This window comes from Neoarius graeffei, chromosome 1 (genome assembly GCF_027579695.1).
Source record: "Neoarius graeffei isolate fNeoGra1 chromosome 1, fNeoGra1.pri, whole genome shotgun sequence".
NCBI lineage: Eukaryota > Metazoa > Chordata > Actinopteri > Siluriformes > Ariidae > Neoarius > Neoarius graeffei.
In genome coordinates this window covers 121,159,247-121,219,043 of record NC_083569.1, presented here as the reverse complement: position 1 = coordinate 121,219,043, position 59,797 = coordinate 121,159,247, and the positions used below count along the sequence as shown (strand labels likewise).

General features: G+C 44.2%; 1 long non-coding RNA gene across 1 annotated transcript; it reads left to right on the top strand.

Moving 5' to 3' along the window:
• The first annotated feature begins 38,638 nt into the window (after positions 1 to 38,638).
• Positions 38,639 to 42,044, top strand: LOC132882881 (uncharacterized). Its single transcript, XR_009654258.1, has 3 exons — positions 38,639 to 38,779; positions 41,413 to 41,524; positions 41,684 to 42,044. It is a non-coding gene; the product is annotated as an uncharacterized LOC132882881 (long non-coding RNA).
• The last annotated feature ends 17,753 nt before the right edge of the window (positions 42,045 to 59,797 follow it).

Sequence of the window (59,797 nt, the reverse complement as noted above, 5' to 3'; positions counted from 1 at the left end):
AAATTGTGTTTGATTTGTTGATGGCCACATGTCAAATGATGGATACTTAAACTATAACTATAAACAAAAAGTTAATTAATAAATAAAAAAAATATAATAATTGGCATCCTGCTGTGGTATAAGGGGAATGAAACACTTTGGGAAGTGCAGCAGGATCAATTTCAGGGTGGGAACAGTAACTCTGTGTCATTACTGACTATTTTACAAAAATAGGACCACACATGAAGTTTGATCCCTCATTTAGTCATCAGAATGTTAGCTCTTTTCCACATATAAAGTCAACTCGACTTGCTTATAATGGAAAAATATATAGAATAGAATAGAATAGAATAGAATGCCTTTATTGTCACTATACCCATGTACAATGAGATTAAAAGCAACTCCAAAACAGTGCAAACAGTGTGTAGAGAAAAAAGAAAAAAGGGGAGGGTGTAAGGGGGGTAAGGTGCACAGTCCTGAGGCATATGTGTTGTGTTTCACATTATGGAGTGAGGTATTGCACATTATAAAGTATTGCATGAAGAGAGTCACATTATGAAATAAAGTATTGCACATTATAAATTATTGCATGAAGAGAGTCACATTTAAAATAAAGTATTGCACATTATGAAGTATTGCACAGGTTAGACTATAAAGTCAGAGCATATTCGAGTTCAGGGCGGTTATGGCTTTTGGAAAGAAGCTGTTTTTGAATCTATTTGTTTTTGTCCTGATGCACCTGTAGCGCCTCCCTGAGGGCAACAGGTCAAACAGATCAAAGCCAGGGTGGGAGCTGTCCTTGATAATGTTCTTAGCTCTGCTAAGGCAGTGGGAGGTGTGCATGTCCATCAAGGAGGGGAGAGGGCAGCCGATGATCTTCTGTGCTGCCTTTACTACTCTCTGGAGCCTCTCCCTGTCTGCAGCAGTGCAGCTGCCATACCATACTGTGATACAGTACGTCAGCAGGCTCTCGATGGATGAGCGGTAGAAGGTCAGCAGCAAGTTGGGGTCTAGGTTGTACTTCCTGAGGACTCTCAGGAAGTGTAGCCGCTGCTGAGCCTTCTTAATGACTGCTGTAATGTTCTCTGACCAGGAGATGTCGGCGGAGATGAGGACGCTGAGAAACCGGAAGGTGTGGACCCTCTCCACATACTCGTTGTTGATGTAAAGGGGGGCTAGGTCAGTGCTGTGCTTCCTGAAGTCAACAATGAGCTCTTTGATTTTCTTGGTGTTCAAAGCAAGGTTATTCTCTGAACACCAGGTTGCCAACTTCAGGACCTCCTCTCTGTAGGCTGCCTCATCTCCCTTTGAGATGAGTACGACCACTGTGGTGTTGGCAGCAAACTTGACAACGAGGTTGTTGTTGTGGGTCGAACTACAGTCGTGGGTGTAAAGGCAGTACAGGAGGGGGCTCAGCACACAGCCCTGTGGAGAGCCGGTGCTCAACGTGCAGGTGGAGGAGAAGTCTCACAGTCTGGGGCCAGTTGGTAAGAAAGTCCTTTATCCAGGCACATGTGAGAGGGGGGAGGCCAAGAGTGTCCAGTTTTCTAATAAGGATGTCCGGGATTATTGTGTTGAAAGCTGAACTGTAATCCACAAAGAGTATGCGGACGTAGCTCTGCTGCTGCTCCAGGTGGTTTAGCGCAGAGTGGAGAGCTACGGCGATGGCATCCTCTGTGGATCTGTTTGTGCGATATGCAAACTGGTAGGGGTCGAAGTCTGGGGGGAGGTGGTCCTTGATGTGCTGAAGAACTAGTCTCTTGAAGCACTTCATGATTACCAGGGTGAGGGCCACAGGACGGTAATCATTCAGGCTGGTGATGGGAGACTTCTTCGGCACCGGGATTATTGTAGCTGATTTTAGGCAGGGCGGGATGACTGCCTGAGCCAGGGAGAGGTTAAAGATCCTGGTGAAGGTAGGGGCGAGCTGGTGGGCACACGCTCTGAGCACCTTACCAGGTACACCATCTGGGCCGGTAGCTTTCTTGGGGTTCACTGCCAGGAGCACCCATCTGACATCGTGATCCTGTACAGTGAAAGGAGTGGTGTAGGAACTGTGTGATGGTGGGGGCAGGGCTGGAGCAGATGAGTGCTGCTGAGATGTTTCAAAGCGAGCAAAGAAGCGATTTAGCTCCTCATCTAGCGGCGTACTCCAGTGCAAATATATTTATAATATAAATATAAATATATTATGTCAAATTACATTACTGTAGCCAAAGTTGTAAAATATATATTTGCCTCCTCCACTCTTCTCTTTGATTGGGTTGTTGATTGTCTTTACTTCACAAACATACCTTGACGTTCTAGACCAGGGGTCATCAGTCTTCTCCACAAAGGGCCAGTGTGGCTGCTTTTATTCCAGCCAGGGACACTTGATTTTTTTTTTTTGCATTCCAAGATGAACTGATTAAATGAGTGGAATCAGGTGTGGATCCTGTTTGGTTGGAATGAAAGTCTGTAGGCATACTGGCCCTTTGCAGAAAAGATTCATTTGAAGACCCCTGAAGATCGAAGAGCCCTGACCTGGACTTTGAATTTCATAGTTACAGCAATAAAAAGTCTTCTGTTAAATATGTGCCACCTGTTGTACATTGATATTAACACAGCAGGCTGTATCAGGAAAACAGAAGAGAGTTTGGTGTTTGAAAAAAGATGTGGCAATTTGCCTAGATCACTCATGATGTAACAGAGAACCTGAAACTCTGAAGCTTACTTTGAAAATTATGAAGCAGTGTTTCCAAAAGCAATGATTCAAAGCTTGTATTGAAATGGCAAAGTCATGTGATTGAGTGATGACCAATATTTTGTTCTATACACACCCACATAACTGTCATCAGTGGTTCAGAAGCAGTTAAAACTGGTTCAAACCAATATGTAGCATTTCTGTGCACATAGAATTGAGTGCTTTAGTTTTACAAGAGTTTTACTGATACAAATGAAACAAAGTCGCTTCTCTGTTCCAAGTGAACCTATTCTTTCAAAGGCAGGGAGACTGTTAATAAGAAAAGGAACAGATTGAGCCACAAGACTGTTGAACTTTTCTAAAATAAAAATCTTTAAACTCCTTATATTCTACTGTCTCACAAGCATGTTTATCCATCAGTCACATCAGAAAAATATATTCTGCTTTTACACATGTTAAATCAGTCATATATATTATGTAAACAGGAACAAAAACATATGAGTTGGCCTCTGCTATTATTATTTTTTTTACCATTAGGGGCCGCTAATGTACACTGTGTTAAACAAAGCTTTGAGCAATGAACCTTTTTTTGACTGATTTGGATTAAAAGCTTCATTGGTTCAGAAAGCTTCATTGTCCCCATCGCCATAGATCCCGAAAAGATACAGATGGGTCCCAGTTAAAGCATAAACCAGTACAAAATTACTAAGGTGATAAAGTGTTATGAAGGCTTTAAGCTACCATGAGCCTGTGATTTACTGTTAATTTAATATTATGATTATGCATCTAGTCCTGGGTATGACTTTAAACTGCAACCGGTGGTGAGTCTCAGGTCCAGGAGGACTTGAGTACTGGGGAAAGTGGAGTTACCCCTTAATCACCATTTCTCCCAGGTCCACTCTGACCTGGAGTGGTGGCACCTGCCTGGGTTCCAGCTATGGGTTAAATAGTGCATCACCAATAAGATGCTGGCAGAAGGGTGCTTTTCAGTGCAATGGGGCAGATGAACCCAACAGGGTCAATGGTGCACCACCTAATGGCATGCGGAAGAGCCACTCAAATGGCCAACAGATGGTATCACTCAGCAAGTCAGTTGTCACTACGGGGCAACTTCCATACCCATCAGGTCTGTGGCACTTTTGTGCACCACTTGGCATCAGGTCTGGAGGTCCAGAGAGACAATACGATGGGGGCATGACATTATTTGTCTTACCTTACCATTCAAGGTGCTTCATTAGGAAAGGAGAATAAGTCTGGTGTGGGTCTCGCAGCCCATCTGTGATTCTGCACATTGTCATGAAGCGGTCATCATTGCTAGCGATGGACAGCAGATGATGACGATGATTATCCATCCATTATCTTTCTTGCTTATCCCTCACCACCACCACCAAGCGCCAGGCTCCCAAACACCATTCAGCACTTGTTGCCACAGAACTCAAGAGGTTCGATATAGATGTCACCTGCCTCAAGCGAATGCCATTTACCTGAAGAGGGCAAACTCATGGACGGTGACTACATGTTCCTGCACTCTTGCAGACCCAGTAATCAACCTCAACAGGAAGGTGTGGTGATTGCATTTAAAACCAGCCTTCACTCATCCATGTCCAGCTGGAAAGGCATCAACTCCCAAATAATGAGGATGCATATTAAGCTTGGTAAGACCTGCAACACTACAGTCATCAGCGTTTATGCTCCGACCTTCAAACAGTCTCTCAAAGGGTGGACCCTTTTCTATGATCAGCTATCAGAAGTTTTGTCATCTGTTCCCAGTGGCGACCATCTCTTTCTTCTTAGTGATTTCAATGCAAGAGTTGGCAGAGATACTAAAACATGGCCCGACATCATTGGCCCTCATAGTCTTGGAGAAGAAAATGAGCAAGGAATCATGCTCCTTGAATTATGCATCCGTTATGGACTCATCATCTCCAACACAATGTTCACCCATCAGGACATCTATAAGGGCATCTGGATGCACCCAAGGTCCAAGCACTGGCATATGCTAGATTACATCATTGTACAGCAACACTTCCATAGCGATCTCACAGATGCACATGTGCGCCGTAGCGCTGACTGCTGGACAGACCACAGGATGGTCTGTGCTCGCTTGAAGCTCCACTTCCACAAATCCACCCAAAGCCGGCAACGATCTGAACCTAAAGACCTCAACACCATGTGTCTTCAGGTACCATAAGTATAGTGGTGCTTGAAAGTTTGTGAACCCTTTAGAATTTTCTATATTTCCGCATAAATATGACCTAAAACATCATCAGATTTTCACACAAATCCTAACAGTAGATAAAAGAGAACCCAGTTAAACAAATGAGACAAAAATATTATACTTGGTCATTTATTTATTGAGGAAAATGATCCAATATTACATATCTGTGAGTGGCAAAAGTATGTGAACCTCTAGGATTAGCAGTTAATTTGAAGGTGAAATTAGAGTCAGGTGTTTTCAATCAATGGGATGACAATCAGGTGTGAGTGGGCACCCTGTTTTATTTAAAGAACAGGGATCTATCAAAGTCTGATCTTCACAGCACATGTTTGTGGAAGTGTATCATGGCACGAACAAAGGAGATTTCTGAGGACCTCAGAAAAAGCGTTGTTGATGCTCATCAGGCTGGAAAAGGTTACAAAACCATCTCTAAAGAGTTTGGACTCCACCAATCCACAGTCAGACAGATTGTGTACAAATGGAGGAAATTCAAGACCATTGTTACCCTCCTCAGGATTGGTTGACCAACAAAGATCATCCCAAGAGCAAGGCGTGTAATAGTAGGCGAGGTCACAAAGGACCCCAGGGTAACTTCTAAGCAACTGAAGGCCTCTCTCACATTGGTTAATGTTAATGTTCCTGAGTCCACCATCAGGAGAACATCTCTCCAGCTCTCCAAAAAGAACATTGCTGCTCGTCTGCAGTTTGCTAAAGATCATGTGGACAAGCCAGAAGGCTATTGGAAAAATGTTTTAGGATGGATGAGACCAAAATAGACCTTTTTGGTTTAAATGAGAAGCGTTATGTTTGGAGAACGGAAAACACTGCATTCCAGCATAAGAACCTTATCCCATCTGTGAAACATGGTGGTGGTAGTATCATGGTTTGGGACTGTTTTGCTGCATCTGGACCAGGATGGCTTGCCATCATTGATGGAACAATGAATTGTGAATTATACCAGTGAATTCTAAAGGAAAATGTCAGGCCATCTGTCCATGAACTGAATCTCAAGAGAAGGTGGGTAATGCAGTAAGACAACGACCCTAAGCACACAAGTCGTTCAACCAAAGAATGGTTAAAGAAGAATAAAGTTAATGTTTTGGAATGGCCAAGTCAAAATCCTGACCTTAATCCAATCGAAATGTTGTGGAAGGACCTGAACCGAGCAGTTCATGTGAGGAAACCCACCAACATCTCAGAGTTGAAGCTGTTCTGTACAGAGGAATGGGCTAAAATTCCTCCAGGCCGGTGTGCAGGACTGATCAACAGTTACCGGAAACGTTTAGTTGCAGTTATTGCTGCACAAGGGGGTCACACCAGATATTGAAAGCAAAGGTTCACATACTTTTGCCACTCACAGATATGTAATATTGGATCATTTTCCTCAATAAATAAATGACCAAGTATATTATTTTTGTCTCATTTGTTTCACTGAGTTCTCTTTATCTACTTTTAGGACTTGTGGCAAAATCTGATGATGTTTTAGGTCATATTTATGCAGAAATATAGAAAATTCTAAAGGGTTCACAAACTTTCAAGCACCACTGTAAGTCAGCAGCTTGGTGACACCATAGCTTCCAGGTTGGAAAGCATCACAACTTCCAATCTCGAGGATCATTGGGTGTCTCTCCACAACACTCTGTATTTCTCAGCTTTCAAGGCTGCAAGCTTAGGGCTGCAAAAGTGGCACCATCGTGACTGGTTTGATGAGAATAATGAGGCTATCAAGAACTTACTGGAAGAGAAGCACAGCAGCTTCCAGGCAGTCCTCTGCGATAACTCATCAATCAATCATCAATGCTACAGAGCAGTGAGGAATAGATGCCAAAGAGAACTGCGGCAAATGCAAAATCAGTGGTAGCTTGACCGTGCTAGAGAGGTGGAAGCATATGCTGAAAGACACAATGCCAAGAATTTCTTCAAGGCCGTGAAACTGGTTTCTCAGCAATGTACAGTGGTGCTTGAAAGTTTGTGAACCCTTTAGAATTTTCTATATTTCTGCATAAATATGACCTAAAACATCATTAGATTTTCACACAAGTCCTAAAAGTAGATAAAGAGAACCCAGTTAAACAAATGAGACAAAAATATTATACTCAGTCATTTATTTATTCAGGAAAATGATCCAATATTACATATCTGTGAGTGGCAAAAGTATGTGAACCTCTAGGATTAGCAGTTAATTTGAAGGTGAAATTTGAGTCAGGTGTTTTCAATCAATGGGATGACAATCAGGTGTGAGTGGGCACCCTGTTTTATTTAAAGAACAGGGATCTACAGTATCAAAGTCTGATCTTCAGAACACATGTTTGTGGAAGTGTATCATGGCACAAACAAAGGAGATTTCTGAGGACCTCAGAAAAAGCGTTGTTGATGCTCATCAGGCTGGAAAAGGTTAAAAACCATCTCTAAAGAGTTTGGACTCCATCAATCCACAGTCAGACAGATTGTGTACAAATGGAGGAAATTCAAGACCATTGTTACCCTCCCCAGGAGCGGTCGACCAACAAAGATCACTCCAAGAGCAAGGTATGTAATAGTCGGTGAGGTCACAAAGGACCCCAGGGTAAATTCTAAGCAACTGAAGGCCTCTCTCACATAGGCTAATGTTAATGTTCATGAGTCCACCATCAGGAGAACACTGAACAACAAATGGTGTGCATGGCAGGGTTGCAAGGAGAAAGCCACTGCTCTCCAAAAAGAACATTGCTGCTCGTCTGCAGTTTGCTATAGATCATGTGGACAAGCCAGAAGGCTATTGGAAAAATGTATTGTGGACTGATGAGACCAAAATAGAACTTTTTGGTTTAAATGAGAAGCATTATATTTGGAGAAAGGAAAACACTGCATTCCAGCATAAGAACCTTATCCCATCTATGAAACATGGTGGTGGTAGTATCATGGTTTAGGCCTGTTTTGCTGCATCTGGGCCAGGACAGCTTGCCATCATTGATGGAACAATGAATTCTGAATTATACCAGCAAATTCTAAAGGAAAATGTCAGGACATCTGTTCATGAACTGAATCTCAAGAGAAGGTGGGTCATGCAGCAAGACAATGACCCTAAGCAGACAAGTCATTCTACCAAAGAATGGTTAGAGAAGAATAAAGTTAATGTTTTGGAATGGCCAAATCAAAGTCCTGACCTTAATCCAATCGAAATGTTGTGGAAGGACCTGAACCGAGCAGTTCATGTGAGGAAACCCACCAACATCCCAGAGTTGAAGCTGTTCTGTATGGAGGAATGGGCTAAAATTCCTCCAAGCTGGTGTGCAGGACTGATCAACAGTTACCGGAAACATTTACTTGCAGTTATTGCTGCACAAGGGGGTCACACCAGATACTGAAAGCAAAGGTTCACATACTTTTGCCACTCACAGATATGTAATATTGGATCATTTTCCTCAATAAATAAATGACCAAGTATCATACTTTTGTCTCATTTGTTTAACTGGGTTCTCTTTATCTACTTTTAGGACTTGTGTGGAAATCTGATGATGTTTTAGGTCATATTCATGCAGAAATATAGAAAATTCTAAAGGGTTCACAAACTTTCAAGCACCACTGTACATCCAGTCTCAATCCCACTGATGATGTAAACGGTAATCATCTTATGGAAAAAGCTGACATCCTATCTCGCTGGAGGGAACATTTTGTCACCCTCCTTAACCAGCCAAATGGTGCCAACCTTTCAGTCCTGGATGACATCCCGCAGGAAGAAATCCTTACTGACCTCAAAGAACCACCAACAACCCTCGAGGTCACAGAAGCCCTGCAGCACCTCTCCAATGGCAAGGCCTCAGGTCCAGAATCGATCCCTGCAGAGGTCCTTAAAGCTGGAGGGCAGCATGTTGTGAACGAGCTGCAGAAGCTTCTGCTTATGATTTGGGATGAAGAATGAGTGCCACAAGACCTTAGTTAGGACACATTGTAATCACTCTTCAAGAAGAACTGCCATTTCACCTGCAGCAACTTCAGAGGCATCACGCTTCTCTCAGTCATTGGGAAGTTGTACGCTTGTGTGATCCTGAACTGCATCTGGACCATCATAGAGACACACATTCCTGAGGCACAATGCAGTTTCAGAAGTGGCCGCTCAACAAATGGCATGATGTTCTTTATGTGTCAAATGCTGGAAAAGTGTTGTGAGCAGAACCAGCAACTCCATGTCATCTTTATCGACCTTGTCAAAGCTTTTGACAGCATAGACAGAACACTCATGTGGAACATCCTACTCAAGATCGTCATACTGCCCAAAATTGTTAACATCATCAGAAGCTTCCATGATGGCATGTATGCCAAAGTCTGCATCAGTGGGAAATTAACAGACCCCTTCGAGGTTACCAGCGGTCTGAGGCAGGGATGTACCTTGGCACCAACCCTATTCATCTTGTTCTTCTCCTATGTTCTTTGTCATGCTCACAAGTCAATGCTAGACTTTGGCCTAGACATACAGCACAAGATGGATGGCAAGCTGTTCACCTTGCACCGCCTCAAGTCTAAGTCTACTTCAACATCGAGGCTTAGTGACTTTCTATATGCTAACGATGCAGCGCTATGCACTTCCACCCAAGACTCTCTTCAAAATGCAGCCATAACATTGCACGACTCGTGCAAATCGTAGGGCCTCAACATCAGTCAGCCCAAAACAGAAATCATGCATGCTCAGTGCTCTGAACTACCCCTGATCCTGCTTGACAACTTCCAGTTGAAGAGAGTGCATAGCTTTACTGACCTTGGAGGAGAACTAGCAGATGACAGTGGCCTAATGCCTGAAATCAGGAAATGGATAAGTCGTGCTGCATTCGCCTTCTGCTCCCTCAACTCTAGATGCTAGAGCAGGGACGGCCTGTCCATTTCAACCAAGCTGAAGGTGTATAACTATCGTTCTTCCAACACTACATAAGTAAAACCTGGCCGACACTCGCCAAGCAGCTCCACATTTTAGAGGTGTTCCATCAACAGTCCTTACATTGCTTGCTCAACATCAAGTGGTGGCATCACATCACAAACACTGAGGTCCTCAGACGTGCAAAATCAACGACCATAGAGACAATCATCTGAGGCAATAGGCTCTACTGGCTGGGCTATGTCTGCAGAATGGACGACACCAGGATGCCAAAACAACTTCTCTTCGGTGAGTTAGCACAGGGTTCAAGGCCAAGGGATCAACCTAAGAAATGCTGGAAAGACTGCATAAAAGATGATTTGAAGGCTTTTGGCTTTGACAAAGACTGACATAATATTGCTTTTGACTTGGTGCTCCAACATCTGTCAGGAGAAGCGCTCTCAGAACGCAACCTTGAAGATCACCGGCAGGCCAGGTGGGCGAGACGGCATAGGGAGGACCCCAACTGTCAAATGTGATGTGTATTATAGGAGCAGGAGGATCCCTCAGGCTCATGGGGGAAGCTGGAGACAACCCTAGCTGAGTTCTGATGAGAGGTGGGGTTCACTCTGGGCAGGTCATCATTCTATCACAGGGCTACACAGAGAGACAGACAGCCATTCACACCTACAGACAATTTACAGGAGCCAGTTGACTGACTCCTATTGTTTTTAGACTGTGGGAGGAAACCAGAGCACCCAGAGGAAACCCATGCAGGCACAAGGAGAACATAGAAACTCCACACAGAAAGGCTCCAGTCAGCTGCAAGGTTCAAACCCAGAACCTTCTGACTGTGAGGCGACAGTGATGACCACTGCACTTCCATGCTGTCCCGATTATTATTATCAGTTGTAGTGATTATTTATGCACAGGTTTGAATAATCACATGGCAGTGTTACAAATGAAGACAGTAAACAGATGTAATTGCAGTAAGAAGTTTTATTAAGACTCAGGCAGACAGGTCCAAAACATGAGGCAAAAAACAAAGTCAAACACCAGGCAACACTCAAGTGATCAGCAAGGAAAACGAACCAGGCAAATTCCAAAATACAGGAAGCAAAGCAAGATCAAAAACCAGAATTATAAAAAAAAAAATCACAAAATACAAAGGCTTGGTAAGTCAGTAAAAGGAACACAGAGTGTTACTTCACAAAGACTCTTTGTATGGAGTCTGCTTATATAGGGTGTGAGCATGATTGGAATCAGGTCTGTGTACTCAATAGTCATGCGACTGTGAGCCAGCAAGTGTAAGTTCGTGTGTGTGTTGGGAGTTGTAGTCTATGGCAACCATGTTTGAAGGCTATGATGCATTCTGGGAAGTGGCATTCTGGGTAGATTCTGGTGAATGCATGACAAGCAACTATTTGGCTATTTACAACCGGTTAGGATTAGGGTTTGTGTGTAAATAGCATTGTTGGCTCTGGACACCTTGGTGTTTATCTTGTCTCTGTGTGGTGCGATGTACACCTGGGTGTAATAGCCACATTGTCTATTCACTCCAAGTACAAATCACTTTGTTGGCTACTGACACCCTGGGAGCAAATAGCGTGATCCACTTTCTTCATATTCTTACATTACATTACAGAAATTTAGCAGACGCACATCCAGAAACTGTTATATAGAAGCCAAGAAGCCTTTATTTATCACATATACACTCAAGCACAGGCTTAAGCACACAGTGAAATTTAACCTCTGCATTTAACCCATCTGAAGCAGTGAACACACACACATGCACACACAAGTGAGCAATGAGCACACACACATACCCAGAGTAGTGAGCAGCTATGCTACAGCACCCAGGAGCAGTTGTGGGTTAAGTGCCTTGCTCAAGGGCACTTCAGCCCAACCTCAGGCCATGGCAGCCTCATGTTAGCCTAATCACATGTCTTTGGACTGTGGGGGGAAACTGGAGCACCCAGAGGAAACCCATGCAGACAGGGGGAGAACATGTAAACTCCACACAGAAAGGCCCCTGTCGGCCACTGGGCTGAAACCCAGAACCTTCTTGCTGTGAGGCAACAGTGCTAACCACTACACTACCGTGCTGCCCAGTTATATCCAGTTATATTTATCCAGACACATCCAGAGCAATGTACAATCAGCATACACACATACCCAGTGCCTGCAGAGCAGTTGGGTATTAGGTGCCTTGTTCAAGGGCACTTCAGCCATTGAATTTTCCTGCCGGTCCAGGGAATGAAGCCATCAACCCTTTGGGCCCAAGGCTGCTTCTCTAAAATTGAGGCCATGGCTGTCCCTTGATGATGATGATGATGATGATGATGATGATGATTATCATTATTATTATAAATGTTGTTGTTGTCTGTTTGTGAGTTGACTCTCATGCTGAATTTATCTGATTTATGTTTAGTTTGATATTTTAAGTTGATGTTTTTTTAAGTTGTTAATTTTCATGTGAACATGTTTGCACTTTTTGTGTCTTCTGAGGCTCTAGGATTTAAAAAATATATTTTGACTTGTGAACAGAAGAGAAAATGTATTTTTATATGCATTTTTTATTGTTGTGAAAGTATACCAGAACAAAGTGAGTAGAAGAGAAGTTAATGCAGCAAAAATAAGAGATACTTATCTGTCAGATTTTTATATTTATTTGTCATCAGTGCTTTGGTAAACTTGGTCAGTTGTATATTGCAATACTACATAGGAAGTGTTTGGTAAAGTGACTTCATCATATAAAACCATGACCTAATTGACTCCCTCTTCACCCTCCTCTACTCTTCTCTTTCTCTGGATATTATGAGGAAAAAATGACCTCCTGCATGAAAGCAAAATGATGTCAATATATAAATCAACGGTAAATCTGGGAGCTATGTTCTAAGACAGAGAAACCCACCATATGCAAAAATGCTACATATCCCTGACATTTCTAATGGGGAAATGATGTCATTCACAAAATAAACTTGTTTGTATCAAAGATCACACCATCAGATCACTGCCCACTGCTCCGGGTGTGTGTGTGTGTGTGTGTGTGTGTGTGTGTGTGTGTGTGTGTGTGTGTGTGTGTGTGTGTGTGTGCACTTATTTCTGAATTGTGTGGGCAAGCGTGTGTTCACTGCTTCAGAGATACTTTCACTGCTTGAGTGCACATGTGACAAATTAAGGCTTCTTCTTCTTCAATCACTGATCACAATTATTCCCATCAACCAATCACCGCGTTCCCTCCAGCCAATCACCAATCACCCCTGTTCCCTCCAACTAATCACTGATCACCCCGTTCCCTCCAACTAATCACTGATCACCCCTGTTCCCTCCAACCGATCACTGATCACCCCTGTTCACTCCAACCAATCACTGATCATCCCTGTTTGCTCCAACCAATCACTGATCACCCCTGTTCCCTCCAACCAATCACTGATTACCCCTGTTCTCTCCAACCAATCACTGATAACCCCTGTTCCCTCCAACCAATCACTGATCACCCCTGTTAGCTCCAACCAATCATTGATCACCCCTGTTCCCTCCAACCAATCACTGATCACCCCTGTTACCTCTAACCAATCATTGATCACCCCTGTTCCCTCCAACCAATCACTGATTACCCCTGTTCCCTCCAACCAATCACTGATCACCCCTGTTCCCTCCAACCAATCACTGATCACCCTTGTTCCCATCAAACAATTACTGAGCAACATTGTTCCCTCCAACCAATCACTAATCACCCCTGTTCCCTCCAACCAATCATTGATCACCCCTGTTCCCTCCAACCAATCACTGATTACCCCTGTTCCCACCAACCAATCATTGATCAGCCCTGGTCGCTCCAACCAATCACTGTTCACCCCTGTTCCCTCCAACCATTTGCTGATCACCAGTGTTCCCTCCAACCAATCACTGATCACCCCTGTTCTCACCAACCAAAGACTGATCACCCCTGTTCGTTCCAACCAATCACTGATCAGCCCTGTTCCCTCCAACCAATCACTAATTACCTCTGTTCCCTCCAACCAATCACTGATTACCGCTGTTCCCTCCAATCAATCACTGATCACCCCTGTTCCCTCTAATCAATCACTGATCAACATTGTTCCCACCATCCAATTACTGAGCAACATTGTTCCCTCCAACCAATCACTGATCACACTTGTTCCCACGAACCAATCACTGATCACACCATTCCCACCAACCAATCACTGATCACAATTGTTTTCTCACCAACAAATCACTAATCAACACTGTTCCCTCCAACCAATCAGTGATCACCCATTCCCTCCAACCAATCACTGATCAAAATTGTTCCCTCTGACCAATTACTTATCAGTGATAAGTAATTGGTCAGAGGGAACAATTACTGAGCAACATTGTTCCCTCCAACCAACGACTGATCACCCTTTTTCCCTTCAACCAATCACTGATCACCATTGATTGTTCCACACTTTTCTTTGGATTAAAGCCTATTCATGGTAATATTTACAGACATAACTTTGAGATTTTCATCTGTAACTGTCTCCTTCATGTCTATTTTCTGAATCCTTACTACAACTACATGTTGTTAGCTGTGTTCTTGAGAGAAATTATCTCATCTCATCTCATTATCTCTAGCCGCTTTATCCTTCTACAGGGTCGCAGGCAAGCTGGAGCCTATCCCAGTTGACTACGGGCGAAAGGCGGGGTACACCCTGGACAAGTCGCCAGGTCATCACAGGGCTGACACATAGACACCGACAACCATTCACACTCACACCTACGGTCAATTTAGAGTCACCAGTTAACCTAACCTGCATGTCTTTGGACTGTGGGGGAAACCGGAGCACCCGGAGGAAACCCACGCGGACACGGGGAGAACATGCAAACTCTGCACAGAAAGGCCCTCGCTGGCCACGGGGCTTGAACCCGGACCTTCTTGCTGTGAGGTGACAGCGTTAACCACTACACCACCGTGCCGCCCCAAGAGAAATTATCATATTTTGTAAATAGATTTTCATAGGAAAAGACCATGATCATCTCCTAAATACACAAATTATTCCATGGCATCGTCTGATGAATTCTAGTGAATTATCTCCTGTGATCTTTTGCTGACCACAAACAGCACTGAGGGTGCTATTTTTATTTAGCGCTGAGGGTGGTTTTGTTTCTCATCATGGCCTGCATTTTTTTTTCTCCCCAGATGTTCAGGTCTGTACTTTTCAGACTCTTTATAAATGCTGATTATTTGCTCTTTTCTCATTAGAATTACTTATTTTCTATTTATTAAGTGAAATTATTTTGTTTGCTTATTCTGATTTAATTATTTCACACACACACACACACACACACACACACACACACACACACACACACACACACACACATAAATATATCCATCCATCCATCCATTATCTGTACCTGTTTAGCCTGTCCTACAGGGTCGCAGGCAAGCTGGATCCTATCCCAGCTGACTATGGGCAAGAGGCAGGGTACACCCTGGACAAGTCACCAGGTCATCCCGATCCCCCCTTTTCCCTCCAACAAATCACTGATCACCTCTGTTCCCACCAGCCAATCACTGATCATCTTTGTTAACACCAACCAATTACTGAGCAACATTGTTCCCTCCAACCAATCACTGATCACCCCTGTTCCCACCAACAAGTCACTCATCACCCCTCTTTCCTCCAGCCACTCACTGATCACCCCTGTTCCCTCCAACCAATCACTGATCACCTTTGTTCTCACCAACCAATCACTGATCACAATTGTTACCTCCAATCAATCACTGATCACCCTGTTCCCTTCAACCAGTCACAGATCACCCCTGTTCCCTTCAATCACTGATCACTCCTGTTCCCTTCAACCAATCACTGATCACTCCTGTTCCCACCAACCAATCACTGACCAGAATTGTTCTCACCAACAAATCACTGATCACCCCTGTTCCCTCCAACAAATCACTGATCACCCCTGGTCCCACCAACCAATCACTGATTACCCCTGGTCTGTCCAACCAATCACTGATCACCACAGTTCCCTCCAACCAATCACTGATCACCCCGTTCCCTCCAACCAATCACTGACCAGAATTGTTCTCACCAACCAATTACTGATTACCCCTGTTCCCTCCAAACAATCACAGATTACAATTGTTACCTCCAATCAATCACTGATCACTCCTGTTCCCACCAACCAATCACTGATCGGAATTGGTCCCTCCAACCAATCACTGATCACCCCTGTTCCCTCCAACCAATCACTGATCACCCATGTTCCCACCAACCAATCACTGATTACCCCTGTTCCCTCCAAACAATCACAGATTACAATTGTTACCTCCAATCAATCATTGATTACTCCTGTTCCCACCAACCAATCACTGATCACTCCTGTTCCCACCAACCAATCACTGATCAGTGATTGGTTGAAGGGACCAATTCTGATCAGTGATTGGTTGGTGGGAACAGGAGTGATCAGTGATTGGTTGGTGGGAACAGGAGTGATCAGTGATTGATTGGAGGTAACAATTGTAATCTGTGATTGTTTGGAGGGAACGGGGTAATCAGTGATTACTTACTTACTTACTGCTGCTGTCGTGGGTAGACCCACATAGCGCCAACACAAACGACCGCCAACTTTTCCTGTCCTGTGACGCCACCATAGCCTCCTCATATGTTAGGGATTGTTGAAGGTCTCTAGTGACTGCGTCGCGCCAATGCATACGCTGTCTGCCTGGGCGCCGGCGTCCTTGAGGTGCCCGATAAAGAAGTCAGTGCGGCAGGCGTGTTGGAGGCATGCGCATAACGTGCCCAAACCATGATAGTCGTCTTTGTTGAAGGATGTTCGTTAGAGGAACCTGTCCAATTCTTTGGAAGATCTCCGCATTGGATTTACGCTCTCTCCAGGAAACACCAAGAGTTCTGCAAAGGCATCTAGTATGGAAGGCCGATAGTCGCTTCTCTTGCTGCACTGTTGTGTTCCAGGCTTTGGCTCCATACATTAGGATGGTAATTACTACGGCCTGACAGATTGCCATTTTTGTGCGAAGCTGGATGGAATTGTGGCACATGATGGGTAGAAGTTTATTAAAGGCGTTCGCTGCTTTCCCTATACGGTTGTTAATCTCTTGGGTTAAGTCACCATCGGATGTTATCGTACTTCCCAAATAAACAAACTTCTCCACCTTCTCCAATGCATCTTGGTTGTTTAGACTGATTGTAATGTCGCATTTATCCTTTGAGACAGTCATAACTTTGGTCTTCGTAGAGTTAATGGTTAGTCCTATTTTACTCCCTCCCTCTTTCACTTGAGTGGTTGCATACTGTAACCTTTCTTCCGACTCGTCAATAAGCGCGATGTCGTCTGCAAAGTCAAGATCAGATAATCTTTGCTGCTGGTAACGTGGGCTCCTTCGTTATTCGAGTACAATTCCACAGTCATTCCTGTCCAGGGCTTGTTTCAGCACCCAATCGATCAATATGGCAAACAACATTGGAGACCATACACAGCCTTGTCTAACGCCCGCCGATACTGGGAACCATTCAGTTGTTTCTCCATCGACCTTGACACAGCATTCCGATCCATCATAGGTGTTCTTCTTGGGAAACCCATATGCTTCAAGAATTTTCCAGAGGGATTCTCTGTCTACGCTGTCGAAAGCAGCTTTAAAGTCGACGAAGTTGATGTTGGCCGAGAGTTGAAATTCAAGGCACTTTTCTACTAGTTGGTGTAGGGCGAAGCACTGATCGATGCATGACCTCCCCTTTCTAAATCCAGCCTGGTTTTCTCTGAGTTGCTCATCCACGGCATCTCTAGTACGCAGGAGAACCAAGATGCAGAGTACTTTCCCGGCTATGCTTAGAAGGGTAATACCGCGGTTATTACTACAGATGGTGAGATCTCCTTTCTTCGGGAGTTTGATGATGACTCCTCTTTTCCAATCTTTTGGCACTCTTTCTGTCTTCCACACTACAATGCAGATTCGCAACAACCAGTCTACTAACTTCTCTCCTCCAGCTTTTAACATCTCTGCAGTAATTTCATCATATCCAGGTACTTTGTTATTTTTCAGACGCTTAATGGCTTCAATAACTTCCTCCCTAGTAGGGTCATTCAGGTCAATATCAAGCTGGTCCCACTCAACGGGGATGTCCTCCATCGCATTTGCAGGTGGTTCAGCGTTGAGGAGTTCACTGAAATGTTCAGCCCATCTCTCCAACTTCTTTTCCTCGTCACCTATTATATTTCCATCTTTATCTTTGACTAAGGGTGTACTGCTTGTCTTTTTGCCTGTAAGCGTCTTCACTTTTTGGTATACGACTCTCTGGTTGTTTTTAGTTGATGCTTCTTCAAGCTCCTTCGCTTGCTCATCTATCCAGGATTTCCAATCTTTCTCAGCACTGTTCTTAACGCTCTTGTCTAACTCTCTGTACTTCCTCTTGTTATCCTCCATATTGTCATGATCTCTGACCCTCTTTGCGATTCTGCGTTGCTCAATCAATTCATATGTCTCCTTACTTATCCAGCTCTTATGCTCTCTTGTCTGGGGTCTTACCATCTCCTCAGCTGCTTTGTAGACCGTTTCTTTAAATCTACTCCATTCGTAATCTATATCCGACTCAGATGCTATGTCAGATAATGCTTTGAATTTTTCAGCTATCTTTGACTGGTAGTCTCTAGAGAAGAGTGGAAGCTGTAGATCTGTGCATTTCACTGATTACCCCGTTCCCTCCAACCAATCACTGATCACCCCTGTTCCCTCCAACCAATCACTGATCACTCCTGTTCCCTCCAAACAATCACAGATTACAATTGTTACCTCCAATCAATCACTGATCACTCCTGTTCCCACCAACCAATCACTGATCAGAATTGGTCCCTCCAACCAATCACTGATCACTCATGTTCCCTCCAACCAATCACTGATCACCCCTGTTCCCTCCAACCAATCACTGATCACTCCTGTTCCCACCAACCAATCACTGACCAGAATTGGTCCCTCCAACCAAATTACTGATCACCCCTGTTCCCTTCAACCAATCACTGATCACCCCTATTCCCACCAACATTCACTGATCACACCATTCCCACCAACCAATCACTGATCAGAATTGTTCTCACAAACCAATCACTCTTACCCCTGTTCCCTCCAACCAATCACTGATCACCATTGATTTTTCCACATTTTTCTCTGTTAATGCCTATTCCTTGTAAAATTTACAGAAATAATTTTGAGTTATTCCATCTGTAACTGTCTCCTTTATGTCTCTGTCCTGAATCCTCACAACAACTACATGTTGTTAGTTGTGTTCTTGAGAGAAATTATCATATTTCTGAATTTGCAGATTTTATCTCAGATCTGGTTATTTCCTTAGACAAAGCTTTAGTTGTCGGAGATTTTAATATTCACTTCAATAACCCAGAAGACCCTTTAAAAACAGCGTTTGTGTCCATCTTAGATTCAGTCGGGATTAAGCAGAATGTCATAGGACCGACCCATAATGGTGGTCACACCCTTGATCTAATACTAACATTCAGATTAAACGTAGATAATATAGTCATACTTCCACAGTCTGAAGTTATCTCAGATCATTATCTCATCTCATTCAAACTATGTCTGAGTAATAATATATGCACCTCACCACGCTACTGTATTAAACATACTTTCACGTCAACTACTGCACAGAGCTTTATAAATGATCTCCCAGAGTTGTCAACTTTGATTTGGTCACTGTCAGCCCCTGCAGAACTTGATCAGGCAACTGAATGCTTAGAGTCAACATTCCGCCATACTTTAGATAATGTAGCTCTTCTAAAAAGGAAAATGGTCAGAGACAAAAAATTAGCTCCCTGGTATAATGATGACACTCGCACATTAAAACAGACCACTCGAAAACTGGAACGTAAATGGCGTCAAACAAAATTGGTAGTGTTCAAATTAGCATGGAAGGAGAGCTTCCTGAAGTATAGAAAAGCTCTTAGTGCTGCGAGATCAACATATCTCTCCTCCCTAATAGAAGATAACAAAAATAATCCTAGATTCCTATATAATACTGTAGCAAAATTAACCAGGAATAAGTCCACTATCAACACATGCACACCTGCAGTATGTAGTAGCAATGATTTCATGAATTTTTTTAATGACAAAATTGAGAATATCCGACAAAAAATTCAAACTACTAATTTAAGGTCAGACAATGTAAGTGACCCTGTAGTTAACTATATAACTGTATCAGATCATCAGTTAGAATGTTTTACTCCCTTAAAGAAACTGAATTACTTTCATTAATCGCTACATCAAAAGCCTCAACTTGCGTACTAGATCCCTTACCTACACGTCTATTCAAACAGATAATACCTGGAATAATTGAACCGCTTCTAAAAATAATAAATTCTTCTCTTACGATTGGCTATGTACCCAAATCCTTTAAACTAGCAGTTATCAAACCCCTGATTAAAAAACCTGACCTTGATCCCTGTCAGCTGTCCAATTATCGGCCAATATCAAACCTCCCCTTTATCTCCAAGATCCTTGAAAAAGCTGTGGCACAGCAGTTATGCTCATATTTACATAGGAATAACATCCATGAAATGTGTCAGTCAGGATTTAGACCTCATCATAGCACAGAGACAGCTCTGGTTAAAGTAGTAAATGACCTACTGTTGGCGTCTGATCAGGGCTGTGTCTCGCTATTTGTGTTGCTTGACCTTAGTGCAGCATTTGATACCATTGATCATTCCATTCTTCTGGATAGACTAGAAAATGTTGTGGGAGTTAAGGGAATGGCCCTCTCCTGGCTCAGGTCTTATCTAACTGATCATTATCAGTATGTTGATATAAATGGTGATATTTCTAGACATACCGAGGTAAAGTTTGGTGTTCCACAAGGTTCTGTCTTGGGTCCAGTGCTTTTTTTCTCTATATATGTTACCTCTGGGTGACATTATTCGTAAACATTGTATTAGTTTCCACTGTTATGCTGATGACACACAGTTGTATGTCTCTGCAAAACCTGATGAGAGACACCAGCTTAATAGAATTGAGGAATGTGTTAAGGACATTAGACACTGGATGCTTATTAATTTCCTTCTGCTTAACTCTGACAAGACTGAAGTACTTGTGCTAAGACCACATACAGCTAGAAGGAAGTTTTCTGATTACACAGTGACTCTGGATGGCCTTTCTGTTTCTTCACGTGCAGCAGTAAAAGACCTCGGAGTGATTATTGACCCCAGTCTTTCATTCAAAACTCACATTGATAACATTACCCGGATAGCTTTCTTTCATCTCAGAAATATTGCAAATATAAGAAATTTAATGTCATTGCGTGACGCAGAAAAACTAGTCCATGCTTTCATTACCTCCAGGTTGGATTATTGTAATGCCTTACTGTCTGGATGTTCCAATAAGTGCATAAATAAGCTTCAGTTAGTTCAAAATGCAGCAGCAAGAGTCCTTACTAGAACTAGAAAATATGACCACATCATGCCTGTCTTATCCACACTGCATTGGCTCCCAATCAAATTTCGTATTGTCTATAAAATACTACTATTGACCTTTAAAGCACTAAATGGTCTCGCACTACAGTACCTGAGTGAACTTCTGCTCCTCTATGACCCGCCACGCCTACTTAGATCAAAAGGTGCAGGCTATCTGCTGGTACCTCGTATAGTGAAGGCTATATCAGGGGGCAGAGCCTTTTCTTACAAAGCCCCACAGTTATGGAACAGCCTTCCAAGTAATGTTCGGGAATCAGACACAGTCTCAGCATTTAAGTCTAGGCTGAAAACATATCTGTTTAGTCAAGCCTTTTGTTAATGGTGTTTATGAGGTAAAGGTGTAGATCTGGAGGGTCCTCAGACATAGAGTGTTTTGGTAAACTGGGATGTATGGATGCTGTCAGTCCCCACTAACTTGCTCACTCGAGTTTGTTGACGGTGTAGTGGCTGGCTGCTTTATGTCCCGGGGCTCCCTCATGCCTGTGTTACCTTCTGGCTCTCTCCTTTTAGTTATGCTGTCATAGTTAGTTGCCGGAGTCCCTGCTTGTACTCGGTGCAATATGTATACTGTTCCTACTTATTCAGGTGACATTGGGCATACCTAACAACCTGTGTTTTCTTTCCCTCCCCCCCACCCCAAATCTGTCCCTCTGAGTTACATGGAGTCAACAGGAAATCTTTTGGTGGAGAGGGTGGAGACCTCGACTGGCTATCGTAGCCTGCGGGGAATCGGCCGTCAGACATTCTGTCGCATGTCCCAGACCCGGTGAAATGTAACTGAATTGTCTTGGCCTGCCCTAAGGGTCCCATCTGCATCTCATCATTGCTGAGGAGTGTGCTCCCATCACCCAATCAAGCATCCAGCCAGAGCAGGTCATGATATATTTTTTACCATATTAACATGCCATTGTTGTGTGTTATGCCTGATGTAAAGACTCTCGTCTCTGCGAGCCTACCACACAGATTTAATACTTGTCATTTTTTAGGGCATACCTAACAACATGTGTTTTCTTTCTCTCTCTCTTCCCCCCCCCCCCAATCTGTCCCTCTGAGTTACATGTTGGTCCTGGGATTGAGGTGCTGGCCTCTTCTGCCCCTCGGACCTGCTTGGTCCATCCTGGTGCCCTGTGTCTGGTCGGGGTTTTATTGCACCGCTCCTGTGAAGGACGGCCCCATGAGGACAGTTGAGGTTTATACCTGGAGGATGCTCTGGACTCGTACAATAATGCTTTCATGGCTGAGGACTACAGTTGTCTTGCTAACTTTAGGACTGCAGTTATCATGAACAGTTTTGCACTCAAGTTTCCATCAATGAAGAGTTATAACATAAACGAAACTGTCCTCATGTTAAAACTGTTAATATTATAGTCAGGCTGTCTGTTGTTGCCCAAATGAGGATGGGTTCCCTTTTGAGTCTGGTTCCTCTCAAGGTTTCTTCCTCATGTTGTCTGAGGGAGTTTTTCCTTGCCACCGTCGCCACAGGCTTGCTCAGTGGGGATAGATTAGGGATAAAATTAGCTCATGTTTAAAGTCGTTCAAATTCTGTAAAGCTGCTTTGCGACAATGTTTATTGTTAAAAGTGCTATAGAAATAAACTTGACTTGACTTGACTTGATATTCTGTAAATAGATTTTTATAGGAAAAGACCATGATGATCTCCTAAATACACAAATTATTCCATGGCATCGTCTGCTGAATTCTAGTGAATTATCGACTGTGCTCTATTGCTGACCACAAACAGCACTGAGGGTGCTATTTTTATTTAACACTGATGGTGGTTTTGTTTCTCATCATAGCCTGCATTTTTTTCTCCCCGGATGTTCAGGCCTTTTTTTTCAGACTCTTTTTAAATGCTGATTATTTGCTCTCTTTTCTCATTAGAATTGCTTATTTTCAATTTATTAAGTGAAATTATTTTATTTGTTTATTCTGATTTAATTCTTTCACACCCACTATATATATATATATATATATATATATAAAAGCTGGATAGTACAGTGGTAATGCTCACTGACTATGATGCAGGAGATCGGGGTTCAAATCCCAGTCGGGGCAAAACATCATCCAGTAAGGGTCCTTAGGCAAGACCCCTCATGATATATCAGCCTACCTCAGGAATGAGTGAAGACATAACTGATAGAGTCATACCGGCTCAGACATTGCCCGGGTCAACAAGGGCATCAGTTGCTAGGGAACCAGGGCAAACTGATGAGAAATGGGCTACTGGAACAAGACGAGGTGGACGAGGACAGAAAATACGGATTTGCTGGAATGCTACTATACAAGCAATCCCAGAGAGAGGATACATGCAGCGAATGTGTGACCATTGGATACTTCGAAACCCACAATCAAGGCTAACAAAGAAACAGCTATTAGCCCAGTGTTCCAACATCTGTAATCGAAATCTACTATCACAACTAGACACAACGATGCTATGGCAAGGGGGAGCCAGGAAGACAGGTCAGGGAGATGTCATCATCATCACCAAGCCCCAACAGCTCAACACAAGAGCTGCTGACCTGAGAAGGAAGATCGTGACCCAACTGGAAACCTGGAGCCCCCGACGAATACCGAAGCTGAGTTGCCAAGCACCTTCAGAAGATCTACTAGTAGATGTGAATGCTGCTCTGAAGACAGTCTCCACAAGAACCATCACTGAGACCAACAAGCTGATACACAGTACAGCAACAGTAATCATGGAGATGCTTGGACACAAGGTGGGCTCGGGGCATAACAAACAGTATCCACCATGGAAGAGACGATTAGAGGATGGAAGAGACGATTAGAGGCAGCACGGAGAGAAGTTAGCCAGCTAGCTGAACTACAGAAAGCGAACATGGTGAATAAAGGGGCACCTAGGAAGTACAACTCACTCTCCATACCAGAGGCACTCGAAACTGCCAAACAGCGACTAACAGCTCTGGCCACCCGGTTGAAGAGATACACCAAGGAGGGAGAGGCCAGGAGAATAAACAAGCTGTTCTCCACTGAACCAGCCAAGGTGGCAGGGGAACAACAACCGGTCAGACCCACCAAGAGCTGAGGTGGAAAAATACTGGAAAGACATATGGGAAAGAAAGGCATCACACAACACCGATGTCCAATGGTTAGTGGACCTAAGAGCTGACCACAGCAACCTCCCAGAACAAGAACCAGACGTCCAAGAAAGAGTGTCAAAGATGAAGAGCTGGACAGCACCAGGCCCCGATATGATCCATACGTACTGGCTGAAGAAGCTAACTGCACTCCATGAACGCCTAGCAGCACAGATGAACCAGCTGCTGAGGGATGAGACCCACCCAGAATGCCTAACCCAAGGCAGGACAGTCCTAATCATGAAGGACCCCCAGAAGGGACCCATTCCATCCAACTGCCGGCCAATTACCTGTCTCTGCACAACATGGAAGGCCCTGTCAGGCATCATTGTGGCAAAAATGAGTAAGCATGTGGCTCAATACATGAGCAAGGCACAGAAAGGAATTGGCAGTAACACCAGAGGAGCCAAGCACCAGCTACTGGTTGATAGAACAGTCGCCCGAGACTGTAAGAAGAGACAGACCAACCTGTGCACTGCCTGGATTGACTACAAGAAAGCCTACAACTCAATGCTACACACATGGATACTGGAATGTCTGGAACTGTATAAGATCAACAGGAACCTAAGGACCTTCATCCAGAACTCAATGGAAATGTGGAAGACAACCCTAGAGGCCAACTCAAAAAAACCCATTGCCCAAGTCAACATCAAGTGTGTCATATACCAAGGAGATGCGCTATCACCACTGCTGTTCTGCATAGGCCTGAACCCCCTCAGTCAGATCATCACGAAGAGCGGCTACGGGTACCGATTCCGTAGTGGGGCAACAATCAGCCACCTGCTCTACATGGATGACATCAAGCTGTATGCCAGGAACGAGCGAGAAATAGACTCGCTGATCCACACCACCCGGATCTACAGCGATGACATAGGGATGTCATTCGGATTGGACAAGTGTGGCCGGATGGTCTCAAAGAGAGGCAAGATGATCCAGACTGAGGGGATTGACCTACCAGAGGGCAACATAGGTGATATCCAAGACAGCTACAAGTACCTTGGCATCCCACAGGCTAATGGAAACCATGAAGAGGTCACAAGGAAGTCAACCACAGCCAAATACCTCCAGAGAGTAAGGCAGGTCCTGAAAAGTCAGCTGAATGGTAAGAACAAGGTCCGAGCCATCAACATGTATGCACTACCAGTCATCAGATACCCCGCTGGTATCATAAACTGGCCAAAGGAGGCGATAGAAGCCACAGATATCAAGACTAGAAAGCTCCTCACCATGCATGGAGGGTTCCACCCCAAGTCCAGCACCCTGAGACTATACACTAAGCGGAAAGAGGGAGGCCGAGGGCTAGTGAGCATCAAGACCACGGTCCAGGATGAAACATCGAAAATCCGAGAATACATCAGAAAGATGGCCCCAAAGGATGAACTGCTAAGTGAATGTCTCAGGCAGCAGAACCCTGATGAGAGTGCAGAGGAGGAGGAGGAACAGACAACCTAGAGGGACAAACCCCTACATGGCATGTACCACCGTCAGATAGAGGAAGTGGCTGATATCAAGAAATCCTACCAGTGGCTGGATAATGCAGGACTGACAGACAGCACAGAGGAACTAATCATGGCAGCGCAAGAACAGGCCATAAGCACAAGAGCCATAGAGGCCAGGATCTACCAGAGTAGATCAGACCCAAGATGCAGACTGTGCAAAGAAGCCCCTGAAACAGTCCAGCACATAGTAGCAGGGTGTAAGATGCTAGCTGGATCAGCGTACATGGAGAGGCACAACCAAGTGGCTGGGATAGTATACAGGAACATCTGCAACCAGTATGGAATAGAAGTACCCAAGTCCCAATGGGCTATACCACAGAAGGTGGCTGAGAACAACAGGGCCAAGGTTCTGTGGGACTTCAGCTTCCAGACTGACAAACAGATCCTGGCTAACCAACCGGACATAGTGGTGGTGGACAAAGAGCAGAAGAGGGTGGTGGTGATAGATGTGCCAATCCCAGCTGATGCCAACATCAGGAAGAAGGAACATGAGAAACTTGAGAAGTATCAAGGGTTGAAAGAGCAGCTGGAATGGATGTGGAAGGTCAAGGGTTGCATGGTCCCTGTGGTAGTGGGGGCACTTGGGGCAGTAACCCCCAAACTGGGAGAGTGGCTCCAGCAAATCCCAGGAACAACATCTGAAGCCTCAGTCCAGAAGAGCACAGTCCTAGGAACATCGAAGATACTGCGCAGAACCCTCAAACTCCCAGGCCTCTGGTAGAGGACCCGAGCTTGAGGATGACATGGATACCACCCCCCCCCCCACCGGGGGTGAGAAGGAGATTTTTAGATTTTATATATATATATATATATATATATATATATGGGGTGTTTCAATGGGGGTAGCACCTTTGTGGAACGGCGACCGAGTTTCCTTCGGGGGACTGCCGGAAAGCTTTGGTCCTCACACTGGCACCCAGCTCTCACCTGTGGCTCCAAGTAGCTGGGATGGGCTCCAGCAGCCAAACCCCGGTAAACCCTCTCAGTTGGGGGGCCAAACCAGGTGAGGGTAGCCGGTCAGATTTCCTAGCTAGTGAAGGGACAGGTCCTGTCCCAACAAACTGCCCTTGGTCGGTAGAGGATTCGGGACCCACCGACGACATCAACCCGAAGAGTACTATGGATTCACGGCACCAATTAGAAGAAGATGGGGCGGCGGCCTTGTACCCTCCAGGGGGCTTGCCCCTCTACAGGCTACTGGAGGAGAGGATGGAACAGCCATGGTCAACTCTGTGACTGCTGATGACGCGACAAGCCCAAACACGATAGGGAGGCCCACTGCCGATGACCACAGAGGAGTCCAAGGCAGATTCAACCTACGCAACTAACTCACGAGTGTATCCAGGGGTTGACTGTGGCTCAGAACACAACCTGGTGGGTGCCACGGTCAAGCTCAGGATCAGGAGGGAGAGGCCTCAGACCACCAGGGTCCACCTCAACCTTGGTGCTCTCGAGGAGCCAACCACGAGGGTGGCTTACAATGTAGAGGTTAATAACAGGTTCAAGGCACTGCGGGTGCTAGAAGAGGAGCAACCCCCAGAGGAGATGTTTGTGGCTCTGAAGGAGGCAATCAATACCACGGCAAAGGAGCTTCTCGGTAGAAAACCAAGAAAGGCCAACCAGCAGTGGATCTCTGAGGAGACTTTGCAACTGATAGAGAGGAGGAAGAAGCTCAAGGATGGGTGGGCTACCGAAGACAGGGAGGAGAGGTACAGAGAGGCAGACAGAGCAGTCCAGAGAAAGGTCAGAAGGGACAAGGAGAGGTGGCTGGAAGAGCAGTGTGCTGCAGTGGAGGTAGGGCTTAAGCACCACAACATCAGGAAGGCCTATGACCTCATCAAGACCTTGAGGAAGGGCTTCCAGCCACGAAAGAGGAACATCAAAGACCCGGAGGGCCATGTCCTGACAGATCTCCAGAACATCCTGAGGAGATGGAATGACTATGGCAAGAGTCTCTATCACAACAATGGTAACCTCGACATGGACGACATACAAGAACAAGAACAAGGTCCTGTCATTTTGGAATCAGAAGTACAGGAGGCCATCAGGAAACTACCCAATAACAAAGCCAGGGGTATCAACAACTTTACAGCAGATCTACTCAAGACCGATAACCCAGAGATGACTAAGGTGCTCTGCAAGCTGTGCAACAAGATTATGGAGACGGGTGAGTGGCCGACAGACTGGCTTAGATCAGTGTTCATCCCAATTCCGAAGAACACAGGGGCCACGGAGTGTGCAGACCACCGCACCATTGCCCTGATCAGTCACGCCAGCAAGATCCTCCTGCAAGTCCTGCTCCAGAGGACCCAGAAGACCGCCAAGGAGCAGTTTGCGGAGGTGCAAATGGCCTTTCGGAAGAAGGTCAACACAAGGGACCAGATCTTCAATATCAGGATCATTATGGAGAAGGCAAGGGAATTCAACACCCAGCTGTACATGGCCTTCATAGATTACAAAAAGGCGTTTGACTCAGTGCGTCACTCCAAACTGTGGGACATGCTGAGGAAGATGGGAGTCAGCGGCACAGTAATTAAACTACTGAGGAACCTGTACAGTGGGCAGCAGGGGGCGGTCAGAGTGGAAGACAACTTCATGGAGTGGTTCACCATCGGGAAGGGAGCACGACAGGGCTGCCTTTTGTCACCCATATGCTTCAACTTCTACTCCGAGGAGGTGATGCAGCAGTCGGCAGATGAACTCAACTGGGTTGGAATCACCGTCAGCGGCCAGGAACTGAACAACCTACGCTTCACCGAGGACATCATGTTGATAGCGACATCACCAGCATGATTACAGGCTCTGCTAGATGAGGTCGACAGAGTCTCCAGGGAGTACCAGCTGGAGATCAACACCAAGAAAACAAAGGTGATGGCAGCCACCAGGGAGCCAGAACAACTTAACATTCACTGCCAAGGTGTCACATTGGACCAGGTGGAGAAGTTCAAGTACCTGGGTTCCATCATTGAGCAGACAGCAGATTGCAGCCACGAGATCAGGGCTCAGCTTGGAGCAGCAAGATCCGCCATCCAGTCGCTCACCACTCTGTGGAGGGACCGCGCTATCCAGAAGAACACCAAGCTGAAATGCCTGAGGACGGTGGTATGGCTTATGGCATTGGACGGCTGTGAGATGTGGACCCTGAGAGCTGCGGACATCAAGAAACTGATGGCATTTGAGATGGACTGCTACGGACAGGCACTGAGGATCAGCTGGATCAACCACAGAACCAACAAGTCAGTCCTGGAAGAGATGGGCACGGAGCGGCAGTTCATGGCAACCATCCAAAGGCGGAAGCTACAGTACTTCAGCCACATCATCAGGGCACAGAACCTCTGTGCCCACATCCTCGAGGGCAGAATTGACAGGAAGAGGTTGAGGGGATGACAAAGATACCACTGGATGGATGACATCAGAGACTGGATGGGGAGACCAGTGGGGGAATGTACAACTGTTGCCAGAGAGAGGAGACAGTGGAGAGTGGTGGTGTATGCTGTATCCATGGTCCCCAACCTTCAACAGTGAGGATAGGACTAGATAGACAGGCATAGTGGTTAGCACTGTCGCCTCACAGCAAAAGGGTCCTGGGTTTGAGCCCAGGAGCTGACAAGGGCCTTTCTGTGTGGAGTTTGCATGCTCTGCGTGGGTTTCCTCCGGTTTCCCCCACAGTCCAAAGACATACAGGTTAAGCTAAAAGGTGGCTCTAAATTGACCGTAGGTGTGAATGGTTGTTTGTCTCTATGTGTCAGCCCTGCAATGACCTGGCGACTTGTCCAGGGTGTGCCCCGCCTCTCACCCATAGTCAGCTGGGATAGGCTCCAGCTTGCCTGCGACCCTGTAGAACAGGATAAAGCGGCTAGAGATAATGAGATGAGATTTTATATATATATATATATATATATATATATATATATATGTGTGTGTGTGTGTGTGTGTGTGTGTGTGTGTGTATATATATATATATATATATATATATATATATATATATATATATATATAATTGCACAAAAAAACCTAGATATATTTATTTATTTATTTATTTATTTATTCATTTATTAACTACAAAAGTATTTATTATGCTTCTTGTTTAAATAAAATAATGAACAGTGTCCTTGGATTTACTGTGTGATTGTGTTGAAATATTATTATTCGATATCATTATGCTATTTATTCAAATAAAACTGAAATTATTCTTCAACATTTTATGTGATTTTGGCTATGGAGTGTTGAACACTACTCAGGCCAAAGCAAATAGAAGAGGCAAAACAACACAGTATAAATAAATGCTGACGCTGTCTGATTCAGACTTTTTTCTGTTGTTCACATGTTTGCCAATGTTATTGTGTTCTTTTGCAATATCACAAGGGAAATGTGTGGTAAAGAGGCTGTATCACATCAAACCATGACCTAATTTACTTCCTGTCCACCCTCCCCCCACTCTTCTCTTACTCTGTATTTTGGAAATGGAAGAGAAAATTTGACCTGATGCACAAATACAAATATTTGCACAAACAATAAATTTGATAGCTTTTTTTCTGAGACTGATAAATCTGCTGGATGATCCTAGCAAAAAACAAACAAAAAATAAATTTATTAATTAAAAAAAACTTTTTTGAGCATACATTTGGAATTATCCTGTACCAGCCACTGCTCCAAACAGCTCCAAACAACCAATCACTTTTCACCATTGTTACCTATGATCACTTATTACTGTTGTTTTCACCAACCAATCACTGATCACCATTGTTTGTTTCACCATTTTTCTTTGTTTTAAACTCTTTTCATGTTGATAGTTATAGTAATATAACCAAATTATTCCATCTTTAACTGTCTCCTTCATGCCTATGTCCTGGATCATCATGACAACTATATGTTGTTATCGGTGTTCTTGAGAGAAATTATATCCATCCATCCATCCATTTTCTGCCACTTATCTGTGTCTGGGTCATGGGGCAGCAGTTCCACCAGAAATGTCCAGGCCTTCTCCCCCAGCAACCTCCTCCACCACTTCTGAGGGGACACCAAGGTGTTCCCAAGCCATCCGAGTGATATAATCTCTTCAGCATGCCCTGGATCTGCCATAGAATTTCTTCCCAGTTGGACATGCCTGGAACATCTCACCTCGTAGGCATCCTGGAGACATCCTTGATAGGTGCCCAAACTACCACAGCTGGATCTTTTTGATGCAGAGGAGCAGTGGCTTTACTCTGAGCCCCTTCCAAATATCCAATCTTCTCACCCTGTCTCTAAGAGTGGGTTTAGACACCTTTCAGAGAAATCTCATTTCTTGTATTTGCAATCTTTTGGCTTTCTTTTGCTCATGACCTAAATCTTGTGGCCATCAACAGATTCACCTTTTGGCTCAGCTTCACCATGACAGACTGGTACAAAATTTACATCACTGCAGGAGTTGCATTGATCTGCCTGTGGATCTACCACTCGAGTCTTCCCCCACTTGGGAACAAGATCCCAAGATACTTCAGCTTCTCCATTTGAGGCAATGACTTCCAACACCCACTGAGAACTAGTCTGATTTATTACTGGCAATGCAAACCAGGCTCTTATTCTGGATATACAGGGACCGGATAGCCTGCAGCAGCGGGCCCAGTAACCCATACTCCTGAAGCACTCCTGACAGGACACAATGAGGGACATGGTTGTATGCAATGTTGTGCTTTTCCAAGTCCACAAAGCACATGTAGACTGGTTAGGCAAACTCCCATGCAACCTACAGTACCCTTGGGAGGGTAAAATGCTGGTCCAGTGTTCCACAACCAGGACAAAAAAAAAACATTATTCCTCCTGAATCTGAGGTTTCATGAACAGATGGACTCTCTTCTCCATCACCATTGCATTGACCTTCCCAGACCCAGGGAGGCTGAAGAGTGTGATCCTCTAAAGTTGGAACACACCCTCCAATCCTCTTTCTTAAAAAGGTGGATCACCACCCTAGTCTGCCAATCCAGAGGCACTGGACCTGGCCACCGCACAATGTTGAAGAGGCATGTCAACCAAGATAACATCCAGAGCCTGAAGGAACTCAGTGCAAATCTGTCTCCAGGGTCAGGCCCCAGTACCTCTGTTGTAGCCACGGTATTGTGCTTCCTGTGAGCCGAGGAATCACATTTTGTCTGGCCCCTCACCTAGGACCAATCTGCCTTGGGCAAGTTGCCCCCAAAAGCATAGCTCTTGGGATCACTCAGGCACTTAAACCCCTCAAACTTGATAAAGAGGTGATTCATGGAGGTGATGGAAGTCAAGTTCATTTTTATAGTGCTTTTAACAATAGACATTGTTGCAAAACAGCTTTACAGAATTTTAATGACTTTAAACATGAGCTAATTTTATCCATATGAACCCCAATGAGCAAGTCTTTGGTGACAGTGGCAAGGAAAAACTCCCTCAGACGACATGACATCCTCATGTTGACCTCGAGAGGAACCAGACTCAAAAGAATAGAATAGAATGCCTTTATTGTCACTATACACATGTACAATGAGATTAAAGCATCTCCAATATCAGTGCAAACAGCATGTAGAGAGGGAGAGAGAGAGGAAGGGGGGAAGGGAAAAGAGAGAGAGAAAAAAAAAGTGGGGGTGTAAGGTGCACAGTCTGAGGTGTATGTGTTGTGTTACACATTATGGAGTGAGGTATTGCACATATAAAGTATTGCACAGTGACAGTCACATTGTAAATTATTGCACGAGAGAGTCACATTATAAGATAAAAATATTACACATTATGAATTATTGCAAGGTAAGGTAAGGTGCACAGACTTGAGGTATATGTGCTGTGTGTAAGGTGCACAGTCCTGAGGTGTATGTTAGAGGTCTGCGCGGGTCGGATTTTTCAGTCCCGCTCCCGCCCGCGCCCGCATTGTGCAGTCCCACTTCCGCCCGTGCCCGCAAAGAATTATGATTTTCAGTCCCGCTCCCGCCCGTGCCCACAAAAAAATCTGGCAATCTGACTCTCTCTGCAAATTTAGGCATCTTAAAATGTTTTTATTAATGCCAAATAAAATATCCCGCACAAATTATATATGATAGACATAAATTAATAATTTATAAATTTTATTTCAAACACGTTTTTAGTTAGCGGGACTTCAGCTTATCACCGCTCCCGCCCGCACCGCATATGTGCACTCCCGCTCCCGCCCGCACGCGCATATGTGCACTTCCGGTCCCGCTCGCGTCCGCAATGAGCTTTCAAAATTTGTCCCGCGCTGCACCGCTTTGCGGCGGGTCCCGCGAGTGCAGGGCTCTAGTGTATGTGCTGTGTGTAAGGTGCACAGTCCTGAGGTGTATGTGTTGTGTGTAAGGTGCACAGTCCTGAGATGTATGTGTTGTGTGTAAGGTGCACAGTCCTGATGTGCATGTGTTGCGTTTCACATTCTGGAGTGTGGTATTGCACATTATAAAAGTATTGCATAGAGAGTCACCTTATAAAGTACTGCACATTTATAAATTAGTAAAATAGTAAAATAAAATAGACTATAAAGTCAGAGTATATCCGAGTTCAGGGCGGTTATGGCTTTTGGAAAGAAGCTGTTTTTTAATCTACTTGTCCTTGCCCTGATGCACCTGTAGCACCTCCCTGAGGGCAACAGGTTGAACACATCAAAGCCAGGGTGGGAGCTATCCTTGATAATATTCTTAGCTCTGCTAAGGCAGCGGGAGGTGTAAATGTCCATCAGGGAGGGGAGAGGGCAGCCAATGATCCTCTGTGCTGCCTTTACTACCCTCTGGAGCCTCTCCCTGTCTACAGCAGTGCAGCTGCCGTACCATACTGTAATACAGTACGTCAGGATGCTCAAAAGAGAACCCTCATTTGGGTGATAACAGATATCCATCCATTCATCATCTGTAGCCGCTTATCCTGTTCTACAGGGTCGCAGGCAAGCTGGAGCCTATCCCAGCTGACTATAGGCGAGAGGCAGGGTACATCCTGGGCAAGTTGGCAGGTTATTGCAGGGCTAACACAGAGACAACAACCATTCATACTCACATTCACACCAACAGTCACTTTAGAGCCACCAATTAACCTAACCTGCATGTCTTTGTGGGAAACCGGAGCACCCAGAGGAAACCCATGCAGACACAGGGAGAACATGCAAACTCCACACAGAAAGACCCTCGCTGGCCACTGGGCTCGAACCCAGGACCTTCTTGCTGTGAGGCGACAGTGCTAACCACTACACCGCCTGATAACAGATAACATGATCATAATATTTTTAACAGTTTTAACATGAAGTGGATATAATTATAATATTTTGTAAATATGCTAATAGTTTGTCAACTCACTACCAAAGATTTCTTCTTTCTATAAGAAATAAATTATAATCTGTTGTATACTCAGATAAAACCATCATATTCCACTCTATTTGACTCCATTTTCACTGTCTTCAGAAAATCTTCCTACTTCATGACAATCCACTGAATATACAAACTAGTGAAATGAGATGACAATTTCTGATTGCTTCTTGTGACTTTTAGAGCATGCATTATCTATTTTCACCTGAAAATAGCTTGCAATAAAGAGGTCATCTCTGGCTTGCTCATAAAACATGTGACTCTACACCTGGATTCCTGTAAAGCTGTTTTGTGACCAGGGCCGTTGACAGCTTTGGCTGGGCCCGGGACAAAATAATCTGAGTGGGCCCCCCCCCAAATAATCTGAGTGCCCCCCCCCCCCCCACACACACACACACACATACGCACGCACGCACATCGCCACACAGCAACCACCCACACCCAACCCCTCTTTTCACAGTCTCCATTCACTCCAACCCTTAAATAACAGGTATTCCAAGCCCATTATAACAGTCAACCATTTTATTTCAACATTTCAACATATTTTACAGTTTGAACATTTCCTTAGTCTGCAACTATTCAGGTGCGAAATGCAATGCGCCGGACTTTTGCTGTGGCAAAGTCGTCAATAAGGTCATTGAAGTCCAGCTTCTTTGCAAGTTCGCGCTCTATAGAGAGCATAGCCGCCTCTCCTGTGACATGTTTGAGCGCAGGTAGTTGATAAACCAAAATGATTGTTTACGGGATGGAACTGGGCCTCAATGAGAACGGAGTTATGGCTTTCCCGAAATCTGAACATAGAAGCATCACCACTAGTCACACACGGACTGGCCATTGGGAGTAGCGGGAGTGGTGGGCCGGTGGTTCAGTGTGGGCCAGCGGAGAAAAAAAAAAAAAAACAGTTGCGCGCTGGCCTTTAATATGATAAGCAATGTTAACAGTTTCTTTAAGAAACTGTTAACATTGCTTATCATATTAAAGGCCAGCGCGCAACTGTAATAAGCAATGTTAACAGTTTCTTAAAGAAACTGTTAACATTGCTTATCATATTAAAGGCCAGCGCGCAACTGTTTTTTTTTTTTTCTCTCTGCCGGCCCACCGGGAAAACTCCCGCTACTCCCGATGGCCAGTCCGTGTGTGCCACTAGTGATGTGTACAGTGAGTTTTTCAGTGTATTTTTTTGTCTTGTTTTTCAGAAACGTCCTTTCTGTACTCGATTTAGAATGTTACAAAAAAAATTGACACCCTCCCAACCACGTAACATTAGCCTATCTGACCTGGGGGCTGACACGTTTATTACGGATAAACCAAAAGGATTACAACGTTCCCTGGATATAGAACTGGACCGAGAAGATTTCAAAATCTTAACGTGTAAGCAACAACAATAAAACAGAGGTTGTTTTATTCATTTAGGGCTTATTAGGCTACTTTCATTAATTGCGCTTTTTATACAGGCCTATCATTTTTCACTTGAGCAAGGGAATTGTTTGAAGAGTATCCAGTCTAAGCGAAAGTTTAATGTTTTGCAACAGACTAACCTCAAAACACCCCATTTATAGCCCATTCGTTACATTAAACTCTATCTAGCTGGCAATTTCACATGCCGTCGTATCTACACGGGATGATTTCCAACAAAATAAGGTTTAATTAACAAGAGGCAGCGTTCCACGGGCTTTCAGCTAACCGGAGTCCAGCTCAGCGCAGCTCAGCAAGCGTGCCTAAAACATTTGGATATGATTGCGGGCCAATGTGCTATTCTTTGCTTCATTGAGATATATGCAACACAGTGTTATTAAACCGATATGTTTATGAAATAATTCAATGCCCTGTGCATTTCAGTGTTCACTCAGTGTACCCTGCTATCCCCTACTTTATAATTATGAATGGCGCGTCGCGCGTGCTGGGGTTACATTACGGAGCTGGAAAAAAGTTATCTGTGTCTTACCTGGCTCAGCTGCCCCACTGCCTTCACCACCTGCTGCATCATCTGAATTTTTTCTAAAATATCTATGCAGTGAGCCCCTGAGGCTCTTGGCTTCATCTCTTTTTCTCTTTTCTTTTCTTTGCTCCTGACTTGTGCATGTTAGCAAACAGGCTCGCACGCTTATTGTCGAAGCGTTATGATGGAATAGTGCCGTGTTATTTGGCGCCTTAATCAAAGACCAAACCATTTCTGCATTAGGGGTGGTAGGTGGGTTCTTGAATCTATTTTCGAAGACGATAAAGGCAAAAGAACCAGAAATCATTCATTGAATGCAAATATAGCACATTTTTCTCCCCCAAATCAACGCATTTTGAAATGAAACAGAATGATTAATGGCATCTTCATGAGGGACCAGTTCTGGGCCCCCCCCTCATGCCTGGGCCCGGGACAAAATACCCGGTTGTCCCCCCCTGTCGACGGCCCTGTTTGTGACAATGTGTATCTTTTTAAAACTTCAATGCAAATAAAATTTAATTAAATTAAGAAGACCTCTCGATTTTTCATGATCAATGCAAAGCTAGTGGAATGAGATATTTTTTTAGTGTGCTTGACCTTCAGACTCAGTATGTTGACTCTGTGTGCAACTTGTGTGTGACAGCTAGCATGCTGATCGTTATCTCTTTCTCACCCAAACACCTTTTGCTCCTGTTGACCACAAACAACATATTTAGCACAGAGAGTAGTTTTGTTTTTCATCATGGCCTGCTATGTTTCCCCGGATGTTCAGGCATTTAGTTTTCATACTTTTTACAAAAGCTGATCACTTTTTTCTTGTTTTATTCAAGTTGCTGATTTCCAATCCATGAAGTTAAACTATCAGGTTATTCTGATTTACTACTTTCACCTACTGGGAGGGGAGAGGGCAGCCAATGATCCTCTGTGCTGCCTTTACTACCCTCTGGAGCCTCTCCCTGTCTACAGCAGTGCAGCTGCCGTACCATACTGTAATGCAGTACATCAGTATGCTCAAAAGAGAACCCATCCTCATTTGGGTGATAACAGATATCCATCCATTCATCATCTGTAGCTGCTTATCCTGTTCTACAGCGTCGCAGGCAAGCTGGAGCCTATCCCAGCTGACTATGGGCGAGAGGTAGGGTACATCCTGGGCAAGTTGCCAGGTTATTGCAGGGCTAACACAGAGACAACAACCATTCATACTCACATTCACACCAACAGTCACTTTAGGGCCACCAATTAACCTAACCTGCATGTCTTTGTGGGAAACTGGAGCACCCAGAGGAAACCCATGCAGACACAGGGAGAACATGCAAACTCCACACAGAAAGACCCTCGCTGGCCACTGGGCTCGAACCCAGGACCTTCTTGCTGTGAGGTGACAGTGCTAACCACTACACCGCCTGATAACAGATAACATGATCATAATATTTTTAACAGTTTTAACATGAAGTGGATATAATTATAATCTTTTGTAAATATGCTAATAGTTTGTCAACTCACTACCAAAGATTTCTTCTTTCTATAAGAAATAAATTATAATCTGTTGTATACTCAGATAAAACCATCATATTCCACTCTATTTGACTACATTTTCACTGTCTTCAGAAAATCTTCCTACTTCATGACAATCCACTGAATATACAAACTAGTGAAATGAGATGACAATTTCTGATTGCTTCTTGTGACTTTTAGAGCATGCATTATCTATTTTCACCCGAAAATAGTTTGCAATAAAGAGGTCATCTCTGGCTTGCTCATAAAACATGTGACTCTACACCTGGATTCCTGTAAAGCTGTTTTGTGACAATGTGTATCTTTTTAAAACTTCAATGCAAATAAAATTTAATTAAATTAAGAAGACCTCTCGATTTTTCATGATCAATGCAAAGCTAGTGGAATGAGATATTTTTTTAGTGTGTTTGGCCTTCAGACTCAGTATGTTGACTCTGTGTGCAACTTGTGTGTCACAGCTAGCATGCTGATCGTTATCTCTTTCTCACCCAAACACCTTTTGCTCCTGTTGACCACAAACAACATATTTAGCACAGAGAGTAGTTTTGTTTTTCATCATGGCCTGCTATGTTTCCCCGGATGTTCAGGCATTTAGTTTTCATACTTTTTACAAAAGCTGATCACTTTTTTCTTGTTTTATTCAAGTTGCTGATTTTCAATCCATGAAGTTAAACTATCAGGTTATTCTGATTTACTACTTTCACCTACTTTAATATAAAACAAGTCTAAGAGTACAATTATCACCAATTCAAAGAAGTATACATACTTACTTGCTTGTGTGATTAAAGTATTTATTGTGTGTGATTGTTTGCAGTGTTGATTATAAATTTAATGATGCTCTTTATTCAAAGAAAACTGAAACTATTCTGATACATAATATGTGAGTTTGGCTATGAGGTGTTAAATGCTGCTCAGTTCTGTGTTAGTTAAGGTGAAAACCACAGCTGGGTTTCCTGTGGAAGAGGTGCTTTTTCCCCCTCTTGGTCACATTTCATTACTTACAATCTGAGCCCCCCTACTCACCCACCCCCAAACCACATACTCCCACACCTCTAATCAGCTAATAAAACTACTGCCGAGGTGATGTTTGCATTCACACGATTCTGTAAACATCGTGATCATCATCCTTATCATCATCATCATCATCATCACCATCAGCAGTCATGATCTTCCCTTTTCTCCTGCTGGGTGTTGCCTGCCTGCAGTCATTCACAGTGGCCAACAGTAAGATAAAGTCCATCTTTTGAATTTCTTATCTATTTTTATTTGTATTATTGTCTGTATTTGCTGAATTCAACTTAAAGTGGTGCATAATTGCTTTGCACTTAATTGGGATTGTTGTGAATTCTGATTCATAAAACTGCCAGGTTTGTTCTTCTATGTCACAATATTGAGAGCAGAATTCTAAAACAAACAAAAAAAAATCACTAATCTTTCAGGCATGATGCTTTATTCTTGCTTAGTAATGAGTCTGTTGCGGCACGGTGGTGTAGTGGTTAGCACGGTCGCCTCACAGCAAGAAGGTTTCAGGTTTGAGCCCAGTGGCCAGCGAGGGCCTTTCTGTGTGGAGTTTGCATGTTCTCCCCATGTCTGCGTGGGTTTCCTCTGGGTGCTCCGGTTTCCCCCACAATCCAAAGACATGCAGTTAAGGTTGACATGGGGCGGCCTTGGGCTGAGGTGCCCTTGAGCAAGGTACCTGACCCCTGACTGCTCCCTGGGCACTCTGGTGTGGCTGCCCACTGCTCTGAGTGTATGTGTGGGTTAAATGCAGAGGATGAATTTCACTGTGCTTGAAGTGTGCATGTGACAAATAAAGGTTTCTTCTTCTCTGTTGTTGAATTTTGGTATGAAAACATACCAGGTTGCTTAAAAGGCATAATGTTCCCAATGAAAGTGTGTTGGACATACACCCAAAAATCTCTTGCAGGTTTTGATATATTCAATTTAACTTTTTTACTTTAAAAGCTTAGTATTCATTACTTCCAACTCATGTTATTGTACTTGAGATCAGTCTTGGTCTCGAGTCCTGTCTCAAGATTACTTTTTGAAGGTCTCGGTCATGTCTCAGAATCGACCTTATTTTTACTCGGTCTTGTCTCAGTCTAAGACTGAAAAGACTTGGGATTTTATTTCAAGACTGGTCAAGACCACATCTGGGAGGATTTCATTAAACTGCCTGTCATAATGTGGGATGTAAAAATTCCTGTTTCAAATGCACACAATAACATGACTCACTGCTAGTTTGAAATTTTTGTGATTGTTAATGGCTGTCACCCCTCCTTGATATCTGTTTGGCATGCTTGGAACTGTTTTTGGCCAGTTTCCTTGCTAATTGTTTGAGTCCAAAGACATGCAGTTAAGTTAACTGGCTAAAGTGTGAATGGTTGTTTGTCTGGAAAAGCAAGCTAACGGTGGATGAAGTGTGCTCAAGATAGATGTAGACAACTTCATAAGAGGTTGTTTGACAAGCCAATTGGCCTACAGGGTCTTGACAATAGATAGGTTTATATGTATGTTCCTGTACTTTACCTATCCATCCATCCATCCATCCATTATTTGTAGCCGCTTATCCTGTCCTACAGGGTCACAGGCAAGCTGGAGCCTATCCCAGCTGACTACGGGCGAAAGGCGGGGTTCACCCTGGACAAGTCGCCAGGTCATCACAGGGCTGACACATATGCCGCTTTTCCACTACAAACGCGGCTGAGTCGGGCTGAGCCGTGCCGTGCTGAGTCGAGCTGAGCGGGGCTGTTGGAGTTGCATTTCGACTACAACCGCGCTGAACCGTGCTGGCTGGAAGTGGGTGGACACATTGGGTGGAGTTAGCGAAAGTGGGTGGACGTCACGTGATGTCGTTAAGCAGCGCAAACAGTGACATCAGTGAGCTTTTAAGCGGTAGTCTCACGACCCGGATAGTAAACAATAAACATGGAGGACATGGAGTCGTTAGTGTTGCTGGTCTTGGTGCTGTGGCTTGTTGTCACCGACAACGCCAACAGATACTGGCAAGAGCGTATAGATGAGGCGAGGCGCATAAGGCTTCAGAAATTCTCATAATTCTCCTTCTTCCGGGTTTACGGTGTTTACAGATCCCAGCGCGCTCGCGGGGCGTGTGTGGGCATGTGAGGACACTCCTCCTCACCAATCAGTGCACAGGGGAGTGTCTGCTCACGCCCCTAGCCTCACTCAGCTCGGTTTGGCTCGCTTCAGCCCCACTCCAAAACGGTGCGAGTTTTAGGGGCTAAGCAGGGCTGAAGCGAGCTGAGTCATGCTGGTTTTTGGTAGTCGAAACGCGAGCCGTGTCAGGCTGAAGTGAGCTGAAGCGAGCTGAAGTGAGCTGAAAAAGGGTAGTGGAAAAGGGCCATTAGACACAGACAACCATTCACACCTATGGTCAATTTAGAGCCACCAATTATCCTAACCTGCATGCCTTTGGACTGTGGGGGAAACCAGAGCACCTGGAGGAAACCCACGCAGACACAGGGAGAGCATGCAAAATCCACGCAGAAGGCCCCTGTCGCCGCTGGGCTCAAACCCAGGACTTTCTTGCTGTGAGGCGACAGTGCTAACCACTACACCACTGTACCGCCCTGTACTTTACCTAACTGATCACATTTTTTTTCCGGAGGGTGGGGGGTAATGGGGAAGCATGAGCATACTCTCATACCACCATCAGTTATTTTTACCATCAATTATCACTAATAAAGTAAAGCTTAACTCTAAAAGGCAGATTAAAGGTATATCACATGCATCCTTTCCAGGTACGAGGTAAAATATACATACTGAAGGTACAAAATGTCGGGTATAAACAAAGACAAGTCCATACTTTCAATACATGAATCACTGTTTTCACACAGATGTAGATGGAGTAGAAGAATGCTGTTTCATATTTGCCAAGGTTGTAATCCCTGTGAGAGTCATTCAAGACTACAGGGAAACAAGGATTGACTGTACACATCGTGGAGTCATGTAAGCTTTCACCACATAATCTTTATTTTTATTCATTTCAGAATAACAGTTGTGTTAAATTGTAACTTAGCGTCCTGATCCTCAGAACTGCAGTTCTTCTGGATATTCTGAAAATGTATTTTGTGTTGTTGTTAACCCAGATTTTCTCATCTCCTACAGTTTTTCCTTATTTAATGGTCGCAGGGTGTGTGGCAACCCCAGTCTGGACTGGGTGCAACGAAGAATGAAGAAAATTGACCAACGGCAGTTTGAAAATTCAACTGCACCAGTGAATAAATCTTAATTATATTTTCTGCAATGCGCCTTTCATCCATCTATAGTTTGTTGCTTTGCACAGAGGTATAAATATCATCTTTGAACATAAACATTTGCTTTAATGATTTTGGCACTATATCACTGATTTGAAATGCAGGCTGTTGGCATGAATTCATTTTATTTGTTGCATTAATTCATTAAAGTACATTTGTATTCCTCATTATCATATTTTTTCTGTTAAATAAACTCACATTTGAAAAGGAAACATTGCTGTTTGTATATAATGAAACTCTAATAGCTACATTTGAATATTATAAAAGAAACAGATTTGCTTCTTGATAAAGAAAGTGTAAAAGAAGCACTGTTTTATGAGACCTGTTCAACATTTCAATGAGTTTATAAACATTCAGAAAGCAAAGTTGGATCACTATGTGCAATTCCATGTTACACATACAGCAGTATATAATCAGGATCAAGGTTCACTTTTGAAACATCCTGTCATTCATTCCATGGATATGTTTAAACAGTTAGTATATTAAATACTGTTACAAACACTGTGACAAAACTGATGTTACGTCAAAATCCCTGTACAGAATTTTCACCATATCAACAATTACACACATTTTTTTAATGCTTATGTGGAGCGTCCACTGTATAAGTCCCTGTGAATGAACTGTTACTATAGAAACAATAACGCTTTAGAGCGAGTGCATTAATTGCCTATAGATCTTAATTACTATTACTTCCTGATCAATCACAATCCAGAAATCAACAGCACTAGCTAACCCTCGATTGGAATATCAGCATGGCTGTGAATCATCTGTAAACATGATACTACAGGGGTACATACACATTCATGGACAAATTTGAGGAAAGATTGGATTTTTTGCCCAAAAATAGCGCCCCCAGTGGCGAAATATCACAGAAATTGGGTAACATGTCAGAAGCCCAATGAGTGATTTGCGTGTGAAGTATGAGCAGTTTTGAGCAATTAGAAGATTTGTTATGAATTTTTAAGCCTGTAAAATTTTGCATTGAAAATTGATTGATGTATAACTTCTGAACGGTTTATGCTACGCGAAACGTATTTAGTAACTTTTGTCAGCCATGTCTGTAGATGATGTGTATCAATTTTGGTGACATTCCTATGAACGGTATAGGAGGAGTTGCGCCGTCTTCGTGGCCATGCATTTCGCACAAAAGTGAAATTACCTCACTTCCTGTTGGGCGTGGCTAATGCATTGGCATTACATTTTTGTCCGGCTTAGTGAGATACATATGCCTACCAAATGGCATGCCACTACTACAAACTACATGGCAACCAGGCACCTTAATGCGGGAGGCCAAAATCACAACGAGTTAGGGGGCGCTATAGAGGCCCTGAGGCCCGCCTGGATCTGGGCTTCTGGTTCTCACTAGTGGTGGCAGTCTAAGAAAAAGGAGCCAAATTTCGTGCGTTGTCGACCATGGCAGGCGCCCCAATAAGGGTCTTGTAAAGAGTTTGCTTGCCAAGTTTGACAAATCAGAAGCTGCAATATCATTTCTGCCATAACCAGCACCCCCAGGGGCGAAAGTGCACAAAATTTGGCGTACATGTCAGGTGAGCTATGAAGAGTTTGCGTATGAAGTTTGATGACAATTGAGTAAATAGAAGATGAGATATAGATTTTTGAAGAATAAATTTTTTGGTTTTTCCCATGTCAGTAGGTGGCGCTATGCTGTACATGAGCGATTATGAGTTGGAAAAATAAGTGTCTCCAACAGCAACGCACTATCACAAGGTAGTGGTGTGAAGGAAAAGCATTATGGAATTATTTACCAAAAACCCGTTTTGGAGCAATTGCGTCGGCCAAAAACAGCGCCCCCCATGGACGAAAACTCCCAAAATGTGGTATACATGACATGGCAGGTAGTAAGAGGGTGGCCGTGAAGTTTGACCAAATTTGAGGAAAGATTGGATTTTTTGCCCAAAAATAGCGCCCCCAGTGGCGAAATATCACAGAAATTGGGTAACATGTCAGAAGCCCAATGAGTGATTTGCGTGTGAAGTATGAGCAGTTTTGAGCAATTAGAAGATTTGTTATGAATTTTTAAGCATGTAAAACTTTGCATTGAAAATTGATTGACGTATAACTTCTGAACGGTTTATGCAACGTGAACCGTATTTAGTAACTTTTGTCAGCCATGTCTGTAGATGATGTGTATCAATTTTGGTGACATTCCTATGAAAGGTCTAGGAGGAGTTGCGCCGTCTTCGTGGCCATGCATTTCGCACAAAAGTGAAATTACCTCACTTCCTGTTGGGCGTGGCTAATGCATTGGCATTACATTTTTGTCCGGCTTAGTGAGATACATATGCGGACCAAATGGCATGCCACTACTACAAACTACATGGCAACCAGGCACCTTAATGCGGGAGACCAAAATCACAACGACTTAGGGGGTGCTATAGAGGCCCTGAGCCCCGGCCAAGTTTGGGCTTTTGGGTCTGAGTAGCGGTGGCAATTCTCGGAACTGGTGCCAAATTTCGTGCGTTTTCGCCCATGGCAAGCGCCCCGAAAATGGCCCAACAGCGGAGAAAAATAAAGAAGAAGAAGAAGAAGAAGACGGAAGAATAATTAAAGCCGCAAGCGGCCTCGACGGGCCCTCGCGCCAGCGGCCAAGGGGGGCGGGGGCATGCGTCCCCGTGAAAGACCTTCCACAGCTTCCTCGGCAAGAGACATTACTCCCACAATGGCGACAAAGCACAGAATTGGACACATGGCAACAATAGGGTCTCGCACTGAACGGTGCTCGGGGCCTAATAATAAAAATAATAATAATAATCCTTCAAAAACAATAGGGTCTTGCACTGGACGGTGCTCGGGCCCTAATAATAATAACTAGAAACTATATGCCAAGCAGGCACCTTAATGCGAGAGGCAAAAATCACAACACGTTAGGGGGCGCTATAGAGGCCCTGAGGCCCGCCTGGATCTGGGCTTCTGGTTCTCAGTAGCGGTGGCAGTCTAAGAAAAAGGAGCCAAATCTCGTGCGTTGTCGACCATGGCAAGCGCCCCAATAAGGGTCTTGTAAAGAGTTTGCTTGCCAAGTTTGACAAATCAGAAGCTGCAATATCATTTTTGCCATAACCAGCACCCCCAGGGGCGAAAGTGCACAAAATTTGGCGTATATGTCAGGTGAGCTATGAAGAGTTTGCGTATGAAGTTTGATGACAAGTGAGTAAATAGAAGATGAGATATAGATTTTTCAAGAATAAATATTTTGGTTTTTCCCATGTCAGTAGGTGGCGCCATGCTGTACATGAGCGATTATGAGTTGGAAAAATAAGTGTCTACAACAGCAACGTACTATCACAAGGTAGTGGTGTGAAGGAAAAGAGGAAAGATTGGATTTTTTGCCCAAAAATAGCGCCCCCAGTGGCGAAATATCACAGAAATTGGGTAACATGTCAGAAGCCCAATGCGGGATTTGCGTGTGAAGTATGAGCAGTTTTGAGCAATTAGAAGATTTGTTATGAATTGTTAAGCATGTAAAATTTTGCATTGAAAATTGATTGACGTATAACTTCTGAACGGTTTATGCTACGTGAAACGTATTAAGTACTTTTTGGCAGCCATGTCTGTAGATGATGTGTATCAATTTTGGTGACATTCCTATGAACGGTCTAGGAGGAGGTGCGCCGTCTTCGTGGCAATGCATTTCGCACAAAAGTGAAATTACCTCACTTCCTGTTGGGCGTGGCTAATGCATTCGCAATACATTTTTGTCCGGCTTAGTGAGATACATATGCGTACCAAATGGCATGCCACTACTACAAACTACATGGCAACCAGGCACCTTAATGCGGGAGGCCAAAATCACAACGAGTTAGGGGGCGCTATAGAGGCCCTGAGGCCCGCCTGGATCTGGGCTTCTGGTTCTCAGTAGCGGTGGCAGTCTAAGAAAAAGGAGCCAAATTTCGTGCGTTGTCGACCATGGCAAGCGCCCCAATAAGGGTCTTGTAAAGAGTTTGCTTGCCAAGTTTGACAAATCAGAAGCTGCAATATCATTTCTGCCATAACCAGCACCCCCAGGGGCGAAAGTGCACAAAATTTGGCGTACATGTCAGGTGAGCTATGACGAGTTTGCGTATGAAGTTTGATGACAATTGAGTAAATAGAAGATGAGATATAGATTTTTGAAGAATTAATTTTTTGGTTTTTCCCATGTCAGAAGGTGGCGCTATGCTGTACATGAGCGTTTATGAGTTGGAAAAATAAGCGTCTACAACAGCAACGTACTATCACAAGGTAGTGGTGTGAAGGAAAAGCATTATGGAATTATTTACCAAAAACCCGTTTTGGAGCAATTGCGTCGGCCAGAAACAGCGCCCCCCATGGACGAAAATTCCCAAAATGTGGTATACATGACATGGGAGGTAGTAAGAGGGTGGCCGTGAAGTTTGACCAAATTTGAGGAAAGATTGGATTTTTTGCCCAAAAATAGCGCCCCCAGTGGCGAAATATCACAGATATTGGGTAACATGTCAGAAGCCGAATGAGTGATTTGCGTGTGAAGTATGAGCAGTTTTGAGCAATCAGAAGATTTGTTATGAATTTTTAAGCATGTAAAATTTTGCATCGAAAATTGATTGACGTATAACTTCTGAACGGTTTATCCTACGTGAAACGTATTTAGTAACTTTTGTCAGCCCTGTCTGTAGATGATGTATATCAATTTTGGTGACATTCCTATGAACGGTCTAGGAGGAGTTGCGCCGTCTTCGTGGCCATGCATTTCGCACAAAAGTGAAATTACCTCACTTCCTGTTGGGCGTGGCTAATGCATTGGCATTACATTTTTGTCCGGCTTAGTGAGATACATATGCGTACCAAATGGCATGCCACTACTACGAACTACATGGCAACCAGGCACCTTAATGCGGGAGACCAAAATCACAACGACTTAGGGGGCGCTATAGAGGCCCTGAGCCCCGGCCAAGTTTGGGCTTTTGGGGCTGAGTAGCGGTGGCAATTCTCGGAACTGGTGCCAAATTTCGTGCGTTTTCGCCCATGGCAAGCGCCCCGAAAATGGCCCAACAGCGGAGAAAAATAAAGAAGAAGAAGAAGACGGAAGAATAATTAAAGCCGCAAGCGGCCTCGACGGGCCCTCGCGCCAGCGGCCAAGGGGGGCGGGGGCATGCGTCCCCGCGAAATACCTTCCACAGCTTCTTTGGCAAGAGACATTACTCCCACAATGGTGACAAAGCACACAATTGGACACAGAGTACACGGTGCGCTGAGATGTTGTCATGGACAGAACATTTTATGGCATGGCTTCCCAACCAAATTAATGTATTTACCTCATCAGTCACCAAGCTATAGCTACATAGGATTGTCTTCTGTTAGACATCTATTAGTCTGTATGTAACGCTACAACACTTGCTCCCTACTGCCTACCCATTCCCCACAAGTCATGTGTGTTTAAGGCAACCAAAACAACATACTCCTGGTGCCTCATGATTGTAAACACCTCTCCTGCAACTGCTGCAGTGCAGTGAGCGCCCCCAGTGGTCCACAAGTCATGTGTGTTTAAGGCAACCAAAACAACATACTCCTGGTGCCTCATGATTGTAAACACATCTCCTGCAACTGCTACAGCGCAATGAGCGCCCCCAGTGGTGAAAGTTCACCAAATTTGGTATACATGTCAAGGGACCTATGAAGAGTTGTTTTCTAAAGTTTGATCAAGTTTGACCAATCAGAAGCCGAGATATAAATTGTTGCCTGAAAACAGCGCCCCCAGTGGCAAAAGTTCACAAAATTTGGCACATATGTCAGGTGACCTGTTAAGAGTGTGCTTATCAAGTTTGATCAAGATTGAGAAAATAGAAGATGAGATATTGATTTTTGAAGAATAAATTTTTTGGTTTCTCCCATGTCAGTAGGTGGCGCTATGCTACAACACTTGCTCCCGACTGCCTACCCATTCCCCACAAGTCATGTGTGTTTAAGGCAACCAAAACAACATACTCCTGGTGCCTCATGATTGTAAACACCTCTCCTGCAACTGCTACAGTGCAATGAGCGCCCCCACTGGTCCACAAGTCATGTGTGTTTAAGGCAACCAAAACAACATACTCCTGGGGCCTCATGATTGTAAACACCTCTCCTGCAACTGCTACAGCGCAATGAGCGCCCCCAGTGGTGAAAGTTCACCAAATTTGGTATACATGTCAAGGGACCTATGAAGAGTTGTTTTGTAAAGTTTGATCAAGTTTGACCTATGAGAAGCCGAGATATAAATTGTTGCCTGAAAACAGCGCCCCCAGTGGCAAAAGTTCACAAAATTTGGCAAATATGTCAGGTGACCTGTTAAGAGTGTGCGTATCAAGATTGATCAAGATTGAGAAAATAGAAGATGAGATATTGATTTTTGAAGAATAAATTTTTTGGTTTCTCCCATGTCAGTAGGTGGCGCTATGCTGCACATGAGCGATTATGAGTTGGAAAAATAAGTGTCTACAACAGCAACGTACTATCACAAGGTAGTGGTGTGAAGGAGAAGCATTATGGAATTATTTACCAAAAATCTGTTTTGGAGCAATTGCGTCGGCCAAAAACAGCGCCCCCCATGGACGAAAATTCCCAAAATGAGGTGTACATGACATGGGAGGTAGTAAGAGGGTGGCCGTGAAGTTTGACCAAATTTGAGGAAAGATTGGATTTTTTGCCCAAAAATAGCGCCCCCAGTGGCGAAATATCACAGAAATTGGGGAACATGTCAGATGCCCAATGAGTGATTTGCGTGTGAAGTATGAGCAGGTTTGAGCAATTTGAAGATATGTTATGAATTTTTAAGCATGTAAAATTTTGCATTGAAAATTGATTGACGTATAACTTCTGAACGGTTTATTCTACGTGAAACATATTTAGGAACTTTTGTCAGCCATGTCTGTAGATGATGTGTATCAATTTTGGTGACATTCCTATGAACGGTCTAGGAGGAGTTGCGCCGTTTTCGTGGCCATGCATTTCGCACAAAAGTGAAATTACCTTACTTCCTGTTGGGCGTGGCTAATGCATTGGCATTACATTTTTGTCCGGCTTAGTGAGATACATATGCCTACCAAATGGCATGCCACTACTACAAACTACATGGCAACCAGGCACCTTAATGCGGGAGCCCAAAATCACAATGAGTTAGGGGGCGCTATAGAGGCCCTGAGGCCTGCCTGGATCTGGGCTTCTGGTTCTCAGTAGCGGTGGGAGTCTAAGAAAAAGGAGCCAAATTTCGTGCGATGTCGACCATGGCAAGCGCCCCAAAAAGGGTCTTGTAAAGAGTTTGCTTGCCAAGTTTGACAAATCAGAAGCTGCAATATCATTTCTGCCATAACCCGCACCCCCAGGGGCGAAAGTGCACAAAATTTGGCGTACATGTCAGGTGAGCTATGAAGAGTTTGCGTATGAAGTTTGATGACAATTGAGTGAACAGAAGATGAGATATAGATTTTTGAAGAATAAATTTTTTGGTTTTTCCCATGTCAGTAGGTGGCGCTATGCTGTACATGAGTGATTATGAGATGGAAAAATAAGTGTCCACAACAGCAACGCACTATCACAAGGTAGTGGTGTAAAGGAAAAGCATTATGGAATAATTTACCAAAAACCCGTTTTGGAGAAATTGCGTCGGCCAAAAACAGCGCCCCCCATGGACGAAAATTCCCAAAATGTGGTATACATGACATGGGAGGTAGTAAGAGGGTGGCCGTGAAGTTTGACCAAATTTGAGGAAAGATTGGATTTTTTGCCCAAAAATAGCGCCCCCAGTGGCGAAATATCACAGAAATTGGGTAACATGTCAGAAGCCCAATGAGTGATTAGCGTGTGAAGTATGAGCAGTGTTGAGCAATTAGAAGATTTGTTATGAATTTTTTAGCATGTAAAATTTTGAAGTGAAAATTGATTGACGTATAACTTCTGAACGGTTTATCCTACGTGAAAGGTATTTAGTAACTTTTGTCAGCCATGTCTGTAGATGATGGGTATCAATTTTGGTGACATTCCTATGAACGGTCTAGGAGGAGTTGCGCCGTCTTCGTGGCCATGCATTTCACACAAAAGTGAAATTACCTCACTTCCTGTTGGGCGTGGCTAATGCATTGGCATTACATTTTTGTCCGGTTTAGTGAGATCCATATGCATTCCAAATGGCATGCCACTACTACAAACTATATGGCAACCAGGCACCTTAATGCGGGAGGCCAAAATCACAACGACTTAGGGGGCGCTATAGAGGCCCTGAGCCCCGGCCAAGTGTGGATTTTTGGTTCTGAGTAGCGGTGGCAATTCTCGGAAGTGGCGCCAAATTTCGCGCGTTTTCGCCCATGGCAAGCGCCCCGAAAATGGCCCAACAGCGGAGAAAAATAAAGAAGAAGAATAATTAAAGCCGCAAGCGGCCTCGACGGGCCCTCGCGCCAGCGGCCAAGGGGGGCGGGGGCATGCGTCCCCGCGAAACACAGTCCACAGCTTCTTCGGCAAGAGACATTACTCCCACAATGGCGACAAAGCACAGAATTGGACACATGGCAACAATAGGGTCTCGCACTGTACGGTGCTCTGGGGGCGCTATAGAGGCCCTGAGGCCCGCCTGGATCTGGGCTTCTGGTTCTCAGTAGCGGTGGCAGTCTAAGAAAAAGGAGCCAAATTTCGTGCGTTGTCGACCATGGCAAGCGCCCCAGTAAGGGTCTTGTAAAGAGTTTGCTTGCCAAGTTTGACAAATCAGAAGCTGCAATATCATTTCTGCCATAACCAGCACCCCCAGGGGCGAAAGTGCAGAAAATTTGGCGTACATGTCAGGTGGGCTATGAAGAGTTTGCGTATGAAGTTTGATGACAATTGAGTAAATAGAAGATGAGATATAGATTTTTGAAGAATAAATTTTCTGGTTTTTCCCATGTCAGTAGGTGGCGCTATGCTGTACATGAGCGATTATGAGTTGGAAAAATAAGTGTCTACAACAGCAACGCACTATCACAAGGTAGTGGTGTGAAGGAAAAGCATTTTGGAATTATTTACCAAAAACCCGTTGTGGAGCAATTGCGTCGGCCAAAAACAGCGCCCCCCATTGACAAAAATTCCCAAAATGTGGTATACATGACATGGGAGGTAGGAAGAGGGTGGCCTTGAAGTTTGACCAAATTTGAGGAAAGATTGGATTTTTTGCACAAAAATAGCGCCCCCAGTGGCGAAATATCACAGAAATTGGGTAACATGTCAGAAGCCCAATGAGTGATTTACGTGTGAAGTATGAGCAGTTTTGAGCAATTAGAAGATTTATGAATTTTTAAGCGTGTAAAATTTTGCATTGAAAATTGATTGACGTATAACTTCTGAACGGTTTACGCTACGTGAAACGTATTTAGTAACTTTTGTCAGCCATGTCTGTAGATGATGTGTATCAATTTTGGTGACATTCCTATGAACGATCTAGGAGGAGTTGCGCCGTCTTCGTGGCCATGCATTTCGCACAGAAGTGAAATTACCTCACTTCCTGTTGGGCATGGCTAATGCATTGGCATTACATTTTTGTCCGGCTTAGTGAGATACATATGTGAACCAAATGGCATGCCACTACTACAAACTACATGGCAACCAGGCACCTTAATGCGGGAGGCGAAAATCACAACGAGTTAGGGGGCGCTATAGAGGCCCTGAGGCCCGCCTGGGTCTGGGCTTCTGGTTCTCAGTAGCGGTGGCAGTCTAAGAAAAAGGAGCCAAATTTCGTGCGTTGTCAACCATGGCAAGCGCCCCAATAAGGGTCTTGTAAAGAGTTTGCTTGCCAAGTCTGACAAATCAGAAGCTGCAATATCATTTCTGCCATAACCAGCACCCCCAGGGGCGAAAGTGCACAAAATTTGGCGTACATGTCAGGTGAGCTATGAAGAGTTTGTGTATGAAGTTTGATGACAATTGAGTAAATAGAAGATGAGATATAGATTTTTGAAGAATAAATTTTTTGGTTTTTCCCATGTCAGTAGGTGGCGCTATGCTGTACATGAGCGATTATGAGTTGGAAAAGTAAGTGTCTACAAGAGCAACGCACTATCACAAGGTAGTGGTGTGAAGGAAAAGCATTATGGAATTATTTACCAAAAACCCGTTTTGGAGCAATTGTGTCGGCCAAAAACAGCGCCCCCCATGGACGAAAATTCCCAAAATGTGGTATACATGACATGGGAGGTAGTAAGAGGGTGGCCGTGAAGTTTGACCAAATTTGAGGAAAGATTGGATTTTTTGCCCAAAAATAGCGCCCCCAGTGGCGAAATATCACAGAAATTGGGTAACATGTCAGAAGCCCAATGCGTGATTTGCGTGTGAAGTATGAGCAGTTTTGAGCAATCAGAAGATTTGTTATGAATTTTTAAGCATGTAAAATTTTGCATGGAAAATTGATTGACGTATAACTTCTGAACGGTTAATCCTACGTGAAAGGTATTTAGTAACTTTTGTCAGCCATGTCTGTAGATGATGTGTATCAATTTTGGTGACATTCCTATGAACGGTCTAGGAGGAGTTGCGCCGTCTTCGTGGCCATGCATTTCGCACAAAAGTGAAATTACCTCACTTCCTGTTGGGCGTGGCTAATGCATAGGCATTACATTTTTGTCCGGCTTAGTGAGTTACATATGCGTACCAAATGGCATGCCACTACTACAAACTACACGGCACCCAGGCACCTTAATGCGGGAGACCAAAATCACAACGACTTAGGGGGCGCTATAGAGGCCCTGAGCCCCGGCCAAGTTTGTGCTTTTGGGTCTGAGTAGCGGTGGCAATTCTCGGAACTGGTGCCAAATTTCGTGCGTTTTCGCCCATGGCAAGTGCCCCGAAAATGGCCCAACAGCGGAGAAAAATAAAGAAGAAGACGGAAGAATAATAATAGTGAACTCTTACAAGAACAATAGGGCCTTCGCCCATAGGGCTCGGGCCCTAATTAAAGCCGCAAGCGGCCTCGACGGGCCCTCGCGCCAGCGGCCAAGGGGGGCGGGGGCATGCGTCCCCGCGAAATACCTTCCACAGCTTCTTCGGCAAGAGACATTACTCCCACAATGGCGACAAAGCACAGAATTGGACACAGAGTACACGGTGCGCTGAGATGTTGTCATGGACAGAACATTTTATGCCATGGCTTCCCAACCAAATTAATGTATTTACCTCATCAGTCACCAAGCTAAAGCTACATAGGATTGTCTTCTGTTAGACATCTATTAGTCTGTATGTAATGCTACAACACTTGCTCCCGACTGCCTACCCATTCCCCACAAGTCATGTGTGTTTAAGGCAACAAAAACAACATACTCCTGGTGCCTCATGATTGTAAACACCTCTCCTGCAACTGCTACAGCGCAATGAGCGCCCCCAGTGGTGAAAGTTCACCAAATTTGGTATACATGTCAAGGGACCCATGAAGAGTTGTTGTGTCAAGTTTGATCAAGTTTGACCAATCAGAAGCCGAGATATAAATTGTTGCCTGAAAACAGCGCCCCCAGTGGCAAAAGTTCACAAAATTTGGCACATATGTCAGGTGACCTGTTAAGAGTGTGCGGATCAAGTTTGATCAAGATTGAGTAAATAGAAGATGAGATATTGATTTTTGAAGAATAAATGTTTTGGTTTTTCCCATGTCAGTAGGTGGCGCTATGCTGTACATGAGAGATTATGAGTTGGAAAAAATAAGTGTCTACAACAGCAACGTACTATCACAAGGTAGTGGTGTGAAGGAAAAGAGGAAAGATTGGATTTTTTGCCCAAAAATAGCGCCCCCAGTGGCGAAATATCACAGAAATTGGGTAAGATGTCAGAAGCCCAATGAGGGATTTGCGTGTGAAGTATGAGCAGTTTTGAGCAATTAGAAGATTTGTTATGAATTGTTAAGCATGTAAAATTTTGCATTGAAAATTGATTGACGTATAACTTCTGAACGGTTTATGCTACGTGAAACGTATTAAGTACCTTTTGGCAGCCATGTCTGTAGATTATGTGTATCAATTTTGGTGACTTTCCTATGAACGGTCTAGGAGGAGTTGCGCCGTCTTCGTGGCCATGCATTTCGCACAAAAGTGAAATTACCTCACTTCCTGTTGGGCGTGGCTAATGCATTGGCATTACATTTTTGTCCGGCTTAGTGAGATACATATGCGTACCAAATGGCATGCCACTACTACAAACTACATGGCAACCAGGCACCTTAATGCGGGGGGCCAAAATCACAATGAGTAAGGGGGCGCTATAGAGGCCCTGAGGCCCGCCTGGATCTGGGCTTCTGGTTCTCAGTAGCGGTGGCAGTCTAAGAAAAAGGAGCCAAATTTTGTGCGTTGTCGACCATGGCAAGCGCCCCAATAAGGGTCTTGTAAAGAGTTTGCTTGCCAAGTTTGACAAATCAGAAGCTGCAATATCATTTCTGCCATAACCAGCACCCCCAGGGGCGAAAGTGCACAAAATTTGGCGTACATGTCAGGTGAGCTATGAAGAGTTTGCGTATAAAGTTTGATGACAATTGAGTAAATAGAAGATGAGATATAGATTTTTGAAGAATAAATTTTTTGGTTTTTCCCATGTCAGAAGGTGGCGCTATGCTGTACATGAGCGATTATGAGTTGGAAAAATGAGCGTCTACAACAGCAACGTACTATCACAAGGTAGTGGTGTGAAGGAAAAGCATTATGGAATTATTTACCAAAAACCCGTTTTGGAGCAATTGCGTCGGCCAGAAACAGCGCCCCCCCATGGACGAAAATTCCCAAAATGTGGTATACATGACATGGGAGGTAGTAAGAGGGTGGCCGTGAAGTATGACCAAATTTGAGGAAAGATTGGATTTTTTGCCCAAAAATAGCGCCCCCAGTGGCGAAATATCACAGATATTGGGTAACATGTCAGAAGCCCAATGAGTGATTTGCGTGTGAAGTATGAGCAGTTTTGAGCAATCAGAAGATTTGTTATGAATTTTTAAGCATGTAAAATTTTGCATCGAAAATTGATTGACGTATAACTTCTGAACGGTTTATCCTACGTGAAACGTATTTAGTAACTTTTGTCAGCCATGTCTGTAGATGATGTGTATCAATTTTGGTGACATTCCTATGAACGGTCTAGGAGGAGTTGCGCCGTCTTCGTGGCCATGCAGTTCGCACAAAAGTGAAATTACCTCACTTCCTGTTGGGCGTGGCTAATGCATTGGCAATACATTTTTGTCCGGCTTAGTGAGATACATATGCGTACCAAATGGCATGCCACTACTACGAACTACATGGCAACCAGGCACCTTAATGCGGGAGACCAAAATCACAACGACTTAGGGGGCGCTATAGAGGCCCTGAGCCCCGGCCAAGTTTGGGCTTTTGGGTCTGAGTAGCGGTGGCAATTCTCGGAACTGGTGCCAAATTTCGTGCGTTTTCGCCCATGGCAAGTGCCCCGAAAATGGCCCAACAGCGGAGAAAAATAAAGAAGACGGAAGAATAATAATAGTGAACTCTTACAAGAACAATAGGGCCTTCGCCCATAGGGCTCGGGCCCTAATTAAAGCCGCAAGCGGCCTCGACGGGCCCTCGCGCCAGCGGCCAAGGGGGGCGGGGGCATGCGTCCCCGCGAAACACCTTCCACAGCTTCTTCGGCAAGAGACATTACTCCCACAATGGCGACAAAGCACAGAATTGGACACATGGCAACAATAGGGTCTCGCACTGTACGGTGCTCTGGGGGCGCTATAGAGGCCCTGAGGCCCGCCTGGATCTGGGCTTCTGGTTCTCAGTAGCGGTGGCAGTCTAAGAAAAAGGAGCCAAATTTCGTGCGTTGTCGACCATGGCAAGCGCCCCAGTAAGGGTCTTGTAAAGAGTTTGCTTGCCAAGTTTGACAAATCAGAAGCTGCAATATCATTTCTGCCATAACCAGCACCCCCAGGGGCGAAAGTGCAGAAAATTTGGCGTACATGTCAGGTGGGCTATGAAGAGTTTGCGTATGAAGTTTGATGACAATTGAGTAAATAGAAGATGAGATATGGTTTTTGAAGAATAAATTTTCTGCTTTTTCCCATGTCTGTAGGTGGCGCTATGCTGTACATGAGCGATTATGAGTTGGAAAAATAAGTGTCTACAACAGCAACGCACTATCACAAGGTAGTGGTGTGAAGGAAAAGCATTTTGGAATTATTTACCAAAAACCCGTTGTGGAGCAATTGCGTCGGCCAAAAACAGCGCCCCCCATTGACAAAAATTCCCAAAATGTGGTATACATGACATGGGAGGTAGGAAGAGGGTGGCCTTGAAGTTTGACCAAATTTGAGGAAAGATTGGATTTTTTGCACAAAAATAGCGCCCCCAGTGGCGAAATATCACAGAAATTGGGTAACATGTCAGAAGCCCAATGAGTGATTTACGTGTGAAGTATGAGCAGTTTTGAGCAATTAGAAGATTTATGAATTTTTAAGCGTGTAAAATTTTGCATTGAAAATTGATTGACGTATAACTTCTGAACGGTTTACGCTACGTGAAACGTATTTAGTAACTTTTGTCAGCCATGTCTGTAGATGATGTGTATCAATTTTGGTGACATTCCTATGAACGGTCTAGGAGGAGTTGCGCCGTCTTCGTGGCCATGCATTTCGCACAGAAGTGAAATTACCTCACTTCCTGTTGGGCATGGCTAATGCATTGGCATTACATTTTTGTCCGGCTTAGTGAGATACATATGTGTACCAAATGGCATGCCACTACTACAAACTACATGGCAACCAGGCACCTTAATGCGGGAGGCGAAAATCACAACGAGTTAGGGGGCGCTATAGAGGCCCTGAGGCCCGCCTGGGTCTGGGCTTCTGGTTCTCAGTAGCGGTGGCAGTCTAAGAAAAAGGAGCCAAATTTCGTGCGTTGTCAACCATGGCAAGCGCCCCAATAAGGGTCTTTTTAAAGAGTTTGCTTGCCAAGTCTGACAAATCAGAAGCTGCAATATCATTTCTGCCATAACCAGCACCCCCAGGGGCGAAAGTGCACAAAATTTGGCGTACATGTCAGGTGAGCTATGAAGAGTTTGTGTATGAAGTTTGATGACAATTGAGTAAATAGAAGATGAGATATAGATTTTTGAAGAATAAATTTTTTGGTTTTTCCCATGTCAGTAGGTGGCGCTATGCTGTACATGAGCGATTATGAGTTGGAAAAGTAAGTGTCTACAAGAGCAACGCACTATCACAAGGTAGTGGTGTGAAGGAAAAGCATTATGGAATTATTTACCAAAAACCCGTTTTGGAGCAATTGTGTCGGCCAAAAACAGCGCCCCCCATGGACGAAAATTCCCAAAATGTGGTATACATGACATGGGAGGTAGTAAGAGGGTGGCCGTGAAGTTTGACCAAATTTGAGGAAAGATTGGATTTTTTGCCCAAAAATAGCGCCCCCAGTGGCGAAATATCACAGAAATTGGGTAACATGTCAGAAGCCCAATGCGTGATTTGCGTGTGAAGTATGAGCAGTTTTGAGCAATCAGAAGATTTGTTATGAATTTTTAAGCATGTAAAATTTTGCATGGAAAATTGATTGACGTATAACTTCTGAACGGTTAATCCTACGTGAAAGATATTTAGTAACTTTTGTCAGCCATGTCTGTAGATGATGTGTATCAATTTTGGTGACATTCCTATGAACGGTCTAGGAGGAGTTGCGCCGTCTTCGTGGCCATGCATTTCGCACAAAAGTGAAATTACCTCACTTCCTGTTGGGCGTGGCTAATGCATAGGCATTACATTTTTGTCCGGCTTAGTGAGTTACATATGCGTACCAAATGGCATGCCACTACTACAAACTACACGGCACCCAGGCACCTTAATGCGGGAGACCAAAATCACAACGACTTAGGGGGCGCTATAGAGGCCCTGAGCCCCGGCCAAGTTTGTGCTTTTGGGTCGGAGTAGCGGTGGCAATTCTCGGAACTGGTGCCAAATTTCGTGCGTTTTCGCCCATGGCAAGTGCCCCGAAAATGGCCCAACAGCGGAGAAAAATAAAGAAGAAGACGGAAGAATAATAATAGTGAACTCTTACAAGAACAATAGGGCCTTCGCCCATAGGGCTCGGGCCCTAATAATAGTGAACTCTTACAAGAACAATAGGGCCTTCGCCCTATAGGGCTCGGGCCCTAATTAAAGCCGCAAGCGGCCTCGACGGGCCCTCGCGCCAGCGGCCAAGGGGGGCGGGGGCATGCGTCCCCGCGAAATACCTTCCACAGCTTCTTCGGCAAGAGACATTACTCCCACATTGGCGACAAAGCACAGAATCGGACACAGAGTACACGGTGCGCTGAGATGTTGTCATGGACAGAAAATTGTATGCCATGGCTTCCCAACCAAATTAATGTATTTACCTCATCAGTCACCAAGCTATAGCTACATAGGATTGTCTTCTGTTAGACATCTATTAGTCTGTATGTAACGCTACAACACTTGCTCCCGACTGCCTACCCATTCCCCACAAGTCATGTGTGTTTAAGGCAACCAAAACAACATACTCCTGGTGCCTCATGATTGTAAACACCTCTCCTGCAACTGATACAGCGCAATGAGCGCCCCCAGTGGTGAAAGTTAACCAAATTTGGTATACATGTCAAGGGACCTATGAAGAGTTGTTGTGTCAAGTTTGATCAAGTTTGACCAATCAGAAGCCGAGATATAAAATGTTGCCTGAAAACAGCGCCCCCAGTGGCAAAAGTTTACAAAATTTGGGAGATATGTCAGGTGACCTGTTAAGAGTGAGCGTTTCAAGTTTGATCAAGATTGAGTAAATAGAAGATGAGATATTGATTTTTGAAGAAAAAATGTTTTGGTTTTTCCCATGTCAGTAGGTGGCGCTATGCTGTACATGAGCGATTATGAGTTGGAAAAATAAGTGTCTACAACAGCAACGTACTATCACAAGGTAGTGGTGTGAAGGAAAAGCATTAAGGAATTATATACCAAAAACCCGTTTTGGAGCAATTGCGTCGGCCAAAAACAGCGCCCCCCATGGACGAAAATTCCCAAAATGGGGTATACATGACATGGGAGGTAGTAAGAGGGTGGCCGTGAAGTTTGACCAAATTTGAGGAAAGATTGGATTTTTTGCCCAAAAATAGCGCCCCCAGTGGCGAAATATCACAGAATTTGGGTAGCATGTCAGAAGCCCAATGAGTGATTTGGTTGTGAAGTATGAGCAGTTTTGAGCAATTAGAAGATTTGTTATGAATTTTTAAGCATGTAAAATTTTGCATTGAAAATTGATTGACGTATAACTTCTGAACGGCTTATCCTACGTGAAACGTATTTAGGAACTTTTGTCAGCCATGTCTGTAGATGATGTCTATTAATTTTGGTGACATTCCTATGAACGGCCTAGGAGGAGTTGCGCCGTCTTCTTGGCCATGCATTTCGCAAAAAAGTGAAATTACCTCACTTCCTGTTGGGCGTGGCTAATGCATGGGCAATACATTTTTGTCCGGCTTAGTGAGATACATATGCGTACCAAAGGGCATGCCACTACTACAAACTACATGGCAACCAGGCACCTTTATGCGGGAGGCCAAAATCACAACGACTTAGGGGGCGCTAAAGAGGCCCTGAGGCCCGCCGGGATCTGGGCTTCTGGTTCTCAGTAGCGGTGACAGTCTAAGAAAAAAGAGCCAAATTTCGTGCGTTGTCGACCATGGCAAGCACCCCTAAAAGGGTCTTGTAAAGAGTTTGCTTGCCAAGTTTGACAAATCAGAAGCTGCAATATCATTTTTGCCATAACCAGCACCCCCAGGGGCGAAAGTGCACAAAATTTGGCGTATATGTCAGGTGAGCCATCAAGAGTTTGCCTATGAAGTTTGACGACAATTGAGTAAATAGAAGATGAGATATAGATTTTTGAAGAATAAATTTTCTGGTTTTTCCCATGTCAGTAGGTGGCGCTATGCTGTACATGAGCGATAATGAGTTGGAAAAATAAGTGTCTACAACAGCAACGTACTATCA